Genomic DNA, 72,089 nt, shown 5'->3' with positions numbered 1-72,089 from the left:
TGGTTTGGTTTCGACAGCACTGACACAAACACACGCACTTAGGTATGATCGATAGAGAGCAGAGAAAATGGAGTGTGATGTGTGCAATGCGATCTGTTAATTGTGCGGTGTGTGTACAGATGTGCGTGTGTACAATTTGATCCCTCTGTTGTCACTGAGAAATTTAAATTAGCAGATGTGATTTACATAAATTCACTGATAGCCTGCAGTTCTCTTTCACTATTGCTCGCTCAAACACTAAAGCACCAGACAGAACAAAAGTCCTACTACTTTAGGTCCTAGTACTACAACATTCAAATGTAAAAAACAATCTGAAACTCAGCCATACAAAGCGACAGTTGTTTTACAGTATGTAGCTTAATAACACAAGATAGATATTGGTCTCCACTACGACATACAAGTGTATCTGAAATACAACCGTAGGGTACACCTAAACTATAGTCTAACGTATGTGTACACCTGCTCGTCATCTTGTTCCAAAATTATGGGCATTAATATGGAGTTGGTTCCCCCTTTACTGCTATAACAGCCTCCACAATTCTGGGAAGGCTTTCCACTAGATGTTGGAACATTGCTGCGGGGACTTGCTTCCATTCATCAACAAGAGCATTAGTAAGGTCGGGCACTGCTGTTGGCCGATTAGGCCTGGCTCGCAGTCGTCATTCCAATTCATCCCAAAGGTGTTTGATGGGGTTGAGGTCTGGGCTCTGTGCAGGCCTTTCAAGTTCTTCCACACTGATCTTGACAAACCATTTCTGTATGGACCTCGCTTTGTGCACGGGGGCATTGTCTAGCTGAAACAGGTTTGGGCCTTCTCCAAACTGTTGCCACAAAATTGGAAGCACAGAATTGTCTAGAATGTCATTGTGTGCTGTAGTGTTAAGATTTCCCTTCACTGGAACTAAGGGGCCTTGCCCGAACCATGAAAAACAGCCCCAGACCATTATTCCTCCTCCACCAAACTTTACAGTTGGCACTATGCATTGGAGCAGGTAGAGTTCTCCTGGTATCCGCCAAACCCAGATTCGTCTGTCGGACGTCGGACCATGAAGCGTAATTCATCACTCTAGAAAAGGCATTTCCACTGCTCCAGAGTCCAATGGCAGCAAGCTTTACACCACTCCAGCCAACGCTTGGCATTGCGCATGGTGATCTTAGGCTTGTGTGTGGCTGCTTAGCCATGGAAACCCATTTCGTGAAGCTCCTGCCGAACAGTTCCTGTGCTGACTTTGTTTCCAGAGTCAGTTTGGAAACCGGTAGTGAGCGTTGCAACCCGAGGACAGACAATTTCTACTCGCTTCAGCACTCGGCGGTTCTGTTCTGTGAGCTTGTGTGGCCTAGACGTTTCCACTTCACAATAACAGTTGACCGGGGCAGCTCTAGCAGGGCAGAAATTTGATGAATTGACTTGTTGGAAAGGTGGCATCCTATGACGGTTCCACGTTGAAAGTCACTTAGCTCTTCAGTAAGGCCATTCTATTGCTAATGTTTGTCTACTCAAATGATTGGCATCTTACCATTCAAACAATGAATCCTGATCTAGGATAACTTTTAAAACATGAAATTATTTGGCTTGCTCTAAAAGGATTTGGCTAAAAGCAAATCTATCTGGATGTGTGCTCGATTTTATACACCTGTCAAGAACGGGTGTGGCTGAAATTGCCGAATCTACTAATTTACACATACTTTTGAATATATAGTGTATATAGAAAACATGTTCTATGTTCTATGTTCTGCACAGCACGTGTGGCTGCACTATAAATATTGAGAAAAATCTGTCTTCCTCCTCTTTAAAATATACCATCTGACACAAACAAGCACATTTGGAGACGTTACCACGGGCTGTTAGGGTGGTTTATTATCAATGATTCTCTTTCCTGTGCGTGTTTACCTTGTTTTTATCTAGCTACCTCCTTGTATGATACAAAGGTCACATAAACCGTATGATACAAAGGCCTAATAAACACTATGCCCAGGACTCTGGATCAAAACAACCTCTTTTGGACTGCATGCCAAATGGCACCCTATTCCCTATACTGTATAGTTCAAATTTTGACCACAGGGCTGCGATCAAAAGTAGTGCAGTATATAGGATGCCATCTAGGACGTAGTCTTGGCCAAACAATGCGTGGATAGACAGGGGATAAACAGGGTCATTAATGCTAATGCTCAATATACATGAATCACCTTAAAACGTGGTTTATGGAATAGGTTAGGTCATTTATTTCTTAGGAGCACAATTAGACCCTACACTACCACTTCCAAACTCCACCCCCAGGTGGCAGCAGCAACTGGGCAGGTGCTGTGCTCTGCCAGAAAGTCTTGGCAAATGTTGATTGTGCAAAGGTGTGAGGATGTAGCAGCTTGCAGAGCTGCGAGGCTGCTGGATTTTGATGGCCATGAGGTTTTAGTTTGAAACTTTTGAGCATGCCATTTTGTATATATACCATATACAGTTGAAGTCAGAAGTTTACATACACCTTAGCCAAATACATTTAAACACAGTTTTTACAATTCCTGACATTTAATCCTAGTAAAAATCCCTGTCTTAGGTCAGTTAGGATCACCACTTTATGATTCATTTCAGCTTTAATTTCTTTCATCACATTCCCAGTGGGTCAAAAGTTGACATACACTCAAATAGTATTTGATAGATTGACTTTAAATTGTTTAACTTGGTTCAAACATTTCAGGTAGCCTTCCACAAGCTTCCCACAATAAGTTGGGTGAATTTTGACCACTCCTCCTGACAGAGCTGGTGTAACTGAGTCAGGTTTGTAGGCCTCCTTGCTCGCACAAGCTTTTTCAGTTCTCCCCACAAATTTTCTATAGGATTGAGGTCAGGGCTTTGTGATGGCCACTCCAATACCTTGACTTTGTGGTCCAAGCCATTTTGCCACAACTTTGGAAGTATGCTTAGGGTCATTGTCCATTTGGAAGACCCATTTGCGACCAAGCTTTAACTTCCTGACTGATGTCTTGAGATGTTGCTTCAATATATCCGCATAATTTTCCTGCCTCATGATGCTATCTATTTTGTGAAGTGCACCAGTCCCTCCTGCAGCAAAGTACCCCCACAACATGATGCTGCCACCCCCGTGCTTCACAGTTGGGATGTTGTTCTTTGGCTTGCAAGCCTCCCTCTTTTTCCTCCAAACATAACGATGGTCATTATGTTCAAACAGTTCTACTTTTGTTTCATCAGACCAGAGGACCATTCTCCAAAAAGTACGATCTTTGTCCCCATGTGCAGTTGCAAACCGTAGTCTGGCTTTTTTAATGGAGGTTTTGGAGCAGTGGCTTCTTCCTTGCTGAGTGGCCTTTCAGGTTATGTCAATATAGAACTCGTTTTACTGTGGATATAGATACTTTTGTACCCGTTTCCTCCAGGATCTTCACAAGGTCCTTTGCTGTTGTTCTGGGATTGATTTGCACTTTTCGCACCAAAGTACGTTCATCTCTAGGAGACAGAACGCGTCTCCTTCCTGAGCGGTATGACGGTGCGTGGTCCCATGGTGTTTATACTTGTGTACTATTGTTTGTACAGATGAACGTGGTACCTTCAGGCGTTTAGAAATTGCTCCCAAGGATGAACCAGACTTGTGGGGGCCCACAATTTCTTTCTGAGGTCTTGGCTGATTTCTTTTCATTTTCCCATGATGTCAAGCAAAGAGGCACTGAGTTTGAAGGTAGGCTCAAAATACATCCGCAGGTACACCTCCAATTGACTCAAATGATGTCAATTAGCCTATCAGAAGCTTCTAAAGCCATGACATAATTTTCTGGAATTTTCCAAGCTGTTTAAAGGCACAGTCAACTTAGTGTATGTAAACTTCTGACCCACTAGAATTGTGATACAGTGAATTATAAGTTAAATAATCTGTCTGTAAACAATTGTTGGAAAAATGACTTGTGTCATGCACAAAGTAGATGTCCTAACCGACTTGTCAAAGCTATAGTTTGTTAACAAGAAATTTGTGGAGTGGTTGAAAAACGAGTTTTAATGACTCTAACCTAAGTGTATGTAAACTTCCGACTTCAACTGTATATATACCAAAAACTGAACACAGTTTGCTTTATCTTGGCCAGGTCGCAGTTGTAAATGAGAACTTGTTCTCAACTGGCCTACCTGGTTAAATAAAAGGTGAAAACATTATTATTATTTTTTTTTAAATAAGCCGCATGGAGCTGCCCCTGGACCCAGGTAAAGTTGCTGTCTCTTGGCGCACATGCTTCCAACACGGTCCGCATACTCTGAATTCTCACGTAAATGCACACATTAAATCAGGTAACAGACCATTTAGCTAGGCCTAGGACCCCTAGACTTAGCGAGTGAAGCAATGTCAGTAGGCATGCTAGCTGGTTTCGTAACACATGAGCGAATCAGACGTGTTTCTTGAACGTGATCACATTCAGAGATGCAATCTGCCTCCCTGAGGAACTACATATTTGGGTCAACCTGTCAATTGGGAAATTATTTCATATTAATCTGAAAAATTACCATGTATACTGAACAAAAATATAAAGGCAAACATGCAACAATTTCAAAGATTTTACTGAGTTACACTATATAAGGAAATTAGTCAATTATTAGGCCCTAATCTATGGATTTCACATGACTGGGCAAGAGCACTGCCATGGGTGGGCCTGAGAGGGCATAGGCAGATCCACTGGGGAGCCAGGTCCATCCAATCAGAATACATTTTTGCCTACAAAAGGGCTTTATTACAGACATACTGTAAATAAAGTCCCCAGATGATCCCGCAGGTGAAGAAGCCAGATGTAGAGGTCCTGACGTACTGTCAAATTCTCTAAAACGATATTGGAGGCGGCTTACGGTAGAGAAATAAATTAACAATACATTCTCTGGCAACAGCTTTGGGGGACATTCCTGCAGTCAGCACGCCAATTGCAAGCTCCCTCAAAACTTCAGACATCTGTGGTATTGTGTTGTGTGACAAAACTGCAACATTTAGATTGGCCTTTTATTGTCCCCAACACAAGGTGCACCTGTGTAATTATCATGCTGTTTAATCAGCTTCTTGATATGCCACACTTGTCACCTAACTCTCTATAGTCTTACTGTACACATACATTTTAGCAATATCTATGAAGCAGAAACAGGCCCTATCAGATACTAAACAACAACAGAGAGCCCTGTGAAAGCAGACAGGGTGTGTCCCCCAAATGGCACCCAATGGGCCCTGGTCAAAAGTAGTGCAGCACTATAAAGGGAAGTGCTGATTTATAGGAGTCAATACAGAACAGTGCTATTGTTACAGGCCTGGCCATATGGTAACGCTACACTCCTCTCTCCCTCCCCCAGGCTTTATTTTATACCTGTACCCTAGTGACTCATGTCCTCCCTCAGCTGCTGTGACGCCTGCATCGTCTCCTGTGCTTGGGCCATGTTGTACTGGCTGAACTGCTCCCACTGCTGGGAGGTGGTGGAACTGCAACAGCACATGTACACATACAGGTATTTTACAGGTACATTCAATTAACTTGAAAGGCAAATGGTGGCATTGCAGAAACTATTTTGATGAGTTGAGTGCCTGGTGAATTAATATTGTAGCTAGTTACAGAGATGTATATGCACGTAAGGATTACAATTGTACGAGGTTCTCATTGACAACACTTAAGTAGGTTTGATCTAGATATCCTGCGCCGAATTTCAGAAGGTCTATTATTTCTTTGTATTGTATTGTACACCCTCATTCCAGCACACCTTATGGGTATGCGCAGGGGGTTGGGCTTCAGAGAATCTCAGGTGATGTCACAGTGAGTGACAAGCAGGACAGGTCAATGTCTTGGGCCTTGTTCTGAATGTCATGGGTCAGCTGCTGCCGGGACTCCTGTAGAAGACTGGAGAGAACAGCCTGAGACAGCAAAAGTACTGAGACAGCAAAATATGTGACATCTTTCATCCTCCTTTTTTCGCTTCTGTTTCACTCTAACAGTGGAGCCATCCCAAATAGCACCTTATTCCTAGTGTACTACTTTTGACCAGAGCACATGGGACTCTGTGCAAAAGTAGTACACTATAAAGGAAATAGAGTACCATTTGGGACTCAATCTTGGTCAAATGGTTTCTTACAACAGCTCCTCAAAGGCCCTGTCAATGCGCTGCTGGAGCACCCTCTGTGCTCTGTCGATCACTTCCACCAGGTCGCTGACTAGCTCGTTTCCAGGGCGACCCTCCGTCAAGGTCAGGCACTCCACCGTGACCATCCAGAGGCACTGTGATGACCCGCTCTGTCTCCTCCTTCCCCCGAGACAGAGCACACAAATTCACCTACGCTGTACTAGAAAGTCAATACATCACCCCAAAACCTGGCTTGTTTTTTTACCAGGTACATTGAAACAACTGCATACCAGATTAATACTAATTTGAAATTGAATTGCAAATCTCATCAGGGTTAAGGCATCCATCTCTTTGCCCAATTCCTGTGCGCAGGATTCCAAAGTCTCTCTCTAGCAGGAGATATCCCAGATCCTATTACTCAGCCTGTCACTCTCATCCCAGTTAGTCTGAGAGAGGGATAGGGGGAGAGATATAGCGAGAGAGCGATGACAGGTTAGAGACAGGAAAGAGAGATGGCATGAATACGTGTGATGAGAATAAATAATAGTCCATAACAGTTAATGATATGAAAACTAACTTTGTAGAGGCCAATGTTACAATTCAGTCACAACGTCAAGCAAGTCCTTACTGAATTGGTTGTTTCATTACATAGTCACAACATCTTACCTTGCTGGTTGTCTCATTGCGTAAGGTCCTCCCTTCCTGGCGTGTCTCATGTGAGATGTGTCGCCTCTGTTCTGCTGTGTCAGACATCAGCTTGTTACTGGGGTCCCAGTCAGACACACTGTACCTGAGCCCATGCTTGGCACTTAGCGTGGCCATGATACTCACAGCGTCACGGGACTAAAGGAAACAGGTGACACACACAAATATGATGAGACTGGAAACAAGTTGATGGACCCTGATCAAAAGTAGTGTACTATAAAAGTAGTGCACTATAAAAGTAGTGCACTATAAAAGTAGTGCACTACAGTGCACTATAAAAGTAGTGCACTATAAAACTAGTGCACTATAGGGAATAGGATGCCATTTTGGATGCAGACTATGTTTACATGGGACAAGTATTGACAATACTGACATTTGATATAACGTGATGTCCAGGGAGGTTGTGGGAATCAGAGGAGGCTGGTGGGAGGAGCTATAGAAAGATGGGTTCATTGTAATGACTGGAATGGCATAAATGGAACGGTATCAAACACAAACATATGGAAACCACATTTGACTCTATTCCATTCCAGCCATTACAATGAGCCCATCCTCCTATTGCTCCTCCCACCAGCCTCCACCTGTGGGACTACAGTGCTGTCTGTGGTGAGTAATGATCTGGTCGAAATCATCATTTACTTGGAAGTGCATTTCCACCCTCTCTACCCAATGATAAAACATACTACTCACTCAAGGAGGAAATGAACTCGGTATAACCTTTAAGGCTTTAAGGCTATATGAAAACTTGGGCTAGTGTGCACTGCAAAGCTCAATATTACTTATTACATTAACTTCAGTATGAAACAGTCATTATGTTGAAAATGTTGAACAATTCATTCCCTTTCATATAAAATGGCCAAATATGATTGAGCCATGGCAGTAGATCAATGCACAATATTGGAGGGAAATAAGACAATGTCTGCAATTTAGCTTTTCTATTACTCTACTTTTTTCCTCAAAAGATACTAGGCCTAATCAAATTGAAACTATAGGCAAGCTAGTCTAAGGGGAAAGGTTACTTCTCTTAATTCAGCACACAGACTATGCTAATTGTTTGTGGTAATTCACATCAGGTGTGTGAATAATGGAAAATGCCTGCCGTCTTGTATTTATGGTGCTTCTGTTTAATAGTTAGCCTAATGAATTGGTGTTAATTTGATATGGAACCTAAGTAGACAAATGTATTCCATTATTCAAAATAGCTTTGGCATTATCGCACAAAAATGTTAGATTTACTTACCCAAAGTTTCCGAATATTCTGCAGTGTCTACACCGGTGGTTCTGAACTTGTGTCCAAAGCCGAAGGGCTGGTTTCCTCACCAACTCTTGTAGACAGTCTCCAGGTAACAAACAGACGCAACCAATCAAACACGACTACTAAATCATTTAAATGCCATGGTAACGTTCAACAAATATTTTAAGGGCTTTAGTGATTGACAGTCTCTGTAACCGTCAGACGACGCAACAATGTAGCCTATCTACATCATACTGTGGAGCGCTCTGACTGTCAGATGACGCAAAAAGGTAGCCAAATAGAATAGTTGTCGACAGATTTGTCTCGGGTAAAGAAATGTCTCTACTGTATCCAGTAGCCTAGACTACATAATTCTGCTACCCTATTCATGCTTTTCTTTTCAGTGAAGCTAGCTGTGGTCTTACTCTAGTTCTACATAATCTACAAGAGTCATTTAAATGAGTTACTCCATAATATAATCATACACATTTGTAACCCCAGCCAAGGGCTTAACTCTGTGTTGCATATTGGGGGGATCCGGGTCAATGGGTTCCAGGGTCACCACCCTTCTAGGGTGATTACTATGTTGCACAAACATGAGTGCTTTCCTCCCCATAATTTTGGCCTTGAAATGTGTTTTCCAAAAATAAATACAGTGCATTGGAAAGTATTCAGAACCCTTGACTTTTTCCACATTTTGTTACGTTAGAGCCTTATTCTAAAATGGATAAAGTAAATTAAAATCCTCATCAATTTACACACAATACCCCATAATGACAAAGTGAAAAGAGGTTTTTAGAAATATTTGCACATTTATTAAATGTGACCCGATTCAGGAAACTAGACATATGTCGTAAGTCACGACTTCACAGGAGAGCCTTTTGAACGTAAAAATATATTTTTTAACAAAAAACGTTTTGGGGCAGAAATGCCTTCTCGAACATGTGAACTTTCATGTGCCTTAATATCAAATGTGTATGTCATCTGTAAATACGAATAAAATTGTTAAATTATGAGCCTAGTTGGTTTCGCCACAAGTTTCTACGAACTTTTATGGTACTTTTTAGATTTTTCGTCTGCCTGCTGTGGCTGCGCTTTGTTCCAATGGATTACTGAACAAAACGCGCTAACAAAATTGAGGTTTTTGGACATAAAGAGTGATTTTATCGAACAAAACAAACATTTATTGTGTAACATCGAGTCTTGGGAGTGCAACCATATGAAGATCATCAAAGGTAAGTGATACATTTTATCGCTATTTCTGACTTTTGTTACTCCTCTTCTTGGCTGGTTACTGTTTGTAATGATTTGTCTGCTGGGCACTGTTCTCAGATAATCGCATGGTTTGCTTTCGCCGTAAAGCCTTTTTGAAATCTGACACAGCGGTTGGATTAACAAGAAGTTTATCTTTAAGCTGATGTATAACACTTGTATCTTTTATGTATGTTTATTATGAGAATTTCTGTTTTGTTGAGTTTCACGCTCTGCAATGTCACCGGCTGTTGGCCAGGTGGGACGCTAATGTCCCACCTATCGCAAAGAAGTTTTAACTGCCTTGTTCAGGGGCAGAACGACAGATTTTTACCTTGTCAGCTCAGGGATTCGATCTTGCAACCTTTCAATTACTAGTCCAATGCTCTAACCACTAGGCGGTAGCCCCACATTTTGTGACATACCACAACAATATCATGTGACCGTATCACGTGTCCACCACTTAAATACAGTGGGGCAAAAAAGTATTTAGTCAGCCACCAATTGTGCAAGTTCTCCCACTTAAAAAGATGAGAGAGGCCTGTAATTTTCATCATAGGTACACTTCAACTATGACAGACAAAATGAGAAAAAAATCCAGAAAATCACATTGTAGGATTTTTTATGAATTTATTTGCAAATTATGGTGGAAAATAAGTATTTGGTCACCTACAAACAAGCAAGATTTCTGGCTCTCACAGACCTGTAACTTATTCTTTAAGAGGCTCCTCTGTCCTCCACTCGTTACCTGTATTAATGGCACCTGTTTGAACTTGTTATCAGTATAAAAGACACCTGTCCACAACCTCAAACAGTCACACTCCAAACTCCACTATGGCCAAGACCAAAGAGCTGTCAAAGGACACCAGAAACAAAATTGTAGACCTGCACCAGGCTGGGAAGACTGAATCTGCAATAGGTAAGCAGCTTGGTTTGAAGAAATCAACTGTGGGAGCAATTATTAGGAAATGGAAGACATACAAGACCACTGATAATCTCCCTCGATCTGGGGCTCCACGCAAGATCTCACCCCGTGGGGTCCAAATGATCACAAGAACGGTGAGCAAAAATCCCAGAACCACACGGGGGGAGCTAGTGAATGACCTGCAGAGAGCTGGGACCAAAGTAACAAAGCCTACCATCAGTAACACACTACGCCGCCAGGGACTCAAATCCTGCAGTGCCAGACGTGTCCCCCTGCTTAAGCCAGTACATGTCCAGGCCTGTCTGAAGTTTGCTAGAGAGCATTTGGATGATCCAGAAGAAGATTGGGAGAATGTCATATGGTCAGATGAAACCAAAATAGAACTTTTTGGTATAAACTAAACTCGTCGTGTTTGGAGGACAAAGAATGCTGAGTTGCATCCAAAGAACACCATACCTACTGTGAAGCATGGGGGTGGAAACATCATGCTTTGGGGCTGTTTTTCTGCAAAGGGACCAGGACGACTGATCCGTGTAAAGGAAAGAATGAATGGGGCCATGTATCGTGAGATTTTGAGTGAAAACCTCCTTCCATCAGCAAAGGCATTGAAGATGAAACGTGGCTGGGTCTTTCAGCATGACAATGATCCCAAACACACCGCCCGGGCAACGAAGGAGTGGCTTCGTAAGAAGCATTTCAAGGTCCTGGAGTGGCCTAGCCAGTCTCCAGATCTCAACCCCATAGAAAATCTTTGGAGGGAGTTGAAAGTCCGTGTTGCCCAGCAACAGCCCCAAAACATCACTGCTCTAGAGGAGATCTGCATGGAGGAATGGGCCAAAATACCAGCAACAGTGTGTGAAAACCTTGTGAAGACTTACAGAAAACGTTTGACCTCTGTCATTGCCAACAAAGGGTATATAACAAAGTATTGAGATAAACTTTTGTTATTGACCAAATACTTATTTTCCACCATAATTTGCAAATAAATTCATTAAAAATCCTACAATGTGATTTTCTGGATTTTTTTCCCTCATTTTGTCTGTCATAGTTGAAGTGTACCTATGATGAAAATTACAGGCCTCTCTCATCTTTTTAAGTGGGAGAACTTGCACAATTGGTGGCTGACTAAATACTTTTTTTGCCCCACTGTATATGGTGCATGCATCTGTTTATGTACTGTACATGAGCACCTCTCTCAGGTTGCATGGCCTCTCTCAGGTTGCATGTATGGAATACTATGTGATAAGTGCATGTGTAACAGTATATAAAGTATGCTAATGTACTGGTGTGAAGGCATTTGGGCAGTGATGTAAAAATACTTTAAAGTACTACTTAAGTAGTTTGTGGTATCTGTACATTACTTTACTATTTATATTTTTGGGAACTTTTACTTCACTACATTTGTAAAGAAAATAATGTACTTTTTAAGCCATGCATTTTCCTTTACACCCAAAAGTGCTTGTTACATTTTGACAGAAACTGTCCTATTCAAACACTTATCAAGAGAACATCCACGGTCATCCATACTGCCTCTGATCTGGCTGACTCACTAAACACAAATGCAATTGTGTAAATTATGTCTGAGTGTTGGAGTGTGACCCTGGCTATCCATCAATAAAAAAATTAAAACAATTGTGCCATCTGGTTTGCTTAATATAAGGGAATTTAAATGTTTTATATTCTTACTTTTACTTTTGATTCTTAAAACTTCTTTGGACTAGGGGGCAGTATTTTGAAGTTTGGATGACAAATGTGGCCAAAGTAAACTGCCTGTTACTCAGGCCCAGAAGCTAGGATATGTAATATAATATGTATATTTGGATAGAAAACACTCTGACGTTTCTAAAACTGTTAAAATAATGTCTGTGAGTATAACAGAACTGATATGGCAGGCAAAAACCCGGGAAAATCCATCCAGGAAATGGGATTATTTTGATGTGAGTGGTTTTCCATTGAAAGCCTATTTACCATAGGGGTTTAGCGCCCAGATTGCAGTTCCTATGGCTTCCACTAGATGTCAACAGTCTTTCGACATGGTTTCAGGCTTGTTTTCAGAAAAACGACGAAGAATAAGACCTTTTGGTAAGTGGTCTATGGAATCATGCAGTACTGGTTTGCTCGCGTGACTGTGAACAGTCACGCTCTTCGTTCTTTTTCCTTTCTATTGAATACGCTATTGTCCGGTCGATTATTTAGATAATTGACAACCTGAGGATTAATTATAAACATCGTTTGACATGTTTCGACGAACTTTACCGGTACTGTTAGGATGTATTCGTCTGCATGTTTTGACTGCCTTTGAGCCAGTGGATTACTGAACAAAACGCGTCAACAAAACTGAGTTTTTGGGATATAAAGATGGACTTTATCAAACAAAACGACAATTTATTGTGTAGCTGGGACCTTTTGAATTGCCAACAGAGGAAGATCTTCAAAGGTAAGTGATTTATTTTATCGCTATTTCTGACTTTCGTTATGCTTCTGCCTGGTTGGAAAATGTTTTTAATGCTTTGTATACGGGGTGCTGTCCTCAGATACGGCTTTCGCCGTAAAGCCTTTTTGAAATCTGACAAAGCGGCTGGATAACCTTTTATGGCTGCCATCCCGCTACCGGGATGATATGACTACAGCGAGTGAAAGTGCAGGGCGCCAAATTCAAAAAGCAGAAATCTCATAATTAAAATTCCTCAAACATAGATGTGTCTTATATCATTTTAAAGGCAATCTTGTTGTTAATCCCACCAAAGTGTCCGATTTCAAATATGCTTTTCAGCAAAAGCACTACAAACGATTATGTTAGGTCACCACAAAATCACAATAAGCACAGCCATTTTTCAAGCGAAATATAGCTTTCACAAAAACCAGAAATAGAGAAAATGAATCACTAACTTTTGATTATCTTCATCAGATGACACTCATAGGACTTCATGTTACACAATACATGCATGTTTTGTTTGATTAAGTTTATATTTATATAAAAAAATCTGAGTTTACATTGGCGCATTAGATTCATTAAATGCAAAAACATCAAGTGATTTTGCATAGCCACATCGTTTCAACAGAAATACTCATCATAAATGTAGATGATAATACAAGTTATACACATGGAATTATAGATATACCTCTCCTTAATGCAACCGCTGTCAGATTTTTTTTTTTTAAATACGGAAAAATAAACCATGCAATAATCTGAGACGGAACTCAGAACAATAGCCAAATTAGCCGCCATGTTGGACTCAACAGAAACCAGAAAATACATGATAAATGTTTCCTTACCTTTGATGAATTCATCAGAATGCAGTCCTAGGAATCCCAGATCTACAATAAATGCTTGATTTGTTCGATAATGTCCGTTATTTATGTCCAATTAGCTACTTTGGACATGTTTTCCAAACACACAACCCAAAGCGCGTCCACTACCGTCCACTATAACGTGACGAAATGTCCAAAAGTTCCGTTACAGTCAGTAGAAACATGTCAAACGATGTACTGAATCAATCTTTAGAATGTTTTTAACATACATCTTGAATAACGTTCCAACCGGAGAATTTCATCGACTTCAGTTGACCGAAGCAACGGAGCTCCCTCTCACATGAACACGCCTCTTCAATGCGTGATCACCTCGTGGCAGTGGTCACTAATTCCTGTCTCCTTCGGCCCCCCTTCACATTAGAGTCATCAGACAAAGTTCTATTGACTGTTGACATCTAGTGGAAGCCGCAGGAAGTGAAAACTCATCAATATCTCGCTGTGATTTCAATGGGACCTTGGTTGAAAATCTGGCACCCCCAGAAAAAATACAAACAGGAAGTGGAATTTCTCAGGTTTTTGCCTGCCATGTGAGTTCTGTTATACTCACAGACATAACTCAAACAGTTTTAGAAACTTCAGAGTGTTTTCTATCCAATATGAATAATAATATGCATATATTAGCAACTGGGACTGAGGAGCAGGCCGTTTAATATGGGCACCTCTGTGCACCTTTCATCCAAGCTACTCAATACTGCCCCTTCAGCCATAAGAAGTGAACAAGAAGTTAAGCTTTTGACTGATGTATAACACTTGTTATTTCATGAATGTTTAATATTACTACTTTGTGTTTTTGAATTTCGCGCTCTGCAATTTCACCGGATGTTGTCGAGGTGGGTCGCTAGCGGCACGCCTTGCCCAAAGAGGTTTTAAGTACATTGTACCCTTGGCTATTTAAAAAAAAATACAATTGTACTGTCTGGTTTAATATAAGGAATTTAAAATGATTTATACTTTTACTCAAGTATGACAATTTAGTACTTTTCCCACCACTGGATGGATAGCATTTATTTCACATGACCCATCAATTTACACAAGTGTATCTGGGTAAGCGTCATCTATTTATATCTGGACACTTTCTGTTTACCTGGAATGTATCCTTATTGTAGGCTACTACCACTCTTAGTCTTAAGCACATGACCTCCTGAATCCTTAAAGAGATGGGTGAGACTAAGGCTTAAGTGGGTGTGAACAATGCTGAATTGGTGTAGACAAAGGAGAGCTCTCTAGTAGGTACCAAAACATTCAAAGGCCCTTTTCTCAAAAGTGAGTTTACAAGTGTATCAACTTTCAAAGTCGAATTACTTTCCCATTGTTCCTCAAAAAAGCTGTGTATGATATACCATTTTGTAGCGCTGAGTCTCTACTTTTATCCAATGTAAGAAACTGAAATTCAAATTTTGCTACATAAGACCGAATCCAGGTGGTGAGTCACAAATATACAAAACTGAAATACCTTATTTACATATTCCGACCTTTTGCTATGAGACCTGAAATTGAGCTCAGGTGGATCCTGTTTCTATTGATCCTCTTTGAGATGTTTCTACAACTTGAAGTGAGTCCACCTGTAGTAAATTCAATTGATTGGACATGATTTGGAAAGGCACACCAAGCCATGAGGTCGAAGGAATTGTCCGTAGAGCTCCGAGACACAAATCTGGGGAAGTGTACCGAAAAATGTCTGCAACATTGAAGGTCCCCAAGAATACAGTGGCCTGCATCATTCTTAAATTGAATCATTTTCGTACCACCAAGACTCTTCCTAGAGCTGACCGCCCGGCCAAACTGAGCAATTGGGGGAGAAGGGCCTTGGTCAAGGAGGTGACCAAGAACCCGATGGTCACTCAGATAGAGCTCCAGAGTTCCTCTGTGGAGATGGGAGAACCTTCCAGAAGGACAACCATCTCTGCAGCACTCCACCAATCAGGCCTTTTATGGTAGAGTGGCCAGACGGCAGCCACTCCTTAGTAAACGGCACATGATAGCCCACTTGGAATTTGCCAAAAGCCATGTAACGGACTCTGACCATGAGAAACAAGATTATCTGATCTAATAAAACCAAGATTGAAGTCTTTGGCCTGAATTTCAAGCGTCACGTCTGGAGGAAACCTGGCACTATCCCAACGGTGAAGCATGGTAGTTGCAGCATCATGCTGAGGGGATGTTTTTCAGTGGCAGGGACTGGGAGACTAGTCAGGATCGAGGGAATGATGAACGGAGCAAAGGACAGAGAGTCCTTGATGAAAACCTGCGCCAGAGCGCTCAGGACCTCAGACTGGGGCGAAGGTTCAGGAGTGGCTTTGATGTCCTTGAGTGGCCCAGCCAGAGCCCGGACTTGAACCTGATCGAACATCTCTGGAGAGACCTGAAAATAGCTGTGCAGCGAGGCTCCCCATCCAACCTGAGAGCTTGAGAGGGTCTGCAGATAAGAGTGGGAGAAACTCCCCAAATACAGGTGTGCCAAGCTTGTAGCGTCATACCCAAGAAGAATCAAGTCTGTAATCGCTGGCAAAGGTACTTCAACAAAGTACTGAGTAAAGGATCTGAATACTCATGTGAATGTGATATTTCAGCCGTTTTTTTTGTAATATACATTTGCAAAAAATTCTAAAAACATGTTTTTGCTTTGTCATTATTGGGTATTGTGTGTAGATTGAGGGGGGAAACGATTTAATCCATTTAAAAGGCTGTGACGTAACAAAATGTGTAAAAAGTCAAGTGGTCTGAATAATTTCCGAATGCACTGTAAGGAGGATAGGTTTCTGCTGCTGGTCAGTCTGTGAGACAGACATGCAGCCTGACTGGGGAGAGAAACAGGCTTGCTTGAGCCTACTGAGAAACAGCCCTTCTGGAATTATGTAGCCTACTAGAAACCAGCTTTTTAAATGTTTATAATACTAACAAATTTCTCATTTTGAGAAATACCGCTCACACGTGAGATACGCATCTTGTCACAATAGAAACTTTCTCCAATCGAAATATATCCTTTTCTATACAATTCTTATTTGTGCTTATGAATTTTACATGTTAAATGTGACTGTACTTATTTATGTGTTACAAGTTATCTCACATAAGGGTTTGTTAAGAAGAAAGAGGACAGAGAGCGAAAGAGGAGCTCTTGCTCAGTTCACTACGGAAGTTCAGAGGACATATGAATAAATAAATAAAATTCCCTCGTTATGTCGAGAACACGACTTATCTCATCACTACAACACAAATGTTCTGTCAGATCAAGATCATTTTCTTGTGATCACGGCATAACAAATGTCAAGATAACCAAAAGTACCATGCTGCCGCTGCATAGATCGCAATGCACTCGTGGGGCATTGAAGCCCAGAACAATACCAGACAGGCAGCATGGTCTCCCAGGCTGTGTGGCGCCCCCAAGACCACAGCCAATCTCATGCAAGGAACAACGCAGCTAACTTGGCTAGTCTTGTGAGCTAGCTAGGTAGTCTTGTTAGTTTGTTATCTATGCTGGTTGTTAGCTTCCATAACTGATGTGTATGCCCTATGAGGGCATAATGCCACATGAGCTCTTAGCTCAAGGTAAAGGACATTTAGCTTGCTAACGTTCTAACTTATAAACTGATGAGCTCTAAACACAAATGAAAGCACGATGTCTCAAAACAGCGACGGTGGGTTTGTGCCCATAGGCAATGTTGTTGCCGGTGATGTCTGGTGAGGACCTGCCTTACAACAGGCCTACAAGCCATCAGTCCAGCCTCTGTCAGCCTATTGCGGACAGGCAGGTCCTCACCAGGCATCACCGGCAACAACGTCGCCTATGGGCACAAACCCAGCATCGCTGGACCAGACAGGACTGGCAAAAAGTGCTCTTCACTGACGAGTCGCAGTTTTGTCTCACCAGGGGTGATGGTCGGATTCGCGTTTATTGCCGAAGGAATGAGCGTTACACTGAGGCCTATTCTCTGGAGCGGGACCGATTTGGAGGTGGAGGGTCCGTCATGGTCTGGGGCAGTGTGTCACAGCATCATCGGACTGAGCTTGTTGTCATTGCAGGCAATCTCAACGCTGTGCGTTACAGGGAAGACATCCTCCTCCCTCATGTGGTACCATTCCTGCAGGCTCCTCCAGAAATGTCCAGGAACTTGCAGGTGCCTTGGTGGAAGAGTGAGGTAACATCTCACAGCAAGAACTGGCAAATCTGGTGCAGTCCATGAGGAGTAGATGCACTGCAGTACTTAATGCAGCTGGTGGCCACATCAGATACTGACTGTTACTTTGGATTTTGACCCCCCCTTTGTTCAGGGACACATTATTCAATTTCTGTTAGTCACATGTCTTTGGAACTTGTTCAGTTTGTCTCAGTTTTTTAATCTTGTTGTTCATACAAATATTTACACATGTTAAGTTTGCTGAAAATAAACGCTGTTGCCAGTGAGGATGTTTCTTTTTTTGCTGAGTTTAAATGTAACAATTCAAAACGAATACAATCTGAACATAATAATAGAATATTAAACCATATCAAAAACTAAAATTAACAATGTGCAAAACTGCAGCATCCCACTTAAAACATTAAACTGGTCCATATTTTCTTTATTGCCATGTTATAACCAGCAGCACACAGCAATGCTGACCATATTTTGCTTTTTTGAGAGATTTGCATTCAGAAATGCAAGCTGCCTCACTTTCGAAGACCCTCTCAGAGGGAACGGATGTGGCCACTATGCAGTCTCCCTGTAATGACTTTAGACAGAGGCCTTGTTCTTCCACCAGCTCAGAGGATCTGCAGATCTTTAGAGGGGCTCCTCCAAATAGGATCGGACCTCCATTATGGCATCTGCTGAGGGATTACTTCGTGCTGCATCCCCAGTTTCTCTCTCGTCAAACAGCATCCAAACAGCAGATGTTTGTGGAACTACTGCTGGTGCTTCTGCTCCCTCTTCTTCCTGTTGCCCTGGTGCCTGACCCAGCTGACTGCTGGGGCTGTCCCTCCCTGCTGCTGAGGTTATTCTTTGAAGAGCCTCATCAATCGCTCAGGCACCACTGAAGGCTAACTTCTTAAACCTGGGGTTAAGTGCAGCGGTTTCTGATAGCACGTGATTTTATTCCATTCTGTGGAACTTTCTGTCCATTGATGAACATAGGGTGTCCAACTCTGTCACATGTCCTGTGGTTACCTCCCATTCCTCATGGGTCAGAGCATCAACAGGTGCATTGACAATGGCCAGGGTAGAGATGATGGCATCCTTTGACTCAAGAAACCTCTTCAACATATAAAATATTGAATTCCACCTTGTAGTGCAGTCTTGTTTAGGCCTCAGCTCAGGCATCCCCATCTGGCGTTGTGTAGACTTTAGTTTTTCAGCACCTACTGTGCTCCTGTGGAAGTATTCCACAGCTGCTTTCACTTTGTCCACAGTGGGCTTCATCACCTTCAAAGCATCTCTTACAATCAGGTTGATTGTGTGGGCAAGACATGGCTGATGGGTCCATTTAAACATTTTCATGGCTTTGGTTATGTTAGCTGCATTGTCGCTAACACAACAGACCACTTTTCCATCTACTTGCCATTCTCTGGCTACTCTCAACAGTTCCTCTGCCAAGTTCTCTGAGGTGTGTCTGTCGCTGAACTCAAAGCAGTCCAGAAGACAGCTAGACATCGAGAAATCTTCAATGAAGTGACATGTAACCAACATGTAAGAAGTGGTTACCCTTGATGTCTAGCAGTCAGTGGTAAGGCAAACTGCAGTAACTTTATGGACTATTTCCCGCACTGAAGCCTGTGTGCTCTTGTACAGTTGTGGAATAAGGGATTTTGAAAGGGGTTTCCTGCTTCGAATTGTGTACATTGGATTTAGACTATTGCTATAATTTCTAAAACCTCTGTCCTCCACGATCGAAAATGGCTGGAAATCGGTGGCAAACATTTTAGCCAATGCAATATCAATTTGGCCTTGTTTTGCTACAGACAGATTTGGCATAAACTGGTCCATAGAAGTCTGCTTTGCTGTGAGTCATGGAGTAGGCCTACTTGACTGAGTGGATACATCTCCTCCACGTGTGGAGGTGCTGGCTCCACCACTATCACTAGCAGGCCTACTTGACTGAGTGGATACATCTCGACGTGTGGAGGTGCTGGCTCCACCACTATCACTAGCAGACCTACTTGAATGAGTGGATACATCTCCACGTGTGGAGGTGCTGGCTCCACCACTATCACTAGCAGGCCCGCTAGTTTCTCCAAGCTCCACTACAGCTAGCTTCACAGTTGGGTGCACAGTTCACATATGCCGGTGTAGGTTGTGCGTATAACCGGCTTTATATGAGATTTTGTTTTGGCATTGTCTACATTATTAAAATGCATCCAAATGTTACTGTGCTTCCGACTCATTTTCCAGCTGTTGTTTTCACAGCTGTCCTTCCTCTCTCTCCTCGGCTGCTAAGTGTGTAACTGTGAGTGAGTTGGCTCGGCCCTCCCCCACGCATCTTTGGTTCATTGGTTGACACTGCGTGTCTGATTGACAGGAACAACAGGTGAGGCTGTTAGTCTGAGCAGACAGTCAGAACGAATGTGTGTGCGTTTTGGAGCATTTAGGCCTATATTATTTTATTTCTTTTTTCGTTCTTTGAATTAGTTAATTCTATTCATTTAAATCTTTAGATTTTTCACATCTTAATTTTAAAAAAAAGTTATAAATAGATTCGGCTCTTCTGATATGCGAGCTGGCTCCCAACGTTCACCTACAAGAGCCGGCCCTTAGAGCCGACTCGTTCGCGATCGATCCATCACTAATCTCCAGTTTAGAGAATATCAGCTCGTGAGAAAGCTCCAGCCATCGTTGTGCTTTCCCACCAGTTAGCTTTCATTGTGTGTTAGCCAAGGCTAGTGTGCATCCTTGTTGATATGCAAGTCCATCTTTCAGGTGTTTATGTCTGAAGATGAACACTGCGACGATAATGTCATATTTATGGTTATGCTAATTCGTCGTTTCTACTGAGAGCTAGCTGTTGTGAGCAGGCTCTCTCTGTTTTGGCTGTCATATTTAACCCTATATTTGTAAAGGAAAATGTCCCCCAGTGCGTCGTTTATATGCCCTGTAATTGTATAGGTGTATGGCACATCATTATATGGGTATTACATTGTATTTGACTGTTTCGAGGTATTCAAGTTAATTGTGCAGTTGTAGCCCTGTACTGAAGATGGTGCTATGCTTTGTAGCACATGTGCAGCGGCACCACGTTGATCTTAATTAGTGCCGTCACAGTCATGTTGAATTGCGTTGTATGGTCCTGTATAGCATTACGTCATCATAGTCACGTTATCGCCATGCGAATTGTTTATAAGAGATGTGAATTGGAGATTGTATTGTCATTCACTTGTATCTTTACTCTCTTTACTTGCAGAGCAAACACACTTTGGTTGAAGCATGTTGCCAGACCACTAAGTGCCTTTTCCCATCCATACTACATACACTGTGCGGTTCCATGCCTGTGCATATTCAGCGTTATTAAACCACCTCAACTGGAATCCTACCCGTCTGTCATCTGTGCCCTTTACCAGCACACGGGAGCGAACACAAAGTAAAACCTAACCTAAAGAATGTACAGTTCACCAAGTCCTCACTTACACAAATGAAAGCATGACGTTCGCATGAAATTGACCATCCCTTTAGTGTAGCAATCAATTAAAACGTATGTGCTGATCCACCATGGGCTCACTGCCACACTATCAATATGTCCACTCCTATTTCTAGAGTTTATTTCAGGATCTCGACAAAACAACTTTTATGTCGTGATCATGAGAAATAAGTAGCTACGATGGGAAGATCATTTCCAATCCATCATGGTATATTATTGAGGGGGTCAAATTGGCTTGTCTCAAATATTAGGGGCCTTGACCTCCCCGGAAGTTACACACCTGACTCCAGCACAGTTGAAAACCATATCTCAGTCTGGCTAAGAATGAAGCAGATAAAAGACTGCAAGGATTAACATACTTTACTCATCCATTCTCAATGAATACGCCAACACAGATTTCAGACATACAGTATTTTAATTAAAACAATTAAATATGACAACCAAATAAAAAGGCTCAACTTAGGACCAGGATCAGACAAAAAAAAAATGTATTTTACATATAATTACACTTCTAAAAGTGTCACAATTTCATAAAACAGGCAACAAAAAAATCTAGCGCATACTGTTACCGAAGCAATTTGTCAGTTGTATCTTATTAAGTCCGATATGCAGCCAACCACAATAGAGATGCAGGGTTTGGAGATTTTTCAGAGGAATCCTTTCTTAGGCAAGCGGGCACTCATGTGGCACAACTGGACCACTGCACGTTGTTCTCAGTCTATAAACCTCTAGCTGTAACACGTCAAAGCTCTTTCCATAAAGATCTTCAGAAGAAATGTTTAATGCCAGAGCAGTGGTTCTAAACAAAATAGAAATGTATTTCTGTCTAGCCGAGAATAATGGTTGGGCTGCTTCCCAAATGGCACCCTATTTCCTATATAGTGCACTACTTTTGACCAGAGCCAACAGAGTACCATAAAGAGAATAGGGTGGCAGTTAGGAAGCGATCCTGGTGTAAGCCAACAGCCGGTTGCTCAGAGCCTAAAAGGTCACATTGTTTATTGCTATTCACTTTAGAACATACCATCACTTAACATCTACTAAATGGTTAAAGGGAACGAGGGGTGAAAATCCCATGCATCACAGTAAACAGTTTGCCACTAGGGAGGCAGTCGAAAATATCCACTGTAGTTATTAAATGCAAATTTTTTTGGTTGTGCATTGTGAGTGCCTGCCCACCTTATCATCCCCACAAGCTTTTTTGGTCCTGACACCTCGAAACGGATTGGTTCTGCATATTGTTGTGTTCTTGGCATACAGTATGTCAGTTTCACACGCAGACAGACACCCATGCGCACACATACATGCACACGTTGGACAGTATTGTCATGTATCAATATATACGTATCAATGTAGAGAGGGACATATTGCCCTCGATGTTTTGAAAGTAAAGATATCTTCTTTGATTTACTTGTTTTCAGCACCATCAGAAAAAGGCACGGTCTATGGAGTATTGTCCAAGGATGAACCTTCAACCCTTTCCCACAAAAAAAACTTTGAGAGATGCGCGCACACACACACACAAAATCAGACAAAATGTCTCAGATGAAATCAACACTCAAATGGAGGTCACATTCACTACCTGTTCTAGTAGACCAGGCTCTGTGAGATGAATGGAATCTAGGCTACTCTCCAGGGATTATTAGTTCAATGAACAGAGAGGAGAGTGATGGGAAATAGGGGGAGGTTCATCCAATCAGTCACTACAGAACAACACCTGCCCCCCCCCCCAAAAAACAATCAACAATCCCCCCGCACAGTAGGTCATTTAAATGCTTCGGTACGACACGCTTTGCTTTAACATGGAACAAAAAAACACCACATCAGTCTATTGCATTTGGATTATTATTAGTGACCATATTACCATTGTCTTCTATATTATATTATCATTATTGTTCTATTTTTATAGAATTTGTTAGCAAAAATAAGTGTTCATTATAATATACAAATATATCTCCATTTCAGAATTTGAAATGGTTTAGAACAACACGAAAAGGCATCTGATGTCCAGCGGTTAGAGAGGGGAGGGCATCACATGGAGGAGCGTGGTTGAGTCCCAAATGCCACTGATTACCTACATAGGGCTCTTGACAAAAGTAGTGCACTATGGGCCACCCCATTCCCTACATAGTCCACTACTTTTCCCCAGAGCCCTGGTCAAGAGCAGTGCATTATAGGCAATACAGTACATTTGGGAAGTATTCAGACCTTTTCCCACATTTTGTTACGTTACAGCCTTATTCTAAAATGGATTTTAAAAATTAAAAAAATCCAGGCTGGATGGGGAGCATCGCTGCACACATATTTTCAGGTCTCTCCAGAGATGTTTCATCTGGTTCAAGTCCGGGCTCTGGCTGGGCCACTCAAGGGCATTCAGAGACTTGTCCCGAAGCCACTCCTGCATTGTCTTGCTTGTGTGCTTAGGGTTGTTGTCCTGTTGTAAGGTAAACCTTCACCCCAGTCTGAGGTCCTGAGCGCTCTGGAGCAAGATTTCATCAAGGATCTCTTTGTACTTTTCTCTGTTAATCTTTTCTTCGATCCTGACTAGTCTCCAAGTCCCTGCAGCTGAAAAACATCCCCACAGCATGATGCTGCCACCACCATGCTTCACCGTAAAGATGTTGCCAGGTTTCCTCCAGATGTGACGCTTGGCATTCAGGCCAAGGAGTTCAATCTTGGTTTCATCAGACCAGAGAATCTTGTTTCTCATGGTCTGAGAATCTTCAGTTGCCTTTTGGCAAACTCCAAGCAGGCTGTCATGTGCCTTCAACTGAGGAATACTTACATCTGTCCACTCTACCATAAAAGGCCTGATTGGTGGAGTGCTGCAGAGATGGTTGTCCTTCTGGAAGGTTTTCCCATCTCTACAGAGGAACTCTGGAGCTCTGTCAGAGTGACCATCGGGTTCTTGGTCACCTCCCTGACCAAGGCCCTTCTCCCCCGATTGCTCAGTTTGGACGGGTGGCCAGTTCTGGGAAGAGTCTTGGTGGTTCCAAACTTCTTCTATTTAAGAATGACGGAGGCCGCTATACTCTTGTAGACCTTTTTTGGTACCTTTCCCCAGATCTGTGCTGACACAATCCTGTCATGGAACTCAGACATTTCCTTCAACTTACATAATTTGGATTTTGCTCTGACATGCACTGTCAACTATGGGACCTTATATAGACAGGTCTGTGCCTTTCCAAATCATGTCCAATCAATTGAATTTACCACAGCTCAATTTCAAGTCTCATAGCTAAGGGTTTGAATACTTATGTAAATAAAGTATAATTTTTGTGCAAAAACCTGTTTTTGCTTTGTCATTATGGGGTAGTGTTTGTAGATTCACGAGGAGAAAATCTATTTTAGAATAAGGCTGTAACGTAACAAAATGTAGAAAAGGGGCCTGAATACTTTCCGAATGCACTGTAGGCTGCCATGTGTCTCCCCTGTATTATCCCCCAGCCTCAGAATAATGCTGCATTCGTAAACCAAGTGGGAATTTACCACCTACAACTGGGAAAATCCATTTGAATGGCCCTCCAACTGCTAATTGCTAGTGGGAAATAGTCCATCCTGTGCTCCCACATGGTGACCTCCGTCATCTACTAAGAAAATGACCTCGATAACAGCATTTTCGGAAGTTAAATGCAACAAAACATTTTTAAATAGCAATCTATTAATATGGTTTTTGAACACTTTCATTTGGGTTTGCAAGCATGAGAGCTGTACTTTTAATTGATGGTTTACGCAGCTTGTTAGCCATTAGCCAATTGGCATTTCTCAATGAGTTAGTACTTACGACTTCACTAGTATTTACGACTTCACAACTGGTAAATTCCCACCTCCCACGAACGGCAGCATAAGTTCCCAACGCCCCCCCCCCCCCCCCTCCTAGATGCAAAACCCCACCCACTGGGCTCTAGAGGTCAATTCCGTGGCATCGTAGAGAGATAATTCCTTCCCGTTTTACTGCTGTACAGACATTTTTTTTTTTTTTAAATCACACAAGCAGGGCAGCTACACATTAGCCCACAGTTACAGTTGATGAGATCATACCTACACTGTTCTTTAAGTAAAATCAAATGCTGGTAATGTCTGACATCTTGCAGGAAAGTGTACATTTTGCTGGGACTTAATTCACACCTACAGTTTGGCCCCCGGGGTACTGATGACTAAAAGATCACACCCTCTGGGAATTAAAGCATGTCCCCTGTATCATAAGTCCTCTCCTGTTACACCAATGAAGCTCATATTGTCTGAATACAACAGAGGGGGGGGGGGGTTCTACTACCCCCCCATACTGCACCTCTCAGCACCAGGGTATGTGTCTCACCTGAAACACATGCATCTTTAAGTGCAGTAAATTGTCCTATATTTTTATAGTCTCTCTTTGTACGAATATATATGAACAAAATAACACGTGGTATAGCAGCTAGTTTGGTTTCTGGTAACACGTAGCTATAGGACAATGAGTGTGGCAGAGTGCTGTCCGTGCCACAACCCTGTCGCTTCTTTTGCAGTGAGAGCAGAGATCAACTGTGTCCCAGTCGGACAAGGCTCATACCACCCATGCTTCAAGCCCCATGCAGATGACCCCAGTCCTCGCCCTCACAATCCCACGAGGCACATTGAGTTTCGTCTCGTTCCAGTTTGACCAAACCCAAAAAGGCCTCACCTGGAGGATACTGCACAGCAAGGCAAAGGGAGAGAGACAATGCCCTTCAAAATGTGACAAAACGGCTTGATTTGACATTTGAAGGCTTACTTTGAACAGTGCAAAATGAGTCCTACCGCTAGAGGGTTCAAATGAACGACACAGATCTGTTAGCTAACTGTCCCCACCTTCAATTGATCAGTCTACATTAAAAAATGATTCACATTAAAAATGAAATCATGAAACTGAATCCATGCAGCCATACACGCTGTGCTCTCTTACCCCAGACATTCCCAGACAACATATCATGCTTACAGTAATGCCTGGATGAGATTATTTGACTGTATAACTAAACTAATTAACTGATCTCAGAGGAGCTCCAACTAAAATTAGATACATCTTGGGCTTTCAAATTCTTCTTTCCACCTACAACGGGCACATAATTCACTCCATTTACTAAAAAACACATATGGTGTCATGTCACCCCCACATAACCCACAACATAACCATTTGTGGCATCAATCCTTGCCCCAGTTTACATTCTTTATCCTTTATCACCTGCCCATATCCGATCATAATGGCCCAAAAATATCAACATTGGTAACCATAGAACCCCTTTTTATGCATTAACGACTTATTGCACTAAAAAGGTGTGACATCAGTTCCTTAGTTCAAATTTGACAAACAAAAACGAACAGCGTTCTATTGCTGAAAATGAATGATAAATAAGATTAATCTCAAGTCACAGAAGGAGGAATAAAACAAAGATAAAGTGAAATCTATAGCTACCACAGTGAACTCTGTAAAAGTTCTGAGTAGGTCCATGGTGTGGCCTGGGTTGATATTCTAAAAGTACGACAAACAACAGCTGTATAAAAAAAAAAGCCTTATGATATTGAAAGAGATTGCCGTGTTGAACTCTGACAGACGCAATGACTGCAAGTAAATCACCATTGGCTTAAAAGAGAGCAGAGTAACTGGGCGAGCAGCTTGCTCTATGAAAAAGGGCATAGCTGTGATTCACGAGCGTTCTCGACTAACAGGCATCGCCATGGCAATCAGACTTCTACAGAACATACAGAGACGCACATATAACGACAACAAGCTAACGAAGACATTTAAAAAGAGGTACATTTATACGATTGAACACGGATAGGCAAGTCATCATATCAGCACTGGGTTGAGGAACAAGACTGATCCTCACTGGACCTGCTATGTCCCCCCCCACCCCCTTATCAATTCCCCCGTCTTGTCTTCTACACTCTGGCATTTTGAAAGTAAGACAAAGCAAAAGTTGAGCACAGCTCAAGGAGCAGTATCAGAGACGATCCATTAATTAAAAACACAGCAAAGGAGAACAGGCTGGGAGAGGATTGGCTGGTTTCATATTGCATAACGTTGCGGTACTCCCCTCTGGTTGTTGTTACCCTTAGCGGCTTGGCATCCCCTCATCAGGACCAGAGCTGCGCCAGCCCAGAGTCCGATATGCGATGGCTGACCACCCACTAGGACACAGAGGCTGATAGGGTGGGGTGTTGGGAGGGGTATTCTACCTCTCAGGCGAAATACATAGTCCTCAGTGTGTCGTGATGAATCTGAACAGCCTTGGCGAGGGCCGTGGGGTCTCGGCCGTTACTCTGCCCCGAGACGTGGCTGCCCTCCGCACTGCGTGTGTTCAAGAGAAGGAAGTGAGGAAACGAGAAAGGGAAAAGGACAGAAAGAGAGGGAGGGAACATTTAACTTGAATGAACTTGAATATTATTTTAGAATCAATACATGACATCGGCCTCCAGTTTCTTTTTACCTGATAAACAGCACGAGACATTGATTTTAGCCCTACAGAAAAGTATACCGATCACACCGAAATTAATCCCCCCCCCCCCCTCACCTGTCATGTTCTTTGTCCACCAGGTGGTAGCGGGCGCGGAAGGCCACCAGGTGGGCGTAGTAGGCTGGCGCAGGGATGGAGACTGAGCGTGTGCAGCGGACGTAGGTGTGGCACAGCTGGTAGGTGAGCAGCTGGAACTCGTCAGCCGTGAAGCAGTTGTCGTCCCACAGGACGTGGTAGTGGGAAGGTCTGCTTGTACCCTGGAGGGAGAAGGCGAAGTCTGTAATACCACAGGAACAATGCCGGTTCCATGGAGAGAATACCAGCATTGATTCAACACTGACAATGAAGTGTAGTGGAAAGCAATAGAGGCCGACGAACCTCTGAGAAAGTATCAATGACGGCAAGAGTCGACATTAGGGAGAAATAAGCAGGATATACTACCTGAACTCGTCCAATAAGAATGTTGACTTTAGTATTAGAACGTTTTCCCATTTTATGCCTATTGAACACAACCCTGGTATGAGTCTTGACACACACCTGTATTCCTGCGTGGCTGCAGAGGTAAAAGTCAAACTCATAGGGGTGAGTGATATCGGTGTCCACAGTGGTGCCTGCAGGAATGTTACCACTTCGTCCAACCTGCCAAAGAAACAACACCCCATTTAAAAACTGTTCAACAACCAATCTAAGCCTAGCAGATAAAGTCAATCATTAATGTACAAGGCAAGATCCATAGCACCGCTTACCCGCTCATTGCGGTCCGCACAGAAGAGGCGTGTGTGGTGGCGTTTCTGCACCACGATGTAGGTGATGCCCGGCTGGTACTCCTTCTCCAACATGATACAGGCTTCCCTGATGGCCAGCAGCTCGTAGTACAGCACCTGCCACACAGAGAGAAGTCAACTCACCAACAAAGAGTAGCAAGCGGTGAAGAATTCAAGTTTAAGGCTAATAGTCGATGAAGAACATTGCTATTTGTAATAAATGTATTTCTCAACATAGGGACATCATTTGGCTTGGCTGTAAACTTTAAATGAGAGATTGAAGGGGGACATAAGTATTTTAACTAACCTGTCTGAACTGACCCTCTGACACGCCATCCCTGTAAAATATGATTCTGGTTGGTTTGTAGCGGGTGGACTTGTAGAACTGGATGAGGAGCTCCCGCACCATGGAGGCCAGGTCCTGGATCACCTCCTGTCTGGGTCTCTGGACCCTCACTGTGGCACAGTACCTGCTGGGGTGGGCGTCCATACTGCCCACCACCTGGATAGGGACAGAGAGAGGGAGATGGTCAGAAACATGACTTCTGACACCATGTTTTCAGAAGGCTATTGTAGGGGTCTATGTAACAAAACAAACTAGTAGATTACCAATGTACTAGATCCATCAGACTCCATGACAACTAGATAGACAGACAAGGCAGTGTTTGTGAGGAAAGTGGAAATGGAAACTAGAGTGACAGGAAGAGACTGACCGCTGCGATGGATGGCTTCTTTCCGTCTCCGGCTGGAGGGTGAGTGACGTCGGCCCCCAGGAAGATAACAGGCTGCTGGAACACGGAGGGACTGGGTGGAGAGAGAGACAAACATCAGACACATACTACCGTCCAAAACTTTGGGGTCACTGAAATGTCCTTGTTTTTGAAAGAAAAGCAACTTGTTTGTCCAATGAAATAACATCAAATTGATCAGAAAAACAGTGTAGACATTGTTAATGTTGTAAATGACTATTGTAGCTGGAAACAACAGCAACCATCACTCCTGTGTTCCAATGGCACGCTGTATCAGCTAATCCAAGTTGATCATATTAAAAGGATAATTGATCATTAGAAAACCCTTTTGCAATTATGTTAGCACAGCTGAAAACTGTTGTCCTGATTAAAGAATCAATAAAAAAAACTGGCCTTCTTTAGACTAGTTGAGTATCTGGAGCATCAGCATGTGTGTTCAAAATGGCCAGAAACAAGTAAATCTCTTCTGAAACTCATCAGTCTATTCTTGTTCTGAGAAATGAAGGCTATTCCATGCGAGAAATTGCCAAGAAACTGAAGATCTCGTACAACGCTATGTACTACTCCCTTCACAGAACAGCGCAAACTGGCTCTAACCAGAATAGAAAGAGGATTGGGAGGCCCTGGTGTACAACTGAGCAAGACGACAAGTACATTAGAGTGTCTAGTTTGAGAAACAAGTCCTCAACTGGCAGCTTCATTAAATAGTACCAGCAAAACACCAGTCTCAACGTCAACAGTGAAGAGGCGACTCTGGGATGCTGGCCTTCTAGGCAGAGTTGCAAAGAAAAAGACATCTCCAGATACTCAACTAGTCTAAAGAAGGCCAGTTGTATTGCTTCTTTAATCAGAACAACAGTTTTCAGCTGTGCTAACATAATTGCAAAAGGGTTTTCTCATGATCAATCAGCCTTTTAAAATGATAAACTTGGATTAGCTAACACAACGTGCCATTGGAACACAGGAGTGATGTTAGGCGTACAAAGGCCCATTATTAGCTATGTAGATATTCCATTAAAATATATATATATTTTTTAAAATCAGCCGTTTCCAGCTACAATAGTCATTCACAACATTAACAATGTCTACACTGTATTTCTGATCAATTTGATGTTATTTTAATGGACCAATTTTTTTGTCTTTTCTTTCAAAAACAAGGACATTTCTAAGTGACCCCAAACTTTTGAACAGTCGTGTATATCCAGTCCAGATATGTAGTGTATGACAAAAACCTAGGTGTTTTCCATCATAAAGTATATATGCGTTTTTGCTAAAAAGGGGTTTTCTGCCTGTGGCCACACACACTCGCTCTTTCACTTTGCTTTACCGTTGGTGTGGGACCAGGATGTTGTTGATGCCCCCCAGCTTGACGTTGATCTTGAGGCAGAGGTTGGAGAGGGTCTGGGGGGACGTCTTCACCACGTTCTTCACCTGGACACACTGAGTGGCCATGCCGAGGAGGGTGTCTCCAACCCGCTTCACCTCAGCTGTTGGAGATACAAAGGGAACCATTTTACACCTGGTGCCATATTGTAGACACCAGTAAACATCTTACACCTAATGCCATCTTGTACATGGTATACTCTGGCTATGGTAATAACCAAAATGAATACACACACACACACAGTCGAGGAAAATTACATAATTAGTAGAGGTCGACCGATTATGATTTTTCAACGCCGATACCGATTATTGGAGGACCAAAAAAAAGCCGATACCGATTAAAACGACCGATTTGTTTGTGTGTGTATATATACACAGTGGAGAGAACAAGTATTTGATACACTGCCGATTTTGCAGGTTTTCCTACTTACAAAGCATGTAGAGGTCTATAATTTTTTATCATAGGTACACTTCAACTGTGAGAGACGGAATCTAAAACAAAAATCCTGAAAATCACATTGTATGACTTTTAAGTAATTAATTTGCATTTTATTACATGACATAATTATTTGATACATCAGAAAAGCAGAACTTAATATTTGGTACAGAAACCTTTGTTTGCAATTACAGAGACCATACGTTTCCTGTAGTTCTTGACCAGGTTTGCACACACTGCAGCAGGGATTTTGGCCCACTCCTCCATACAGACCTTCTCCAGATCCTTCAGGTTTCGGGGCTGTCGCTGGGCAATACGGACTTTCAGCTCCCTCCAAAGATTTTCTATTGGGTTTTTACTAGGATTAAATGTCAGGAATTGTGAAAAACTGAGTTTAAATGTATTTGGCTAAGGTGTATGTAAACTTCAGACTTCAACTGTAGATACTTTTGTACCCGTTTCCTCCAGCATCTTCACAAGGTCCTTTGCTGTTGTTCTGGGATTGATTTGCACTTTTCGCACCAAAGTACGTTCATCTCTAGGAGACAGAACGCGTCTCCTTCCTGAGCGGTATGACGGCTGCGTGGTCCCATGGTGTTTATACAGATGAACATGGTAACTTCAGGCATTTGGAAATTGCTCCCAAGAATGAACCAGACTTGTGGAGGTCTACATTTTTTTCTGAGGACTTGGCTAATTTCTTTAGATTTTCCCATGATGTCAAGCAAAGAGGCACTGAGTTTGAAGGTAGGTGTTGAAATACATCCACAGGTACACCTCCAATTGACTCAAATGTTGTCAATTAGCCTATCAGAAGCTTCTAAAGCCATGATATAATTTTCTGGAATTTTCCAAGCTGTTTAAAAGGCACAGTCAACTTAGTGTATGTAATCTTGACCCACTGGAACTGTGATACAGTGAATTATAAGTGAAATAATTTGTCTGTAAACAATTGTTGGAAAAATTACTTGTCTCATGCACGAAGTAGATGTCCTGTCTTAAGAGCCGTTTGGGTGCAACTGCAGAATGTGACATCCCGTGGGTTTACTATCTACAGAAAGTCACAAACTTTGGAAACTTGCAGAAAGGAGTACATAGTGTTTGTTCTTTTGAATGCAGTTAGCACAAGCTTGATAGACCGAGGGCTCAACCGTCTATCTTAAGTCTGCACGGACAACTTAATGACCTTTTACACACCATCAGCTGACTGCCACGTATACAGAAAGGGGTTGTATTTTCTCTATAAAGCAAATACATTTTTTTCAACTCAGCCATTCTTGGTGATGGATGATTGCTTCATTTTTGCAAATCTTATAAAATTGTTGTTTGAAAGAGTCAGTCTCTCTCTTCCTATAGAATTGCTACCACAATTTGGCGACAAGGAGGGATGGCGAACTCCGCTTGCTGATTGCTCCCGAGGAGACCGAGGGATGACGTATGTACGTCGTCCCCACAGTGACTGTACGTACATACCCCAACCAGAAGCCATGGATTAAAGGCAACATTCGCACTGAGCTAAAAGGGTAGAGCTGCCGCTTTCAAGGAGCGGGACTCTAACCCGGAAGCTTATAAGAAATCCCGCTATTCCCTCCGATGAACAATCAAACAGGCAAAGCGCCAATACAGGACTAAGATCGAATCGTACTACACCGGCTCCGATGCTCAACGGCTGTGGCAGGGCTTGCAAACTATTATAGACTACAAAGGGAAGCACAGCCGAGAGCTGCCCAGTGACACGAGCCTACCAGACGAGCTAAATAACGTCTATGCTCGCTTCGAGGCAAGTAACACTGAAACATGCATGAGAGCATCAGCTGTTCCGGACGACTGTGTGATCACGCTCTCCACAGCCAATGTAAGACCTTTAAACAGGTCAACATTCACAAGGCCGCAGGGCTAGACGGATTATCAGGACGAGCATGTGCTGACCAACTGGCAAGTGTCTTCATTGACATTTTCAACCTGTCCCTGACCGAGTCTAATACCAACATGTTTCAAGCAGACCACCATAGTCCCTGTGCCCAAGAACACTAAGGTAACCTGCCTAAATGAATAGCGACCCGTAGCACTCACGTCTGTAGCCATGAAATGCTTTGAAAGGCTGGTCATGGCTCACATCAACACCATTATTCCAGAAACCCTAGACCCACTCCAATTTGCATACCACCCCAACAGATCCACAGATGCAGCAGATGATTGCACTCCACACTGCCCGTTCACTGCCTATTCATTGACTACAGCTCAGCGTTCAACACCATAGTGCCTTCATAGTCACTTTAATAACTCTACCTACATTTATATATTACCTCAATTACCTCGACACCGGTGTCCCCGCACATTGACTCTGTACCCCCTGTATTGTTACCCCCTGCTATTGTTATTTACTGATGCTCTTTAATTTGTTGTTCTTATCAAAAAACTTTTGTTGGTATTTTCTTAACTGCATTGTTGTTTAAGGGCTTGTTAGTAAGCATTTCACTGTAATGTCTACCTACACCTGTTGTATTCGGCGCATGTGACAAATAAAATTAGATTTTATTTGAGGTCACGTGTGTAAGAGATACCAGGAGAGTCCTTATGAAAGCAATTCCAGAATAATATCCTGAGGTACTATAGCGATACCAGGACTAAGTCCTGAAGAAATACGCCATGGGTTACCATCGTAAGATTTAAATGTATGAGCTATGTGATTCCAGGACAGGGTCCTGAGGTTCAAGTCCAAAATATTCCTGCAGGTTAGACAAACATTGTAAAAGAAAATGAATGTATCAGTGTACTGGTAAAAGTTTGTTATGATTGGGAAACCAGCTATAAATTTAAAACCTACGTGGGAATATGCATAGGAGGAACTGCCATGTGGGTATAACATTTAAAATTACATATAATAATGAAGAAAATATATTTTAGAATTATAGGAAAGGAATAGCGTGGGTTCAGATTTCTGAACTTTAAATATGATTAATCATTAGTTATGCTAGAGACATGAGTCTAGGGTCTACACCAGCAGTTAATGGTTATCTGTAGGAAGAAGGTATATGGTGGGTGCAATTAAGCTTGGAATGTGCTGAGTGCAGGGAAAACGATCACGTGGCAGCACTGATAAGGGGAGAGAGAGCTGTGGATCAGTGATGAAGGGGTTGGAGGTCAGGTCACGTTAAGGGAGAAGGAACAGTTTATTGCCCGTATCACTTAGTTTCCTGCCTAGCAACAGAGATGTAATGTTTAGAGAGAATGAAGAGATTCCACCCCAAATTGGGGTATATATACCACCACTGGTGGAACCATGTCTTTGTCTATTCAGCTTTTCGATCCTTCGGGGTGAATAAACTTGGTTTAACCTGTTCTGGTCGTGACCATTGCGGGTAAGGGACTTCGTGGTAGGGGTCGGCGTTGATGGTGGACTAAGTTCCCAGAGTCCATCAACACCAGAGACAGGACTCAATGTGGGCGGTGCACGGAACGGACTTCTGCTCCTCCGAGTGGTCTGCTGGTAGAGCTGCGGTGGGGGAGATGGCTGAGCGAGCTGCTGTCGGACAACCAGGGCTGGTGCTGGTGAAGTGGATACAGGGGTATAATAGGGGGTGGAAAGTCATCATCATCATCATCTGTGTTTTTCCTTTTCTTATCTTCCTCCATGTGTTTCTTCTTGTTACTTTCTTTCAGTATTATTCCTTTAACTTTCCTGTCTGTCTTTCGGCTTCCCTTTCCCACTTTCTAAACATACCCCAATCTATTAGACATTTCTTGGCTTTCTTGGTTTCCTCAAACTTCTCTAAGTTCTTTCTACATTCTGCTAATACAATTTCAATGAATGTGCATTTTCAAGGGAAAATCTGCTACTTTGTGCCAGAGCGGTACCTGTTCCAGAATGTCCCTGCCCCATTTATCTGCCATTACCTTCACTGGTCCCATGAGTAGATCACTCAGGCAAGGTTCTCCCTTGCTGCTCTTGGCTCCCATTGTGAAACTCCACTATACACACACACAAACAACAGTGTTTAATTTGTGTTGAGTTCTTACTCTGATATTTAGAACCTAACGGACACTATGAAAGCTTAACCTCTCTGGGATATTCGGGACGGTAGCGTCCCACCTCAACAACAGCCAGTGAAAGTGCAGGGCGCCAAATTCAAAACAACAGAAATCCCATAATTAAAATTCCTCAAACATACAAGTATTTCACACCATTTTAAAGATAAACTTGTTGTAAATCCAGCCACAGTGTCCGATTTCAAAAAGGCTTTACGACGAAAGCACACCAAACGATTATGTTAGGTCAGTACCTAATCACAGAAAAACACAGCCATTTTTCCAGCTAAAGAGAGGAGTCACAAAAAGCAGAAATATAGATTAAATTAAATCACTAACCTTTGATGATCATCAGATGACACTCATAGGACTTCATGTTACACAATACATGTATGTTTTTTTCGATAAAGTTCATATTTATATCCAAAAATCTCAGTTTACATTGCCGCGTTACGTTCAGTAGTTCCAAAACATCCAGTGATTTTGCAGAGAGCCACATCAATTTACAGAATTACTCATAATAAACATTGCTAAAAGATACAAGTGTTATGCATGGAATTTTAGATCCACTTCTCCTTAATGCAACTGCGATGTCAGATTTCAAAAAAGCTTTACCAAAAAGCACACCATGCAATAATCTTAGCACAGCGCTCAGACAACAAAGCAAGCCATACAGATATCCGCCATGTTGTGGAGTCAACAAAGTCAGAAATAGCATTATAAATATTCACTTACCTTTGATGATCTTCATCAGAATGCACTCCCAGGAATCCCAGTTCCACAATAAAACGTTTGATTTGTTCGATAAAGTCCATCATTTATGTCCAAATACCAAATTTTTGTTTGCGCGTTTAGTACACAATCCAAACTCACGACGCGCGGGCAAGTCCAGGCGAAAGTTCAGACAAAGTCATATTACAGTTCATAGAAATATGTCAAACGAAGTATAGAATCAATCTTTAGGATGTTTTTAACATAAATCTTCAATAATGTTTCAACTGGAGAATTCCTTTGTCTGTAGAAATGCAATGGAACGCAGCTAACTCTCACGTGAGCGCGCGTGATCAGCTCATGCCAGACACCTGACTCAATCAGCTCCCATTCCCCCTCCTTCACAGTAGAAGAATCAAACAAGGTTCTAAAGACTGTTGACATCTAGTGGAAGCCTTAGGAAGTTCAATATGACCCCATTTCCACTGTATCTTGGATAGGCAAAGAGTTGAAAAACTACAAACCTCAGATTTCCTACTTCTTGGTTGGATTTTTTCTCAGGTTTTTGCCTGCCATATGAGTTCTGTTATACTCACAGACATCAAACAGTTTTAGAAACTTCAGAGTGTTTTCTATCCAATTATACAAATTATAATAATCTACTAATTATATGCATATTCTAGCTTTTAGAACTGAGTAGCAGGCAGTTTACTCTGGGCACCTTTTTATCCAAGCTACTCAATACTGCCCCCCTGTCCCAAAGAAGTTAAGATGGCCCGGCTGTACAAGCCATCTGCAGCTGAGATCACGCACATTTGCCGTGTCAAGATGAGGTTGCGATGGGCAGACGTTGAGGGAGGCTTTGATCAAAACTACCAATGGGAAGAGGGTGGAGCGTATCAGACCCAACTGGTTACACTGTGTGATCAAATACAATAAACATTACCCACCCATGACTGATTGGGCAGCTATCCATCGTTGCACGCAGAAAGCTGAAGAGTCGTTGGAACACTACAGACATGGGCTGGAAACCTGCTACTGAAAGCATAGCGGGCTCAAACCAATGACTGATGGCCGCCGCAATGACTATGACAGCCTCTTCAAATCTGCCCTAATGAATGGACTTTTTCCAACCCTTGGTAAACAGGTTAAAAATGACCTGCATTGGCTGGGAAACTACCAGTCTACAAGCAGTTATTGAACACTGCAAACATGCTGAGGCAGCAACTGTCTCAAGAAGACAAGACAAAACAGAGAATAGAAAAAGGAGTGAAGTTACAAGCTGCACAGCTGGCTTTTTAAATCAAGGACAGGGCCAGCAGCGGCAGGCTCAGCAAAGACATCAAAATGATGGACAGAGGGGAAGAGGAACAGGTAGATGAAGAGGGGGAGCCAGTGCTAACGGGTGGGCCAGACAAGAGCAACAACAGGAAATGTGCTTGTTACAACTGCGGAAAGGAGGGACATTTCACCAGAACATGTCGAAACGAAACTACCGAACAGGGGGCAGTGGGGCGGGGACGTAGATAAACCGGACCTCCACCGAAAACAACCCACATATGGACTGACGCAAGATCGAGCCAGCTGACACCCTTAGACAGCATTTAAAGATTTTTTTAAAACCCCCATGAGGAGCCAATGGTTTGTTTCTTCATCAGTGGTGAGTGAATCGAATTTCTAGTAGATACTCGCTCTGCAATGTCTGTCATAGATTTAGAATTGATTTCCAAACCTCCCACCACTGTAGGAGTCTCGGGAGTGACTATGAAAGAGTTGTTCACAATGCCCTTACCTGTTCAAGCATTAACCATCAATACATTTTGGGGGGAATGTCCTGTAAAGTTGTCAGGAAGCGATCTTCTCTGTAAATTGGGAATTCATATTCTTTGTGAAGGAAAAGGCCTCACTGTTGTACAGCCTCAGGAGACGTCAACTCATGATGTTGTCCGACACGGTCTCAACATGAGTGGTACTATGCATTGGACGTACAGGATATTCATAGGTCACACTATGACCCTACTAATTAAATTTGATCAACTGCTCGCAGTTGTTGGAAACAGAAGGTCGTTTTATGTCACAGACTGGCTTACATTGGACCGCACATTTCTCACTATTGACAAGAGATTTAGATTATGAACAAAGTTGGCTGACCGGGACCATAACCAAGATAACTTTCTTTGCAGTGATATGTATAGTGGGCCCCAATTTTGTGCTTTAAGTGTTAACTTGACTACAGAACAGGCTTTGTTGTATGTATTTAGTGACAGGGTGCTACATGTATCGGTAGCTAAAAACAGATGTTGCTGCTTGGGAGGATATTGGTATTTGGTTTAAGTCTGTCTTGCAGGGATGGGTCTAAATTCTCCCCCAGCATACATACTTTGTGTGTTCCATTTTTTGGACTGTACATGTTCAATGAGATGTGCATGGCCTTGAAAGCACTAAACAGATGATTTCCATGGAGAATGAGTCGCCCTTGTTGATTGGTCTCCCGGACTCTGTATGGGCTAAAGATAAGTATGACATTGGGCGAAAGAGGGGGGGGGGGGTTGAACCGCTTACTGTCACACCCACACAGACCAAGCTGAACTCAGTATCCCCTAAGTGAGGAAGCTATCAAGGGGATTACCCCTGTTCATGCTTCATTGGTAGAAAGAGGAGCTATTGTGCCTTGTCCAGACTCTCCCTGTAATACCGCCATTCTTTCTGTATGAAAAGCCTCAGGTGATTGGCGTTTTGTTCAAGATCTCAGACCTGTTAACGATGCAGTTTATGCAATGGCTCCTGTTGTGCCAAACCCCATTACGATTCTATCTTCTGTGCCGGCAAAATGGTTTTCAGTTGTTGATTTGGCTAATGCTGTTTTTTTTTAGCATTCCCGTCGCACCAGAATCACAGTTCTGGTTCGTGTTTACGTTTTTAAACAAGCGTTGGACTTGGACCGTCTGGCCAAGACCATGTGTCAAAGGGGGAGGAGTAGAAATTGTACATCGTTTTTTGGTTTCCTACTGGATTTTGTGCTAAGTGTTTGATTTGTATGACTAACAATGCAGGCAAAGGCTGCTTATGTCAGCCCACCCAAGGCCTGAAGGACCTTTTGAGCACATAATGGACTTCATTGAGCTTACTCCATGCCAGGGGTATACGTACTGCCTGGTTGATGCCTTCTCCAAATGGGTAGAAGCATTTCTTTGTAAGCATGGCTGTAAGCAATGGCTGTGGCAAAGAACCTACTAAGGGAAATCGTCCCTAAGTGAGGCCTGCCGTCCAAATTAACGGCTCTCATTTTGTAAATAGTGTTATTCCGAACATCTCTGAAAGTTTGCAGATTGACCTGCAATATACATTGCAGTTATCATCCGTCCAGTGGTGATCTCATAGGAGAGAGCCAACCAAACACTGAAAAAATAAATTGATTAAACTGATGGCTGAGACCAGATTGCCATGGGTAACAGTAATGCCTCTGGCTCTGATGTACATGTGTGGACGCGCCCATCGTACCACTGGTTTAGCACCTCATGAAATACACACAGGAAAACCCATGATAATGCTTCACACTCCATTCCCACAGAACAGGTTGACATTGATGGGTTGCGAGGATCAAATAGTAAGTTACTTTGCGGCACTTAACAATGGTGAAAGCGGCTTTACCTGAATAAAAGGAAGGACCACTCCACAAACTTCAACCAGGCGATTGGGTGGTCATCAAGGACCTCCGCAGAAAGGCCTGGCACCAACAGCGCTGGACTGGTCCATTCCAAGTGCTCCTGACAACCCAGATAGCGGTGAAAGTTGCAGAAAGGTCTATGTGGGTTCACGCCAACCACTGCAGGAAGGTGCCCCACAACCCAGATGAAGATGTACCAGCTGATGTCCCGTCGTAGGCAACCCCAAATGCCATGGGAGGACCAGGGCCGGACTCTATGCATCATGTTTGTTGCTTTCGTGATCAGTCTTCTCATTGCAGCTGTTGTATGGACCCTGGGAGGACCAGAACAGCCCAGAGAGAGAAGTGGCCACAATGCAACACCAGCATAGTCCCACGGTGGGACTTAAGTAACAGCCGCTCTAGCTCGAGCCAACGGCAGGCTCAGGACGGGAGTCCAGCAAACAATAGTCGCCTAGATACCAGAAGGAGGAGGAGGTCGATGCATCCACTTGATGAGCATCACAGCCGGAATCACTTGATGGTCACTGCTTAATCATACAGTAAAAACTGAACTGATGGTAGAAAACAGCTCCTGCTATGTATGTAGTCTTTCCACACTCAGCGATCTCACAACTCTTACAGTATTCGGTAGAGGCCAGCATTAATGACACTATGTGCACTGGAAGTGCTCTTATCAAATGAAACTTCATGGGGTAAACCTTCACAGGGTAAAACGCATTAATGATGATTTGTCATCGACAAAAAATATGAGGTGGATTTGATTATCCACCGAAAATATTTTAGAACCCAGACACTGTACCAGAACTTACTCTAATCCAAACCCGGTGAACCGCATTCCAAACATGCCATTGTCACAACCCAAGTAATATCTCCATACCACAATTCAACGAATCCTATCTGGGAATGTCAACATGTGTTAATTACAGTGTCTTCCCAATAGGATGTAGCTGAATAAATGGAACATGTGCTTCTAGCATTCCCAGTAAACTAAATGTGGGGTACACCACTATTCAGACAGAAACAGACATTCACTCTCCACATCAATATGGCCACGTTTACTGATCATTATTGGATCTGTGGTGATAAGGCATATCTTTATTTACCAACAAATTGGACAGGGTGCTGTGTTTTTGGTCAACTAAATATATCCATTGTTGTAATGCATAAAACCAACTCCTCCATTCCAAGCAGATTAAGACGGGTTAGAAGGAGCATTTCACAACAGAATGACGTTCCAATTGAGTCACGACGATCCTCGAAACTTGAGATAATTCCTTGGTATGGGGCATCGGAAAATTCCCATGATTTAGATCGATTAGGATATAATTTAGAATCTTTGGTAAATTTAACCACTACAGAATTTTCGATAATAACACCGGAATTGCAAGCCGCTCACCTCACAGCTATACAGAATAGGGTAGCACTTGATATGTTGCTAGCACGAGGGGGGGGAGTGTGCCAAATGATAGGTGACCATTGCTGTACATTCATACCCTAGAAGGCCAGCATCCCAGAGTCGCCTCTTCACTGTTGACGTTGAGACTGGTGTTTTGTGGGTATTATTTAATGAAGCTGCCATTTGAGGACTTGTGAGGAATCTGTTTCTCAAACTAGACACTAATGTCCTTGTCCTCTTGGTCAGTTGTGCACCGGGGCCTCCCACTCCTCTTTCTAACTGGTTAGAGCCAGTTCGTGCTGTTCTGTGAAGGGAGTAGTACACAGCGTTGTACGAGATCTTCAGTTTCTTGGCAATATCTCACATGGAATAGCCTTCATTTCTCAGAACAAGACTGACGAGTTTCAGAAGAACATTATTTGTTTCTGGGCATTTTGAGCCAGTAATCGAACCCACAAATGCTGATGCTACAGATACTCAACTTGTCTAAAGAAGGCCAGTTGTATTGCTTCTTTAAATCAGAACAACAGTTTTCAGCTGTGCTAACATAATCGCAAAAGGGTTTTCTAATGATCAATTAGCCTTTAAAATTATAAACTTGGATTAGCTAACACAATGTGCCATTGGAACACAGGAGTGATGGTTGCTGATAATGGACCTCCGTATGCCTATGTAGACATTCCATAAAAATCTGCCGTTTCCAGCTACAATAGTCATTTACAACATTAATGTCTACACTAATGTTATTTTCAATGGACAAAAAACAATTTGCTTTTCTTTCAAAAACAAGGACATTTCTAAGTGACCCCAAACTTTTGACCGGTAGTGTATTCAAACCCTTTGTTGTGAGACTCAAAATTGAACTCAGGTGCATCCTGTTTCCATTGATCATCCTTGAGATGTTTCTACAACTTGCAGTCCACCTGTGGTAAATTCAATTGATTGGACATGATTTGGAAAGGCACACACCTGTCTATATAAAAAGGTCCCAAAGTTGACAGTGCATCTCAGAGCAAAAACCAAGCTATGAGGTCGAAGGAATTGTCCGTAGAGCTCTGAGATAGGATTGTTTCGAGGCACAGATCTGGGGAAGGGTACCAAAACATTTCTGCAGCATTGAAGGTCCCCAAGAACACAGTGGCCTCCATCATTCTTAAATGGAAGACGTTTGGAACCACCAAGACTCTTCCTAGACAAGGCCGCCCGGCCAAACTGAGCAATCGGGGTAGAAGGGCCTTGGTCAAGTCTCTGACCTTGAAATAAGATTCTCTGGTCTGATGAAACCAAGATTGAACTCTTTGGCCTGAATGCCAAGCTTCACGTCTGGAGGAAACCAGGCACCATCCCTACTGTGAAGCAGGGTGGTGGCAGCATCCATGTGGTGGGGATGTTTTTCAGCGGCAGGGACTGGGAGACTAGTCAGGATCGAGGGAAAGATGAACAGAGCAAAGTACAGAGATATCCTTGTTGAAAACCTGCTCCAGAGTGCTCAGGACCTCGGACTGGGGCAAAGGTTCAACTTCCAACAGGAAAACGACCCTAAGCACATACCAAGACAAGACGAGTGGCTTCGGAACAAGTCTGAATGACCTTGAAATGACCCAGCAAGAGCCCGAACTTGAACCCAATCAAACGTCTCTGGAGAGACCTAAAAATAACTGTGCAGCGACGCTCCCCAACCAACCTGACAGAGCTAGAGAGGATATGCAGAGAATAATGGGAGAAACTCCCCAGATACAGGTGTGCCAAGCTTGTAGCGTCATACCCATGAAGACTCGAGGCTGTAATCGCTGCCAAAGGTGCTTCAACAAAGTACTGAGTAAAGGGTCTGAATACTTATGTAAATATAATATTTGTAACAATTACTAAAAACCTTCTTTTGCTTTGTCATTATAGGGTATTGTGTGATTGAGGGATTAAAAACAATAATACATTTTAGAATAAGGCTGTAACATAACCAAATGTGGAAAAAGTTAAGGGGTCTGAATACTTTCCGAATGCACTGTGTATATACAGTACCAGTCAAAGGTTTGGACACATCTACTCATTCAAGGTTTTTTCTTTATTTCTACATTGTAGAATAATAGTGAAGACATAAAAACTATGAAATAACACATATGGAATCATGTATAACTAAAAAAAAGTGTTAAATACAAATATATTTTATATAGTAGCAAGAAAAAGTATGTGAACCCTTTGGAAATACCTGTATTTCTGCATAAATTGGTCATACAATTTGACCTGATCTTCATCTAGGCCACAACAATAGACAAACAGTCTGCTTAAACTAATAACACACAATTATACATTTTCATGTCTTTATTGAAAACACCGTGTAAACATTCACAGTGAAGGGTGGAAAAGTGCGTGAACCCTTGGATTTAATAACTGGTTGACCCTCCTTTGGCAGCAATAACCTCAACCAAACATTTTCTGTAGTTGTGGATCAGACCTGCACAACGGTCAGGAGGAATTTTGGACCATTCCTCTTTACAAAACTGTTTCAGTTCACCAATATTCTTAGGATGTCTGGTGTGAACCGCTCTCTTGAGGTCATGCCACAGCATCTCATCGGGTTGAGGTCAGGACTGACTGGGCCACTCCAGAAGACGTATTTTCTTCTGTTGAAGCCATTCTGTTGTTGATTTACTATTGTGTTTTGGGTCGTTGTCCTGTTGCGTCACCCAACTTCTGTTGAGCTTCCTTCGGCGGACAGATAGCCTAACATTCTCCTGCAAAATGTCTTGATAAATGAATTCCCAAGTTTTTCCGTCGATGATAGCAAGGTGTCCAGCCCTGAGGAAGCAAACCAGCCCAAATCATGATCCTCCCTCCACCATAGTTTACAGTTGGGATGAGGTTTTTTACATTGGTGTGCTGTGCTTTTTCCCCCCTCAACACATAGCGTTGTGTTCCTTTCAAACAACTCAACTGTAGTTTCATCTGTCCACAGAATATTTTGCCAGTAGCGCTGTGGAACATCCAGGTGCACTTTTGCAAACTTCAGACGTGGACTGCAGTGTCTTCTTCCGTGGTGTCCTCCCATGAACACCATTCTTGTTTAGTGTTACGTATCGTAGACTCATCAACAGAGATGTTAGCGTGTTCCAGAGATTTCTGTAAATCTTTAGCTGATACTCTACGATTCTTCTTAACCTCATTGAGCATTCTGCGCTGTGCTCTTGCAGTCATCTTTGCAGGACGGCCACTCCTAGGGAGAGTAGCAACAGTGCTGAACGTTCTCCATTTTATAGACAATTTGTCTTACCGTGGACTGATGAACATCAAGGCTTTTAGAGATACTTTTGTAACCCTTTCCAGCTTTATGCAAGTCAACAATTTTTAATCTGAGGTCTTCTAAGATCTCTTTTGTTCAAGGCATGGTTCACATCAGGCAATGCTTCTTGTGAATAGCAAACACAAATTTTGTGAGTGTTTTTTTATAGGGCAAGGCAGCTCTAACCAACATCTCCAATCTCGTCTCATTGATTGGACTCCAGGTTAGCCGACTCCTGATTCCAATTAGCTTTTGGAGAAGTCATTAGCCTAGGGGTTCACATACATTTCCCAACCTACACTGTGTATAGTTAAAATTATGTATTCAATATAGACAAAAAAATAGAATAATGTGTGTGTTATTACATTTAAAACGCACTGTTTGTCTATTATTGTGACTTAGACGAAGCTCAGATCAAATTTGATGACCAATTAATGCAGAAAGCCAGGCAATTCCAAAGGGTTCACATACTTTCTTGCCAATGTATTTTGGAATCTTCAAAGTATCCACCATTTTCCTTGATGACAGCTTTGAACACTCTTGGCATTCTCTCAACCAGATTCACCTGGAATGCTTTTCCAACAGTTTTGAAGGAGTTGCCACATATGTAGAGTACTAGTTGGCTGCTTTTCCTTCACTCTGCCATCCAACTCATCCCAAACCATCTCAATTGGGTTGAGGTCGGGTGATTGTGGAGGCCAGGTCATCTGATGCAGGAATCCATCACTATCCTTGGTCAAATAGCCCTTACACAGCCTGGAGGTGTGTTTTGGGTCATTGTCCTGTTGAAAAACAAATGATAGTGGGACTAAGCGCAAATCAGATGGAATGGCGTATCTAGCAGAATGCTGCAGTAGCCATGCTGGTTAAGTGTGCCTTGAATTCCAAATAAATCACAGCAAAGCACCCCCACACCATCACACTCCTCCATGCTTCACAGTGGGAACCACACATAAGGAGATCATCTGTTCACCTGCTCTGCGTCTCACAATGACACGGCAGTTAGAACCAAAAATGTCACATTTTGACTCCAGACCAAATTACAGATTTCTACCAGTCTAATGTCAAATGGTTGTGTTTCTGGCCCAAACTATTCTCTTCTTCTTATTGGTGTCCTTTAGTAGTTGTTTCTTTGCAGAAATTCCACCATGAAGGCCTGATTCACGCAGTCTCATCTGAACAGTTGATGTTGAGATGTGTCTGTTACTTGAACTCTGAAGCATTTATTTGGGCTGCAATTTTTGAGGCTGGTAACTCTCTGCAGCAGAGGTAACTCTGGGTCTTCCTTTCCTGTGGCGGTCCTCATGAGAGCCAGTTTCATCATAGCGCTTGATGGTTTTTGTGACTGCACTTGAAGAAACTTTCAAAGTTCTTGAAACTTTCCTGATTGACTGACCTTCATGTCTTTAAGTAATGATAGACTGTCATTTCTCTGTGCTTATTTGAGCTGTTCTTGCCATAATATGGATTTGGTCTTTTACCAAATAGGGCTATCTCCTGTATACCACCCCTACCTTGTCACAACACAACTGTGTCTCAAACGCATTAAGAAATAAAGAAATTTAAACAAATTAACAAGGCACATCTGTTAATTGAAATGCATTCCAGGTGACTACCTCATGAAGCTGGTTGAAAGAATGCCAAGAGTGTGTAAAGCTGTCATCAAGGCAAAGGGTGGCTACTTTGAAGAATCTAAAATGTAAAATATATTTACATTTATTTAACACTTTTTTTGGTTACTACATGATTCCACATGTGTTATTTCATAGTTTTGATGTCTTAACTATTATCCTACAAAGTAGAAAATAGTACAAATAAAGAAAAACCCTTGAATGAGTAGGTGTGTCCAAACTTTTGACTGGTACTTTATATATACAGGGTTGGGTAGGTTACTTTCTAAATGTAACCTGTTAGTTACTAGTTACCTGTCAAATTGTAATCAGTGATCTAACTTTTGGATTACCCAAACTCAGTTACTTTCAGATTACTTTCCCCTGAAGAGGCATTAGAAGAAGCGAAAAATGCATGTTACCAATTGAAAGACATCTATTGCAGGATAAGTCAATGTTAAAGTTTACATAGCTGGCCATATATGGATGTTACATTTTACTTTATGGGTTGGTTATATAGGCTTATTCTAACCCATCCTACTACACATAATACTACGATTAAATTATATATCTTTACATGAAAAACCAAAGTCTATCAGAATTCCAGCCATTCCAATAAATCTTAAACCCCTTGAAATACGGAAGTATAGTTTAGCCATTTTCTTTTACCTGAGCATAACCCCAAAACTAAGGACTTAGACAGCCCTACTCTGTTGTTTATGGTGTGTCCAAACTTTTGACTGAATCTTCAAAGTAGCCACCCTTTGCCTTGATGACAGCTTTACACACTCTTGGCATTGTCTCAACCAGCTTCATGAGGTAGTCACCTGGAATGCTTTTCAATTAACAGGTGTGCCTTGTTAATTTGTTTAAATTTCTTTCCTTCTTAATGCGTTTGAGACAATCAGTTGTGTTGTGACAAGGTAGGGGTGGTATACAGAAGATAGCCCTATTTGGTAAAAGACCAAGTCCATATTATGGCAAGAACAGCTCGAATAAGCAAAGAAAAACGACAGTCCATCATTACTTTAAGACATGAAGGTCAGTCATTCAGGAAAGTTTCAAGAACTTTGAAAGTTTCTTCAAGTGCAGTCACAAAACCAGCCCAAATAAATGCTTCAGAGTTCAAGTAACAGACACATCTCAACATCAACTGTTCAGATGAGACTGCGTGAATCAGGCCTTCATGGTGGAATTTCTGCAAAGAAACAACTACTAAAGGACACCAATAAGAAGAAGAGAATAGTTTGGGCCAGAAACACAACCATTTGACATTAGACTGGTGGAAATCTGTCCTTTGGTCTGATGAGTCCAAATGTGAGATTTTTGGTTCTAACCGCCGTGTCTTTGTGAGACGCAGTGCAGGTGAACGGATGATCTCCGCATGTGTGGTTCCCACCGTGAAGCATAGAGGAGTGTGATGGTGTGGGGGTGCTTTGCTGGTGACATAGTCTGATTTATTTGGAATTCAAGGCACACTTAACCAGCATGGCTACCACAGCATTCTGCAGCGATACGCCATACCGTCTTGTTTGTGCTTAGTGGGACTATCATTGGTTTTTCAACAGGACAATGACCCAACACACCTCCAGGCTGTGTAAGGGCTATTTGACAAAGGAGAGTGATGGAGTGCTGCATCAGATGACCTGGCCTCCACAAATCACCCGACCTCACCCCAATTGAGCTGGTTTGGGATGAGTTGGACCACATTGATAGAAAAGCAGCCAACAAGTGCTCAGCATGTGGGAACTCCTTCAAGACTGTTGGAAAAGCATTCCAGGTGAAGCTGGTTGAGAGAATGCCAAGAGTGTGCAAAGCTGTCATCAAAGCAAAGGGTGGCTGCTTGAAACAGTGTCTAATCTGGGACCGTACCATAGACAGGGGTCTTCCCAGGTAGGATGACGATGATGAGCTGCAGGCCAGTGTAGGTGTTCTTCAGGTGCCTGAACATGGGCTCCACGCTGTCTGATCCCTGGGCGTATTTACAGAAACATGGCTGGCCCTGGATGGGCATCCCAGCATCCTTAGAGATCTTACGCAGCTGGTCAGTGAAACCCCTGGAGAGACAGAGGGAAGGAGAGAGAGGATGAGAAGGAGAGAGAGGACGAGAAGGAGAGAGAGGACGAGAAGGAGAGAGAGGACGAGAAGGAGAGAGAGGACGAGGAGACCCAAAGAGACGATATGGACGGACACACAGAGAGACGAAGTATGGCAGAAACCAACCTAAATAAATCATACTGGAAAAATATATAAAATGCAACATGTAAAGTGTTGGTCCCATGTTTCATGCACATGAAATAGAAGATCCCTGACATTTACCATATGCATAAAAAAACGTATTTCTCTTAAATTTTGTGCACAAATGTATTTCTCCTTCGCCAAGATAATCCATTCACTTGACAGGTGTGGCACATCAAGAAGCTGATTAAAACAGGCCACTAAAATGTGCAGTTCTGTCAAACACAATGTCACAAGTCCTGAGGGAGTGTGCAATTGGCATGCTGACTGCAGGAATGTACACCAGAGCTGTTGCCAGAGATTTGAATGTTCATTTATCTACCATAAGCTGCCTCCAACGTTGTTTTAGAGAATTTGGCAGTAAGTCCAACCGGCCTCACCACCGCAGACCACCTGTAAACACGCAAGTCCAGGACCTGCACATCCAGCTTCTTCCCCTGCTGGATCGTCTGAGACCAGCCACCCACAACCAGGATTCTCAGCGAAGCTTATCTGAGTGCTGGTATGGGCAGCCATAGGCTACGGACAAGAACACAATTGCATTCTATTGTTGGCAATTTGAATGCAGAGATACCGTGACGTAATCCTGAGGCCCATTGTCATGCCATTCATCCTCCACCATCACCTCATGTTTCAGCATGAGGTGATGTGTACGACAGCGTGTTCCAGTTCCCGCCAATATCCAGCAACTCCTCACACCCATTGAAGAGTGGGACAACCTTCCACAGGCCACAATCAACAGCCTGATCAACTCCATGCGAAAGAGAGGTGTCACGCTGCACGAGGCAAATGGTGGTCACACCAGATACTGACTGGTGTTCTGATCCACGCCCCTACCTTTTTGTTTTATTAAGGTATTTGTTACCAACAAATGCATATCTGTACTCCCAGTCATGTGAAATCCATAGATGAGGGTCTAATTTATTTATTTCAATTGACTGATTTCCTTATATGAACTATATGTAACTCAGTAAAATCTTTGAAATTGTTACAGGTTGCGTTTATACTTTTGTTCAGTGTAATAAATGTGAAATAACAAAGATATGATAATAATATTTGTATGTATATTATGTTATTGCATTGTGCTGAGTATTTAACTGTTGAAACAGAGACCTCTCTGTCTGTCTGTGTGTGTTTATGATGTACAGTATATGTCTGCGACAGACAGCACTCACTTGAGGATCTCCTCGCGACACTGCCTCTGTGTGGCGAAGCAGGCGATGGCCCACATCTTGATCTCTACCCCGGTGTGGAACTGTTTGCCCCTCATGTCCCACACGCCGTGGCTGGGCGTGGCCACCGTGCGGTTCTGCAAAGACACCACAGGGTTCACCTGCTGGGGCTGACACACACAAGGGGGAAGAGTATAATTTTATGTATCTAAAAACACCGTCATGCCATTTGTCGTAGCCTTCACATAAGAAAAGTAGAAATTATTATTTTCAGAGAGAAAAACAGAGGTGGGTGAAATGGTGGTAGAGGTTGACAGTTCGTCAAAAGCGACACAAGTTAGAGCCAGGGGCAAGAAAGAGAGATGGTGAAGCTAAATCACAGACACGCACAGAGACATGCAGATGAAGGATGATTTAAAAGGGTAGATACCAGGAAGTGTTCCGAGCTCACCCTGCCGCCGTACTGCAGCCCGGGGGCTGGCAGCACGCGGCCCGTCACCTGCTCCATCTCGTCACGCACGCGGAACTGGAACTCCTGGACGAACGGGTCCATCTCATAGTTCGCACTCCGCACCTGGACACAGAGAGGGGAAGGATAGAGGAGAAGGATAGAGGGAGGGGTAGTAGCAAAACAGGAAATCATTCGTTTGGTGGTGGATGAGGCGAGTTTCCCCACTTACAACAGTATGTAAGCACTTTGAGCATCTGGAAAAGCAGTATATCAATGCTATCAATTAGTATGATTAACTATGTAGACATGTCACTCAGTAGTCGTAATACATCCCAGTCATTGGAGGGCGCTTTAGACAGTACTCACCAGCCTGCTGATCTCCTCCTGTCTGTCTGGGGCAGAGCGGGCCGTGGCTTTGATCATGGTGGACGTTTGGTTATCAGTGAGTTTTTTAATACAGCGCTGGCCAGCTACTATGTTGCACACCTGCAAGGAGACATAGGAATGTGAGTTAAAGTAATTTAATACAGAAGACAGCCGTATTGGTACAGTTTTATGCTTAGGGCCCCGAGTTTATCCTGAGCAGATGATCTGACCAAGAAAGACAATAACTCAGGGCTCTACAAAGAGTGAATGGCAATACTATTATTGGTACTCACCTCCAGGGGCAGGTAGGTGTGTTTCTGCTCCTGGCCCACCTGGAGGCAGGGGAGGTGGGGGTACTTCAGCTGCAAGCTGTACTTCTCTCTGAAGTACTGGGCCACCGTGCGCTCCACTGTCTGACCATTCTCCAGCTGCAGGGGGAACCTGGGGGTTCAGAGAGGAGAAACATGGAGTTTTGTGACTTTGTGCTCATCTAGTTTTCATGTTCAACTCTTAGGGGTGGTTTCTCGGGACACAGATTAAGAGAAGTCCTTGATCAAAAAGCATATTCAAAAAGCATATTCAATGGAGATTCTCCATTGAGCTTGCTTTTTAGACCAGGACTAGACTTAATCCATCACGACTGGTCTGCCGACGTAATCGTCCGATGTGGTTTCAACAGGCTTTTCCGTTGCGATGTCGCCGAAGACCCATCCGCTAGCTTTCTGAACGTCGTCGTTTCCCGCTCGCCTAGCGTAGTAGCAACTACCGAACGGCTCCCTGACTCACTTATTGCTGCTCATTGGACCCTATGATCACTCGGCTACACAGCTGATGTACTGCGTTAGTGAACAGTCCAGCAGGCCTCTGTTTATATGTCGGCCCCAGCCTCGAACTCTGGTCCTGTGCGTACCCAACTGACCCTCTCTGCCCATTCATCGCCATTTACCCGTTGTTGTCTTAGGTCTCCCGATCAACACCCGTGACTGCTCTATGCCTCTCTCTAATGTCAATATGCCTTGTCTACTGCTGTCTCGGTTAGTACTTATTGTTTTATTTCACTGTAGAGCACCCAGTCCCAATCAAAATGCCTTAGATAGCTCTTTTGTCCCAACCCCCCACACGTAGAGACCTCACCTGGCGCCTCCAGAGATGCAATCTCTCTCATCGTCACTCAACGCCTAGGTTGACCTCCACTGTACACACATCCTACCATACCATTGTCTGTACATTATGCCCTGAATCTATTCTACCATGCCCAGAAATCTGCTCCAGCGCACTAGACAACCAGTTCTTATAGCCCTTAGCCGTACCCTTATCCTACTCCTCCTCTGGTGATGTAGAGGTTAACCCAGGCCCTGTAGCCCCCAGTACCACACCTATTTCCCAAGTGCTCTCATTTGTTGACTTCTGTAACCGTAAAAGCCTTGGTTTCATGCATGTTAACATCAGAAGCCTCCTCCCTAACTTAGTTTTATTCACTGCTTTAGCACACTCCGCCAACCCTGATGTCCTAGCCGTGTCTGAATCCTGGCTTAGGAAGGCCACCAACAATTCTGAAATGTCCATCCCCAACGACAACATTTTCCATCAAGATAGAACTGCCAAAGGGGGCGGAGTTGCAATCTACTGCAGAGATAGCCTGCAGAGTTCTGTCATACTATCCAGGTCTGTGCCCAAAAAGTTTGAGCTTCTACTTTTAAAAATCCACCTTTCCAGAAATAAGTCTCTCACGGTTGCCACTTGTTATAGAACCCCTCAGCCCCCAGCTGTGCCCTGGACACCATATGTGAATTGATTGCCCCCCATCTATCTTCAGAGTTAGAGATAGGTGACCTAACCTGGGATATGCTTAACACCCTGGCCGTCCTACAATCTAAGCTAGACGCCCTCAATCTCACACAAATTATCAAGGAATCTACCAGGTACAACCCTATATCCGTAAACACGGGCACCCTCAGAGATATTATGCTGACCAACTTGCCCTCTAAATACATCTCTGCCATCTTCAACCAGGACCTCAGCGATCACTGCCTCATTGCCTGCGTCCGTAATGGGTCCACGGTCAAAAGACCACCCCTCATCACTGTCAAACGCTCCCTAAAACACTTCAGCGAGCATGCCTTTCTAATCGACCTGGCCCGGGTATCCTGGAAGGATACTGACCTCATCCCATCAGTGGTTATTCTTTAAAAGTGCTTTCCTTCCCATCTTAAATAAGCATGCCCCATTCAAAAAATGTAGAACTAAGAACAGATATAGCCCTTGGTTCACTCAACTGTCCTTGACCAGCACAAAAACATAGTGTGGCGAACTGCATTAGCATCGAATAGGCCCTGCGATATGCAACTTTTCAGGGAACCTAGGAACCAATATACAGTCAGTTAGGAAAGCAAAGGCTAGCTTTTTCAAACAGAAATTTGAATCCTGTAGCACAAATTCCAAAAAGTTTTGGGACACTAAAGTCCATGGAGAATAAGAGCACCTCCTCCCAGCTGCCCACTGCACTGAGGCTAGGAAACACTGTCACCACCGATAAAATCTACAATAATCGAGAATTTCAATAAGCATTTTTCTACGGCCATGCTTTCCACCTGGCTACCCCTACCCCGGCCAACAGCTTTACAACCCCCGCAGCAACTTGCCCAAGCCCCCCCGCGTCTCCTTCACCCAAATCCAGATAGCTGATGTTCTGAAAGAGCTTCAAAATCTGGACCCCTACAAATCAGCTGGGCTAGACAATCTGGACACTCTCTTTCTAAAAATATCTGCCGCAATTGTTGCAAACCCCATTACTAGCCTGTTCAACCTCTCTTTCGTATCATCTGAGATCCCTAAAGATTGGAAAGCTGCCTCGGTCATCCCCCTCTTCAAAGGGTGAGACACTCTAGATCCAAACTGTTATAGACCTATATCCATCCTGCCCTGCCTTTCTAAAATCTTTGAAATCCAAGATAACAAACAGATCACCGACCATTTCGAAACCCACCGTACCTTCTCTGCTATGCAATCTGGTTTCTGAGCTGGTCATGGGTGCCACGCTCAAGGTCCTAAACGATATCTTAACCGCCATCGATAAAAGACAGTACTGTGCAGCCGTATTCAACGACCTGGCCATGGCATTCGACTCTGTCAATCACCGCATTCTTATCGGCATACTCAATAGCCTTGGTTTCTCAAATGACTTCCTCGCCTGGTTCACCAACTACTTCTCAGAGTTCAGTGTGCCAAATCGGAGGGCCTGTTGTCCGGACCTCTGGCAGTCTCTTTTCTCTGTATATAGCAATGATGTCGCTCTTGCTGCTGGTGATTCTCTGATCCACTTCTATGCAGACGACACCATTCTGTATACATCTGGCCCTTCTTTGGACACTGTGTTAACAAACCTCCAAACAAGCTTCAATGTCATACCACACTCCTTCCGTGGCCTCCAACTGCTCTTAAATGCTAGTCAAACTAAATGCATGCTCTTCAACCGATCGCTGCCCGCACCCACACTTAGAATGTGTGGACAACTACAAATACCTAGGTGTCTGGTTAGACTGTAAACTCTCCTTCCAGACTCACATTAAGCATCTCCAATAAGAAATGTAATCTAGAATCAGCTTCCTATTTTGCAACAAAGCATCCTTCACTCATGCTGCCAAACATACCCTCGTAAAACTGACTATCCTACCGATCCTTGACTTCGGCGATGTCATTTACAAAATAGCCTCCAAAACTCTACTCAGCAAATTGGATGTAGTCTATCACAGTGCCATCCGTTCTGTCACCAAAGCCCCATATACTACCCACCACTGCGACCTGTATGCTCTCGTTGGCTGGCCCTCGCTTCATATTCGTCGCCAAACCCACTGGCTCCAGGTCATCTATAAGTCTTTGCTAGGTAAAGCCCCGCCTTATCTCTGCTCACTGGTCACCATAGCAACACCCACCCGTAGCACGCGCTCCAGCAGGTATATTTCACTGATCGTCCCCGAAGCCAACACTTCCTTTGGCCGACTTTCCTTCCAGTTCTCTGCTGCCAACGACTGGAACGAATTGCAAAAATCACTGAAGCTGAAGACTCATATCTCTCTCACTAGCTTTAAGCATCAGCTGTCAGAGCAGCTTACCGATCACTGTACCTGTACACAGCCAATCTGTAAATTGCACATCCAACTACCTCATCCCCATATTGTTATTTATTTTTGCTCTTTTGCACCCCAGTATCCCCCCTTGCACATCATCATCTGCACATCCATCACTCCAGTGTTAATGCTAAATTGTAATTATTTCGCCACTATGGCCTATTTATTGCCTTACCTCTCTAATCTTACTACATTTGCACACACTGTACATAGACTTTTTCTATTGTGTTGTTGACTGTATGTTTGCTTATCCCATGTGTAACTCTGTGTTGTTGTTTTTGTCGCACTGCTTAGCTTTATCTTGGCCAGGTCGCAGTTGTAAATGAGAACTTGTTCTGAACTGGCCTACCTGGTTAAATAAAGGTGAAATAAAACATTGGGGAAAAAAATATATCTATATATATTTGTATCCAGGAAGCTGCCCATTAGTCCAATTTAGAGGCAATTCAAGGCTTCGGTCCAGGCTGTGTCAGAGTTAACCTACATTGTAATATTATAAATTTTACCCAGAGCAACTTACAGGAGCAATCAGGGTTAAGTGCCTTGCTTAATAAGGGCATATCGACAGATTTTTCACCTAGTCGGCTTGGGGATTTGGTTACTGGGCCAACGTTCTTAACTTCTGGTCTGCCTGCCGCCAAACTACACATATCCCTGTCTCTCTGTGTATAGGTACTCACGTCTGGTGGCTGGCAGGGCGGCGGGTCACGTTACACACTCTGTACTTCCTACGCATCGTCCCGCAGTGGGTCACTTCCACCTTCAGACCTGGACACAGCAAAGCAGGGAGGAGGTGCATATGTTTGAGAAAAACTATTCATTCAAAATTCATTATGGCCCTAATCTATGTATTGCACATGACTGGGCAGGGGTGCAGTCCCGCTCCCAAGTGGGTGGGCCTATGCCCTCCCAAGTGGGTGGGCCTATGCCCTCCCTAGCCCAGCCATGGCTGCGCCCCTGCCCAGTCATGTGAAATCCATAGATTAGGGTCTAATGAATTTATTTCAATTGAGCTTATATTTATGTTCAATATAAAACGATTCAGCAATACAGAAAGGAGTGAGTGAACTATCACAATACCAATATCCCTACAACCAAAACAAATGACAAAAACATTAGCCCTGGATTCCAATAGTGATGCAAGGAGCCTAGTAGTGTGTTCCATTCAAGTGTTAGGTAGCATTCTTGTGCCTGGGGTGGTGGTGGTGACGTCACTGCATACCTTTGATCTCTTTGGTGAACTTTACCCTGTGGGAGTCGGTGAGGGGCCGGGGCTGCTCGTCTATGTTATGGATGTCCAGGACCTCACACATGAACTGGATCACCGGCTGGGCCTTGTAGAACGCCGTGGCCGATACTACAGAGGAGAAGTGGTCAAATTAAAATAAGGTACTTGAATGCGGCTTAGGATCCATGTTATGATAGTCAACAACCAAATTCAAATAGCAAGAGCTAGAATATGTCAATTGACAAATCAGGGACTTCAAATGTAGCTAAGGATCAAATTCTGAGTAAAAGTGTGAGGGATAGGCTGAATTCTATATCATTTGGACCAATCAAAGACATGACCGACAAAACAAAATGCAACTGAACATAGACATCAGAGACTGACTGAGATGCTACATCATTGTCATCCAGACAACATGGAAAGAAACAAGTCCCTGCCACCAGTGAAGAATACGTCATTATTGTCCATGTTCCTTACAGTCAAGGGAAAAGGCCCTCACCGTCAATGTTGAGCATCATCTTCCACATGGCGGGCCGCACCGACTGGTGGAAGCCGAACCACACCTCCCTGCCCCCGCCCAGGGGATGGTCGTAACCCTCAGGGGAGGAGAAGAATGAGCGCCCCACTGGGGTGTACCTGGGGAGAAGAAAGAGAGGGTCACCTTTCACAGCCTGAAAATGTATTGAATTACTCTACTCGTGTTTTATTCAAGACATAGCTTCAGTAGGTTGTATATCTTTTTTTGAAAGAATCTATACTATAATTACTATACTATATTCTGGACTATGAGTGTTGATAAATACACTCTTAAATTACACAACCGACAGAATAGCTTGTTCCACATCTGGAAAGACACAGCAAAGGGCTTCTGACAGCAGTTCTATAGTACATGAACACTACTAGGCCCATACATAAAGTGAAATCTGTAATGCCACTGCTGTCCAGTAGGGCGGCAGTGACTCACTTCATGGAGGGCAGGTGTCGCAGCACCACGTCCACAGCGTGTACAGGGTTGGTGCTGATGGGCTTGTCCAGCTCCAAGGGCTCAGGCACGGTGCGCCCTGTCAGGACCTCATGCAGCATGTGCCAGCTGACTAGCGACACAAACCTGATGGACACTTTGAAGGGGCGATCCTTACCCCCCTCCCCTGGCAGGGTGACGTCCAGATCCACCTGAGGAGAATATAGATAGCTTGAACTTCTATGGCAACTCAATGAATCACCAGAACACCCATCTGACATTCGATATGGTAAATTACACTACAACTGTTATTGTGTGTGTGTGTGTGTGTGTGTGTGTGTGTGTGTGCGCGCATCTCACCCCTGCTGTGGCGACTGGTAGGGGGTTGGCTGTGTAGAGGCTCCTCTTCCCATCGTAGACTGGCCTTCGGTCCCCAAAGATGGTCACCTTGAAGTGCTTCACCATGGAGTCCACCACCTCCCTATAGGGGCACCAGAGAGACAAATATATCGACTCTCCAACACTGATCCATAACCCTGGTCTTTAATGTGGGTAAAGTGATGCTGAGTACAGTTCATGTGATCAAATGAAAGCTCTGCAGCCAGTTTGTGTTGTTTTGAGAATGTTCATGCTGACACACATATGATAGGTCTGTGGGTTTGATCAAGCGCAGCTTGTATACCTGTTGACGCGACGCGGGCACTTCTCGGGAATGATGTCTACTTCATAGAGGTAGACGTCCATCTTGGGGATATCCACCTGGAAGCAGTTGGCCAGCAGCTTGATAGGCTTCCCCATGGTGCCAAAGCCAGGCCGCCGCGGCACTGTGAACAGGGCCTGGGCCCCCACATCTCCTAGAGAGAGGAGGGTGAGAGTAAGAGTGAGTGAGAATTCTCCTGACTAACACAAACTTTGTTGGAGAGTATAGTAAGGGTGTGCCAGCCACACTACACCCATACTCTACCAAAGCGCTTTCATGACAGCCTCGTCGAAAACTACTCCGGTAATCATGACTTCACAAAACCACACACACACACTTACAACTCAGATGAGCCGCACACTCACTACTCTGACACACACAAAAAGACATGACACTAGTGATGTGCAGTTCGCGAACGATTCGGTCTTTTTTTAACTACTCTTTCTACTGACTCGAGAGTCATGGTTTGTATTTCTGAGTGACTTTTCGTTTGACCTGCTGGCCGCTATGAATTCTACAGGATTAGCCCGCTCTCCTCCGGTGACTCAGGAGAGGTGATCCGACCAACAAACGCCTGTCATATATGTGCACAGGCAAAATATACTGAACAGAAATATAAAAACGCAACATGGAAGGTTGTTTTCTTTACAGAAAATGTTTGGCAATTGACTAGGATCGGTGGAATACATGTTGGCATATAGAGCAAAAACTATTCTGGGTGCCGTAGTACTGTAGGGAATACTCAGTAGGGTCTGTAGAATGTACACGAAACCAAAATATAAAACGCAACATGTAAAGTGTTGGTCCCATGTTTCATAAGCTGAAATAAAAAGACCCCAGAAATGTTCCATATGCACAAAAAGCTTATTTCTCTCATTTGTTTACATCCCCAGCCTCACAACTGCAGACCACGTGTAACCACACCAGCCCATGACCTCCACATCTGGCTTCTTCACCTGCGGGTTCGTCTGAGACCAACCAATATCCAGCAACCTGACAGCTGATTAAACTGTGGGTTTTCCCAACTGAAGCATTTCTACACAAACTGTCAGAAACTCATCTGCATGCTCGACGTTCTCACCAGGGTCTTGACCAGACTGCAATTTGGCAGCATACCCGACTTTAGTGGGCAAATGCTCACCTTCGATAGCCACTGGCACGGTGGAGAAGTGTGCTCTTCACAGATCAATCGCGGTTTCAACTGTACCGGGCAGAAGGCAGACAGCGTGTATGGCGTCGTGTGGGAGTGCAGTTTGCTGATGTCAACATTGTGAACAGAGTGCCCCATGGTGGCGGTGGGGTTATGGTAAGGGCAGGCATAAGCTACGGACAATGAATACAATTGCATTTTATCAATGGCAATTTGAATGCACCGAGATACCATGACAAGATCCCGAGGACCATTGTCGTGCCAGTCATCCACCGCCATCACCCCATGTTTCAGCATGATAATGCACAACCCCATGTCACAAGGATCTGTAAACAATTCCTGGAAGTTGAAAATGTCCCAGTTCTTCTTGAGCATGTTTGGGATGCTCTGGATCGACCTGTACGACAGCGTGTTACAGTTCCCGCCAATATCCAGCAACTTCGCACGCTGCATGAGGCGAATGGTGGTCACACCAGATATTGACTGGTTTTCTGATCCATGCCCCTACCTTTTTTAAAGGTATCTGTAACCAACAGATGCATATTAGTATTTCAAGTCATGTGAAATCCATAGACGCGGGCCTAATGAATTTCTTTCAATTGACTGATTTCCTTATATGAACTGTAACTCTGTGAAATTGTTGCATGTTGATAATTGATCGCATTGTGCAATATTATGATGGACACAGCTTTGTAGAACCAAAACATACACAGCCTCTGCTCAACTAACTAGACAACGAATTGTTTGGGGTGCTGCAGTTCAAATGATATTGTGCTCATCACCCTCACGGCAGTCAAGCAATGCATTTTGCCAACAGTCGTTCACAATCTAGTCCGGTTGTGGCCACAACTAGACCTCGTTTCAAATGTAACAATAAATAATCGTATTTGTATGTCTAGCAATCAACAAAATGAACATTGTAACGTGGTTTTGTAGAGTCAGATTGTACAGATTATTTACTGTCCGTGATGCCGTATCCCCAGTGTCTATCACTCTCTCCCATGTGTGTCATTGCCATGCCAACAGCACCCATGTGGCTGCCACTTCTCCATGGCAACACATGCTGACAAGAGGACAAAACAGACAGACATACCGACTTAATAAAGGGTCCAGCTCAAAAGAAGATGGTGTAATTATGAGTTGGACAATGCATGGTTTTGCCAGCCAGGAACACAATTAGCCTATACACTCAAACCTTAACTCATACACCGACTGCACTACTAAACAACTAGCTAGATACTGAACCTAAACCTAACAAGAAACAACCGAGTGTACAAGAGTGGGCGGCAATGAAGGTGTGGATGGCTAACTAACTGCCTCTTCTTCTTTCTCATCCTCTTCCATGCACAGTTAGGCTGCACGTCTACCCACACAGAGCTCTGGATCACGGGCTCTCTTGGCTTACACACACAGAACCTACACGACAAACACCATGTGGAAGTTGTAGGCCTGTACAACATAGATCATCAAAGTGAGTCTGCCAGTGTTCAGCCAGGTACAGGCACTCAGCAGCTGTATCCTACATCTATGGCTCCTCTCTCAAGGCATGTTAACACACATTGGTCATTTGGTGGGTGCAAAATGGATCCAAATATTTTCATTCCACTAAAATACAGTACAACAAAGTGTCCTTTGGAGGAAGTAGGCAACTTTACTTGGCATTTATCTCCCAGGCCTCATTTAAGACACCAAATACAGATTAAGATTTGATATCAAACTGGCTTAAATCAGAAAACATGACGATCCAACTGACTGTGTCGAATGAGTGCTAAGAAAGCAGAGAGCACAAATCATATCATCCATCTCCAATCATGGTTGGTTTCAATGTCGACAGCTCAAAAGTATGCCAACAAATATGTTTCTCACAAAGCAGCTGCCCCTAGGTGATAGTTAATTGACTTTGTGGCTTTCATGCGGAATTGATTGATAATTAAGCGAGCCCACAGTGAGTGGACTCCCGAATGGCGCAGCGGTCTAAGGCACTGCATTTCAGTGCTAGAGGATGTTACTACAGACCCTGGTTCGATCCTGGGCTGTATCACAACCGGCCGTGATCGGGAGTCCCATGCTGGGCCAATTGTTGCATGGACACAGAGTTCCATTCAACAATTGACCCAGTATCGTCCGGGTTAGGGGAGGGTTTGGCAGGGGTAGACAGTCATTGTAAAAAAATAACATTGTTCTTAACTGACTTGCCTAGTTCAATAAAAGTTTTTTTAAAAAGCACTATTCAATAACTTTGACACCAGCTGGTGTGGAAGGCAGGCAGGCAACTCCCAAACAGCCAGCCAGCCTCTCATGGGCTTGAGATAATTAGACACACCTGACGGGCTTGCCACCTGCTTATGACAGCCGTCGACAAACCTAATTCAGGCGTAAAAGAAAAGCTTGAAACTAGATAGTGTCGGGGGAGATTCTCTTCTGCACTGTTTAACCAATCCAGTAAATGTGGGGGAGTTAAGATGGAGTGTCGCCTTGTTAACGTCCTAAAACGTAAGTCACGTCACAGGCTCTCTTTCCATTTCCCATGAAAACCAGAACATCCGGTTGTTGGGGTCTCGGCAGAGGCAACCAACCAGCAAACACCTCCTTTCCGCCAGCATGCAGTACGGGAAAAAAAATAATCAAATGATCGTAATATTTTACGAGGAAATGTTAGCAGACAGATTTTTAAGAATATGAAAAATTTGAAAAAATATTGTATAGCACAAATAATATTGACATTGTTAACAGCATTAAAAAATATGATTACTATCAATCAAATGTATTTATAAAGCCCTTCTTACAACAGCTGATGTCACAAAGTGCTGTACAGAAACCCAGCCTAAAACCCCAAACAGCAAGCAATGCAGGTGTAGAAGCACGGTGGCTAGGGAAAACTCCCTAGAAAGGCCAAAACCTAGGAAGAAACCTAGAGAGGAACCAGGCTATGAGGGGTGGCCAGTCCTCTTCTGCCACCCCCTCTTCTGGCTGTGCCGGGTGGAGATTGATAGATAGTTATCATGTAACAGTAATACAAATAACAAAACATTATTTATAATAATAATAATAACAATAATACAATTATTTGTATAATATTAAATCAACCTTAGAAAATCCCACTGTTACTTAGCCCATTTGTATTGCACTACGTTCAGATTGTTTTTCATATTGGACATCCATAGCGCACCGTACATAATTCCCCGTGCGTTGTGTCGCAGTAAAAGCGGGGTCCATTCTACGCATGAACACATCTACTGTTGAAGTTTACAGCCAGAGGAGTGTCACTTCTGCAGCGCTTAACAGTGCCCTATCAGCCTAAATCCATTTTTCATATTGGACTACATATCGCACCGTACATACATTCTCTGACAGCTTAAGTGAAACAATGCAAACAGGGTGATCAGTGTTAACTGGCTGCCATACAAGTAAATGACGCACATTATCCTAATGATGAGAAAGCTGCAGACTTTATGCATTTAAATTAGTCAGCAGGGCGTGCCAAAACGTGCATTAGGTCAAGTGTTTTGGCCAAACAAACATTTATTTAAGGAAGTATCCGAAGAAACAAATCATATATTTCTACATTTACATTTACATTTTAGTCATTTAGCAGACGCTCTTATCCAGAGCGACTTACAGTAGAGTGCATACATTTTATTACATTTATTACATTTTTACATACTGAGACAAGGATATCCCTACCGGCCAAACCCTCCCTAACCCGGACGACGCTATGCCAATTGTGCGTCGCCCCACGGACCTCCCGGTTGCGGCCGGCTGCGACAGAGCCTGGGCGTGAACCCAGAGACTCTGGTGGCGCAGCTAGCACTGCGATGCAGTGCCCTAGACCACTGCGCCACCCGGGAGGCTTATGTTGGTATAACCCCAATCACATAGATTTTGTTCTGAAAATGACATGGAAACAGTTTGTGCCCACTGGGCTGAGACTACCTGAAGAGGATCTTGCATACAATTTCAATCTTCTGTTTTACTGTTGATGTTTTACAGTTTCATGAAAAGTTTGATTAACTTTAATGATATTTATCATGAATAAATGCTTCTTTTTTTTAAACCAAATTGCATCTCTTGAATCAACATATTGTTTGTTTGTAGAATGAACTTTGTGGATTTGGAAAGGAATAGGGCTCCCGACACAACATACATAAAATGGTGTACATTGCAATAAATGATAGGAACACAAAAACAATGTTGACCCTTTAGGCTTGAAAAATAAGAAAATTACATAATATCTCATAGAAATACTTTAAAACTATCCTATGAGACTCTAAATTGACCTCAGGTGCATACTGTTTCCATTGATCATCCTTGAGATGTTTCTACAACTTAATTGAAGACCACCTGTGGTAAAATAAATTGATTTGATATGATTTGGAAAGGCACACACCTGTCTATATAAGGTCCCACAGTTGACAGTGCATGTCAGAGCAAAACCCAAGCCGTGATGTCGAAGGAATTGTACATAGAGCTCCGAGACAGGATTGTGTCGGGGCACATATCTGGGGAAGGGTAACAAAACATTTCTGCAACATTGAAGGTCCCCAAGAACACAGTGGCCATCATTCTTAAAAGGAAGAAGTTTGGAATCGCCAAGACTCTTCCTAGAGCTGGCTGGCTGCCTGGCCAAACTGAGCAATCGGGGGAGAAGGGCCTTGGTCAGGGAGGTGACCAAGAACCTGATGGTCACTCTGACAGAGCTCTAGAGTTCCTCTGTGGAGATGGGAGAACCTTCCAGAAGGCCAACCTTCTCTGCAGTACTCCACCAATCAGGCCTTTATGGTAGTGGCCAGACAGAAGCCTCTCCTCAGTAAAAGGCACATGACAGTCCGCTTGGAGTTTGCCAAAAGGCACCTAAAGAACTCTGACCATGACAAGATTCTCTGGTCTGATGGAGCCAAGGTTGAACTCCTTGGGCTGAATGTCAAGCATCTCTTCTGGAGGAAACCTGGCAACATCTTTACGGTGAAGCATGGTGGTGGCAGCATAATGCTGTGGCGTTGTTTCTTAGCGGCAGGGACTGGGGGACTAGTCAGGATCGAGGGAAAGATGAACGGAGCAAAGTACAGAGAAATTCTTGATGAAAACCTGCTCCAGAGCGCTCAGGACCTCAGACTGGGGCGACAGTTCACCTTCCAACAGGACAATGACCCTAAGCACACAGCCAAAACAACGCATGAGTGGTTCGGGACAAGTCTCTGAATGTCCTTGAGTGGCCCAGCCAGAGCCCGGACTTGAACCCGATCTAACATACAGTACCAGTCAAAAGATTGGACACACCTACTCATTCCAGGGTTTTTCTTTATTTTGACTATTTTCTACATTGTAGAATAATAGTGAAAACATCAAAACTATGAAACAACACATATGGAATCATGCAGTAACCAAAAAAGTATAAAACAAATCAAAGGACATTTTATATTTGAGATTCTTCAAAGTAGCCACCCTTTGCCTTGATGACAGCTTTGCACACTCTTGGCATTCTCTCAACCAGCTATAGGAGGTAGTCCCCTGGAATGCATTTCAATGAACAGGTGTGTCTTTATTAAAAAGTTAATTTGTCAAATGTATTTCCTTCTTAATGCATTTGATCCAATCAGTTGTGTTGTGACAAGGTAGGGGTGGTATACATGGCAAGAACAGCTCAAATAAGCAAAGAGAAATGACAGTCCATCATTATTTAAGATAAGGTCAGTCAATGCGGAACATTTCAAGAACTTTGATAAAGTTTCTTCAAGTGCAGTCGCAAAAACCATGAAGCGCGATGATGAAACTGGCTCTCACGAGGACCGCCACAGGAAAGGAAGACCCAGAGTTACCTCTGCCGCAGAGGAAAAGTTCATTAGAGTTACCAGCCTCAGAAATTGCAGCCCAAATAGACGCTTCAGAGTTCAAGTAACAGACATCTCAACATCAACTGTTCAGAGGAGACTGTGTGTATCAGGCCACATTGAAGACAGTGCCACATTGAAAGTCACTGAGCTCTTCAGCAAGGCCATTCTACTATTGTTTGTCTATGGAGATTGCACGGCTGTGTGCTGGAATTTATACACCTGTCAGCAATTAGTGTGGCTGAAATAGCCAAATCCACTAATTTGAAGGGGTGTCCATATACTTTTGTTTATACAATTTGACAAGCACTTGATAATGCCTCGAATTTCACGGCGGCATCCCTTCGTGGCCATGACGCACCCTAAAAAATCCATGCCTTTGCGGCCAATAGTCGTTGTGCCCTTGTCCCGGAGTGCTGCGTTGTGCCCTTCTCCCTGAGTGCTGCGCAATTCGAAGCGTCTCTCACTCACATGGCTCTCCATAACGTGATCGGGTCTTTCTCACAGGCTACAAGTGAAGACTGACACATCAGGGACGCAACTGTGCACGTTGTTATTAAATTCCGAGGTGCATATTGAAGATATTGGAAGAACTGTCCACATTTACTTTTCATGCACCGGTCTCAAAACAGGGGCAGCGGGAAAAAAGTACATGTCATCTATGCACTTAAATAGCGAATGGAGGATGCATCTGCATTGATGTCAGAGTGATAATAGAGTGCTGAGTACCAGGCAGTTAGCAAGTTTGGTAGGCTACTAATGACCATCAGCAGCATCAGAGCTTGGAGAAACCTAATTACCATGACTAAACGGTCACATGGAATTTGACTGCCATCATGACTCGTGACCGCCGGTGTGGCAGTAATACGGTCACCGCAACAGGCCTACTCCCAACCACAGTTTTACCTCTGAACATTGAATAGTTTCTCCAATATGTACATGTATAGGCCTACAGTGTATTGCATTGGGACCATTTGAGTGGGTGGAGTAGAAAGTGTTGCTGGGCATATAGACCTCAGTCCCCCATGAAATAACACCATATATACACATTCTACAGATCCTTCTAAGTATTTATTACCCTACGTTTCCTGTACAGTGCTATATTTGTACCGTATAGTGTCCAGGCAGCACATTTTTAAGCTATTTGACCACAGTAAGGCCAGCAACAATCCATAAAAGGCCAGCAACACTCAGAGCCCGATGAAATGACACCAACATATACAATTCTACAGACTCTACTAAGTATTCCCTACAATACTTTTACGTCGGCACCCTGAATATGTTTTGCTCTATATAGTGATTTGCATTGTGGCCGCCAATATAACGGGTGGAGTAAAGGGCCAGCAACACTCCGTATTATTCATATCCCTTGAAATTACACCGTATATACAATCTACAGACCCTACTGAGTATTCCCTATAACACTTTTACTACGGCACCCAGAATAGTTTTTGTTCTATAAGCCAATATGTATTCCATATACAGTGATTCGCATTGAGGGGATTTATTTGACCTTCAAACATGTTTTTTTTAAACCCAAATTGAATGCAAATGATTTCTTAAATATGAACACATATGAATCATTGTTAATGTTTGGACAATTATTTGTCATATCATGAATAAATACAGGTTATTTACACGTTTCTACTATTACGTGGGGGACTTTTATTTAGAAATGTTCCCAAATTCTGTGACCCGGAAGTACTTTTTTGTTGCTGCCGACGAGACGCTGATCCGGCAAATCATCTTACCAATGGTATGTCTGGTCACCCAAATTCGTTTTCTAACCCAGACTGTAGAGTGAAAGGCCTGGATGTGTTTATTTTCATGCATTATCTGATTGGTAGGCCTATTTGGGAGGATCTCGGGTTCTTTTGGTTTTGACTGTATGCTATCCTTTAAGGATAGCAACTGATAGTCAGCCTACAAAACTTCAACACCAAACTAAAACAATTTAATAAGAATAAGGGGTTTGACAGACAGGTGTATGAATATACCTGAAGTTCCGATTTCCATTCATGAGGTCTCTGTCCCCGGCTCCCAATGGTCAAATCTCAACGCAGCTCCTGTTCGTCTGACGCTATTACCTCAGCGTTGGAGACGTTCCACCCGACCACTCTATCAAGCCGACACCCCGGCTTCTCTCGCTGATTTGGACACGGGCCGCTGTGGTGTCCGCTTAACCCGAGATCCTCCCAAATTGCCCCCGTTGTCAACCGGCACAAATTGAACGACGTGTCCCCTTCCTTTCGTTAAAGCACTAATTCTTCTCAGGTGACAATATATATATATTTTCAAAGACTCAAGTCCCAGAAAATATTTCAGAGCCTCGGATACTCCACTGCTCCTATTCCTGAACGGTTTTAAGGCTATATCTCGATCGTTTAGGGTTTCGCCTTGTCATTAGTTGCCAGGATAATATCAACATCATGTTTGTTTTTTCAGACCATATAAGTGAACCTTTTGGTGTTCTTCTGCCGGCAAATTGGTGTTTCACTCCCCAGTGCGTTCTCTGTACTACCGCTGTGAAGCGGGCAAGATTAACTAAGTACTTTCCGGGTCACGGATATCGTCTTCTTCTGTGGTATATTGGCGATTGCACAATTTAATGTACATCCCGCCACCTACTGTGCGGGATGGAAACAGGATTCCCCAAAACGGCCAAACTACCAATAACAAAAAAACAACCAAACTACAAAAAATAAACTAAATCAAACAATCTTTGGCTTGTCATGTTTCGGCGGACCCATGACTCGACCTTCGCCTCTCCTGAGCCCGTTGCAGCGATGAGACAAGATTGTAATTAGATCGTGATTGGATATCACGAAATTGGTGAGAAAAAGAGGGTAAAAATGTTTTTTAAATAAAAAATCGGATCCCTTACAAAGGCTCAAGGGGAGCCTGGGAGTGTGTGTCGTCTTCTGGCGCAAGTACCCCCTGCAAGTCTTTTCTGCCGCAGCCACAATAATGTCCAGTTTCTTTGACTTCTTTGAGACTTGAGCCGTACAGTTTATAACTGTGGCAATGAACGCCACAAAATCCACCTTTTTAACACACTGGGTATCTTTTGACTGGCAGCAAACATTTACTACAGGCTGTGGTGCATCCACTACCATATCTTCACTAGCATCACTTGTTTTCTCAATGAATTGAATCGCCTCCGCATAGGAGATTCGATTGGTCGCTCTTTTGCCACCTCAATCTCCTTCACCCTTACAGGGCACTCCAGGAACTCGGTATCCTGATCCCCACCACAATTGCAACACCGTTGTCCTTCTACACACAATTCTTCAGTATAATCTGTCCGTCTGCACCCACTTGAAACATGGCCAAATCCTTTACAGTAGTGGTTTGGGGACAAAAGCTCTTACATCTTACATAACTGAGCTTCACATTAATAGGTAGGTGCTCTTTTTTTTTTAAAGAACAGGGCCGACTGACTTTCTTATTTTTCGCCATTCACCCAGCGGGTCAGACGCCTGGCACCAACCACACCAGGAAATCTCTTCCTGAACATCTGTTGTCACCCCTGAGGTGACTCGTTTGACGGGTGCTCTACTCCGAAGTTCAAAGCAGGAAACTTCTGTTGTCTGGATTCTTTTGAGGCCTACTGCAATCTTCCTGTGTTTTTCATGAATACAGTCAATCAAAATAAGACCACTCCTGGTCACTCAGACAGACTCTGTCACGTTGCTGACCTGTTTTCTCTTGTTTTGTATGTGTTTAGTTGGTCAGGGCGTGAGTTGGGATGGGCAGTCTGTGTTGTTTGTTCTATGTGGGAGTGTGTTGGTTAATTAGCCTTATATGGTTCTCAATCAGGGACAGGTGTTATTCATTTCCTCTGATTGAGAATCATATATAGGTAGGCTGTTTTACACTGTTAGTTTGTGGGTGATTGTCTTCTGTGTCTGTGTATGTTGCGCCACACGGGACTGTTTTCGGTATGTTTGTTCGTATGGTTTTTGTGTAGTCTGTTTTCCCGGTTCGTGCGTTCTTCGTGTTACATGTAAGTTCTTACGTTCAGGTCAGTCTACATCGTTTATTGTTTTGTTAGTTAGTCAAGTATAGTTTGTTTTCGTCTTGTTTAAATAAATATCATGTCATATCACAACGCTGCGCCTTGGTCGAATCACTACTCCTCCTCTTCGTATGAAGAGGAGGAGGAACACCGTTACAGACTCCACTTTTCCCAGCGCATTCACACCTCAAAACGGTTTCCCACATATGGCATCCTTACTCAACAAGCGCATCCCAACAAGAAGCGATTCGTTATCATTCACAGACTTATCTTCCACTCCAATTTCAGACAATTTCCTTTTTTGTTCCAGTTTTCGACCCTACTGTTGTCCATTCAGGACTTTCATCTTCATCAACTTTGCTCGACACGCTAAATTGATTCGAACTTCTGCCATTTTACCTTACTGAAACGTTGCACTCCTCAGCCAAACTGTAAGTTCTCCAAACTCCACTAGGGTCCCACATTTTTGGAGTCCTTCAGAATATGAGTCAAATCAAATCAAAGTTTATTTGTCACGTGCGCCGAATACAACAGCAGTGAAATGCTTACTTACAGGCTCTAACCAATAGTGCAAAAAAAGGTATTAGGTGAACAATAGGTAGGTAAAGAAATAAAACAACAGTAAAAAGACAGGCTATATACAGTAGCGAGGCTACATACAGACACCGGTTAGTCAGGCTGATTGAGGTAGTATGTACATGTAGATATGGTTAAAGGGGCTATGCATATATGATGAACAGTGAGTAGCAGTAGCGTAAAAGACTTAGTCCTATCCTATACACTTATCCTGTACACTTTGTTAATGAATAATTAGGGTGAGAAAATGTGCACAGTTATCGATATATTTTATACAAATGATCATACAAAGAATAATTTAAAGTATTTCTATACGATATGTGATTTATTTGTTTATTTTTCATAGGGTGTCAAATCAAAAAATACAGTTGAGAAGATACCACTCCAAGAAAATCAATGGTCCAAACCTCATGTCTCTACCATAATCCGTTCAAAAGTTATTGGAGTTTTTACCCTTGTCGAATGGTCAAGATTAGGGTGACTAAATCAATGTAGGCCAGAGAAAAAAAGTGCTAAAAAAAAAAATCAGGAAAATGGCATTGCGTCAGCTAAGCTGGATGCTGTGTGAGAATTAAGGCAAACTGACAGGCTCACCATTAAACTCTTTTTTTTTCTTGAATCCAGAGGACATAAAACAATATAGAGGCTAGGTAGATATTGATTTTGAGACATGACAAGCAGTATTTTCATATTTTAGTATATGATTTTGTGATGCCCATGAAGTTATGTATCACATTTTATATACACTAAGTACACAAAGCACACCTGCTCTTTCCATGACATAGATTGACCAGGAGGATGGTCCCCTCGTATCGTCGCCGTTCCTCTTTCGGGGCCTCCGCCTGCTTCCATGGCAGGGTCTTGTCCCCTGACATTACCTCCTCCCAGGTCCAGGATGTCCTCCACTCTCTTTTCTCCTGGGCCCAGGATCCCTGCTCCTCTTGAACACGCTGCTTGGTCCGTGTGTGGTGTGATCTTCTGTCACGATTGTCATAATGATGAGACCAAGGCGCAGCGTGAGTAGAGTTCCACATAATTTTAATAAACTGAAACTCACCTAACAAAACAACAAACAATCAAACATAACGTGACGCTACTGATGTGCACTCAGGCAACTATACATAGACAAAATCCCACAACACAAATGAGGCAAATGGCTACCTAAATATGATCCCCAATCAGAGACAAAGATAAACAGCTGTCTCTGATTGGGAACCATATCAGGCCAACATAGACATACAAAAACCCCTAGACATACCAAACCCTAGTCACACCCTGGCCTAACCAAAATAGATAATAAAAACCTCTCTATGGCCAGGGCGTGACATTGCCGATGACAAGCAAGCAGCCACCAGTCTGCTTGAAAATATGAAGAGTGATGGGTTTTGTTGGATTTGCCCCAAACATAATGCTTTGTATTCAGGACATAAATTTCATTCTTGTTACATTTTTTGCAGTTTTACTTTAGTTCCTTATTGCGAACAGGATGCATGTTTTGGAATATTTTTAGATTGTACAAGCTTCCTTCTTTTCACTCTGTCATTTAAGTTAGTATTGTGGAGTAACTACAATGTTGATGATCCATGCTCAATTTTATCCTGTCACAACCATTACACTCTGTAACTGTTTTAAAGTCACCATTGGCCACATGGTGAAATTCCTGAGGGGTTTCCTTCCTCTATTGCGAGGGCACCGGTATCTTTGTAGTGGCTGGGTGTATTGATACACCATCCAAAGTGTAATTAATAACTTCACCTTGCTCAAAGGGATATTCAATGTCTGCTTTTAACATTTTTACCCATCTACCAATAAGTGCCATATTACAACCTGTGTTGTGATAATTTTGTTGTTTGTTCTGTAACCTGTTAATTCATATGCCTTGCGACCGTGATATATAGGCCTAAAGTCAGAGACAATAAAAAGTCACAGTGGCAGAATAGATTCAACCACACCTTTGTTTTATCACAAAGCCGGATAGCAACCTCTGTCCAGTGAAGTCCACAAAGCATATTGCATGTACAGTAACAGACAGTTACATGACCTACAGCATGGTAAAGCAGGTTAATGCTTCCTACATTTTTGGACCGCTAAACAACTATTGATTTCGAACACAGAGAGTTACCACAAGTCACAAAGATAACATGAGTTGCTTACACAATTCCAGCACCATTTATTTAAACTTCCACATCATCAAATCACCTCCGCTTAGTCTATAACAGTGACAAATAAAAGATACCAAAAACGAATTTAGTCCAATCAACGTGAGCTAAATATGATGTGGCTGTCCATGGTTCTGATTTCTGTGTGCGTGTGTGTGCGCCTGCGTGTCCGTGCAAGTAGCAAAACATGTTGACTCACACTACTTGTAGAGAACCACCAATGCCATCCTCCTCTATTTCATGTTGATGAAACGGTCTATGATTCTTTCATACTGTACACCTTTTATTTTTTGTTGTCCTAGGCTACCTGGTTAAAATGCTTGCTCGCTAGCCTAACTTCCATTCATGGGCAACGTTAGGTAGTTAACATTAGCCTTCTCTATCTAGCTACATATTGAACTTCTATCCTCTGAGGCCAGGGGCACAACAATGTAGTAATTAATGGTTGGATCATCATTGCTGTTACAATCATTGGCCAGTACGGAGAATGAAGTAAAACCACAAGATCAAATCCCTATCGCCATCCAGGGCTAATTTAGGAAAGGGACAATTTTAGCTAGCTAGCTAGATAGCCACCAGAGAACAACAACACAACGAGATGCAACAATTCAAGTTTTTCTGTCAATGACGTATGCTCTTAATGGGATTTGATAGGAGTGATGCCAAAATCCAAGCTGGCTTCCCTTGACACTTTTTTTTCCGGTGCGCCAGGATCATCCACAGTTGAGCTCTCTCATTTTAGCTCAACGCTGATTGGATCATTTCTTATATATTTTTTGTCAAGGGAGGCCAGATGCTCGCTGGCTTCCCTTGCCTTCAATGCTACGGGCGGCAACAATGTCATACTCATTTGGACCAGAAAGCATCAGATAGATGGCCTACACGTAGAGACATAGGGGCGCTGTTTCGCTCGCTCAGATGCTTTCTCCTGAGAGGTACATTCAGCCTCTTGCAAATTGAAGGAAAATGATGAAACAGAGAGACAAAATACATTTTATTTTATTTAAAAAATATATATATTGGTAATATTTTGGGGGAAGCCTGACTTCCCTTGGCATCCATGAATACACACCACTGCTTCTTCGCGAGGCATTGGAAAACATCTCTGGTCTTTGTGGTTGAATCTGTGTTTGAAATTCACAACTGAGGGACCTTACAGATAATTGTATGTGTGGGGTAGAGATGAGGTAGTCATTCAAAAATCATGTTAAACACTATTATTGCACACAGAGTGAGTCCATGCAACATTATGTGACTTAGCAAATGTTTTACTCCTGAACTTATTTAGGCTTGCCATAAAGGGGTTGAATCAGTGGCGACACGTCATTCAGGGCAGGTGGGGCAGAGCTGTTTTGAGCCCCACATTTTTAGCAACAAAAAAATGTCAATATTTTGGGGGGGGCTTGCCTATTTTGCATTTTATTTGGCAGTAATACTTGTCACATATCAGTTTGCAAACAATGTCAAAAATATATATATCATTGAGTACATTTTTGATGTTTTGCC

At 43.1% G+C, this 72,089-nt stretch overlaps 1 protein-coding gene and 1 pseudogene across 1 annotated transcript; both read right to left on the bottom strand.

Moving 5' to 3' along the window:
• Positions 1 to 5,347: 5,347 nt before the first annotated feature.
• On the bottom strand, positions 5,348 to 6,907 carry LOC120022387 (annotated as a pseudogene).
• An 18,072-nt stretch (positions 6,908 to 24,979) lies between these two features.
• ago3b (argonaute RISC catalytic component 3b) lies at positions 24,980 to 66,347 on the bottom strand. The gene is made up of 19 exons (XM_038966607.1): positions 65,828 to 66,347; positions 56,835 to 57,006; positions 56,513 to 56,633; positions 56,156 to 56,364; positions 55,691 to 55,827; positions 55,186 to 55,320; positions 54,644 to 54,731; positions 50,130 to 50,277; positions 49,837 to 49,956; positions 49,450 to 49,593; positions 49,023 to 49,189; positions 47,482 to 47,666; positions 30,425 to 30,584; positions 29,062 to 29,152; positions 28,656 to 28,850; positions 28,331 to 28,465; positions 28,122 to 28,223; positions 27,642 to 27,841; positions 24,980 to 27,418 (listed from the first exon to the last, which is right to left on the bottom strand). The coding sequence occupies exons 1-19, from the start codon at positions 65,844 to 65,846 to the stop codon at positions 27,310 to 27,312; spliced, it is 2,637 nt and encodes an 878-aa protein (XP_038822535.1). The 5' UTR covers positions 65,847 to 66,347; the 3' UTR covers positions 24,980 to 27,309.
• Positions 66,348 to 72,089: the final 5,742 nt, after the last annotated feature.

This window comes from Salvelinus namaycush, chromosome 27 (assembly GCF_016432855.1).
Source record: "Salvelinus namaycush isolate Seneca chromosome 27, SaNama_1.0, whole genome shotgun sequence".
Lineage (NCBI taxonomy): Eukaryota > Metazoa > Chordata > Actinopteri > Salmoniformes > Salmonidae > Salvelinus > Salvelinus namaycush.
This window is presented reverse-complemented; position numbering and strand designations above follow the sequence as displayed.

Excerpts from the sequence above, each read along its gene's own strand:
- ago3b (XM_038966607.1), bottom strand. Across the intron at positions 30,585-47,481 it reads TGGGAAGACCCCTGTCTATG|CTGAGGTGAAGCGGGTTGGA; the intron begins GTACGGTCCCAG and ends TATCTCCAACAG. Across the intron at positions 28,224-28,330 it reads GTGCGGACCGCAATGAGCGG|GTTGGACGAAGTGGTAACAT; the intron begins GTAAGCGGTGCT and ends TTTCTTTGGCAG.